This window comes from Crocuta crocuta, unplaced genomic scaffold (assembly GCF_008692635.1).
Source record: "Crocuta crocuta isolate KB4526 unplaced genomic scaffold, BGI_CrCroc_1.0 scaffold124, whole genome shotgun sequence".
In the NCBI taxonomy this organism is placed as follows: Eukaryota; Metazoa; Chordata; class Mammalia; order Carnivora; family Hyaenidae; genus Crocuta; species Crocuta crocuta.
This window is the reverse complement of record NW_027551573.1, coordinates 11,383,568-11,440,711: the sequence shown is the minus strand read 5'-3', so window position 1 is coordinate 11,440,711 and position 57,144 is coordinate 11,383,568. Positions and strand designations below refer to the sequence as shown.

General features: G+C 38.9%; 2 protein-coding genes across 2 annotated transcripts; one reads left to right on the top strand and one right to left on the bottom strand.

Moving 5' to 3' along the window:
* Window positions 1-20,814: 20,814 nt before the first annotated feature.
* Window positions 20,815-49,564, bottom strand: VPS35 (VPS35 retromer complex component). The gene is made up of 17 exons (XM_077751276.1): window positions 49,489-49,564; window positions 43,388-43,486; window positions 42,049-42,145; window positions 40,662-40,785; window positions 39,175-39,357; window positions 37,128-37,341; window positions 34,973-35,056; window positions 34,463-34,572; window positions 31,415-31,511; window positions 31,163-31,311; window positions 29,013-29,220; window positions 28,453-28,608; window positions 26,037-26,159; window positions 24,005-24,184; window positions 23,285-23,524; window positions 22,036-22,179; window positions 20,815-21,818 (listed from the first exon to the last, which is right to left on the bottom strand). The coding sequence occupies exons 1-17, from the start codon at window positions 49,489-49,491 to the stop codon at window positions 21,639-21,641; spliced, it is 2,391 nt and encodes a 796-aa protein (XP_077607402.1). The 5' UTR covers window positions 49,492-49,564; the 3' UTR covers window positions 20,815-21,638.
* Window positions 49,565-49,958: 394 nt separating this feature from the next.
* On the top strand, window positions 49,959-56,455 carry ORC6 (origin recognition complex subunit 6). The gene is made up of 7 exons (XM_077751275.1): window positions 49,959-50,119; window positions 51,300-51,429; window positions 52,843-53,006; window positions 53,221-53,310; window positions 54,365-54,477; window positions 55,225-55,293; window positions 55,890-56,455. The coding sequence occupies exons 1-7, from the start codon at window positions 50,055-50,057 to the stop codon at window positions 56,015-56,017; spliced, it is 759 nt and encodes a 252-aa protein (XP_077607401.1). The 5' UTR covers window positions 49,959-50,054; the 3' UTR covers window positions 56,018-56,455.
* Window positions 56,456-57,144: the final 689 nt, after the last annotated feature.

Here is a 57,144-nt window from a genome sequence, read left to right as displayed (position 1 = left end):
TATTTATTTATTTATTTATTTATTTATTTATTTATTATAAAGAATCAGCTCATGTGGTTATGGAGGCTAAAAAGTCCCAAAATATTTAGTCAAGCAAGCAGGAGGCCTGAGAACCAGGAGGGAAAACGGTGTGAGATCCAGCCNTTATTTATTTATTTATTTATTTATTTATTTATTTATTTATTATAAAGAATCAGCTCATGTGGTTATGGAGGCTAAAAAGTCCCAAAATATTTAGTCAAGCAAGCAGGAGGCCTGAGAACCAGGAGGGAAAACGGTGTGAGATCCAGCCCAAGTCCAAGTCTGAAGGTAGGAGAAGACCCATGTGCCACCTCAAAGAGTCAAGCAGAGAGAGAGAATTCTCCCTTCTCTGCATTTTTGTTCTATTCAGGCTTCTAAGAGATTGGATGAGGTCCACACACATAAAGGAGGGAAATCTGTTTTAAGCGGTCTACCAATTCATCTATTAATCTCCTACAGAAACACCTTCACAGACACACCCAGGATGATGTTTAACATCCTGATGTTGAAACATAAAGCTAACCATAGAAAGACACATCCTTATCCAGCCTTGGCTTGCACACACTTCAACTGAGGACGCTGCTGCCCCCAGGGAAGACCATTCCATCATTGGAAAACCCTATCAGAAATCTTAGTCTTATATTCAGTAGAAATTTCCTTCCCACTAACCTCTGCTCATTGCTACTATTTATTGAATTTTCTTCAAATTATACAAATGTTTATAATTTCCAGGATCTCCAGCACCAGAAACATGTGTTCCAGAAAATGATGCCTCACCCTAATCCTACAGAGAGCCAACACTCTTTACAAGTCATGGCCAAATTAGAGTTATTGCTAGTAGGTCCTGACACATTTCTAATGAAGATCCTACAGAGTGAACACTTATATTTGGCTGTGCAGCATCTACTTACCCCATTTTAACAATGCCCTGATTTCCTATATGGAAATGATCCCTCCTCCATTATGTAGAGTCTTGGTGAAAGAGTAAATCAAGGGTCTTACCCTCAACTGAGGGAGGCCAGGCATTTCCCCTTCTCCTGGCATAGCTAGGGGGTAGACATGTGGCCTATGGGTGGCTTGGTCAACAGCTCCAGAAGTCTTACCAACAAATTTCCTTTCATTTAATTCAGCTAGATTTGGCTTATGTTGTTTGCAGCCAAGGAAACTAAAGTAAGGACCTAGTTCTGGGGGAGAGGTAAGACAGCTTTGAAGTAAGATATACACCTGTGAAGTAAGAGGGTTTGAGGGCAGATTGCAACAGTCTCCAGGATATGTCAAGGCCCACACTGGGCCTGAAGAAACAGGTAGCAACCATTAACTTCTAGATTTAAAATATCTAGAATATTTTAAATATTCCCATCTCCCAAATATTTACAAATCATATATCTGACAAAAGTCTGAAATCAAGAATATGCAAACAATATTTGCTACTCAAAAAAAAAAAAATATATATATATATACATTTTTAAATGGGCAAAAGATTTGAAGATAAATTTCACCAGAGAAAATGTATAACTAATAAGCACCTGACAAACTACTCAATATCATTAATCATTAGAAAAACGCAAATTAGAACCATAGTGAAATAGCATTCACACCCACTAGAATGTCTACAATCAAACAGACAGATGGTAACAAGCGTTGGGGAGAATGTGGAGAAAATAGAATCTTCATGTAATGTTGGTGCAGCCACTTTGGAATATAGTTTGGCAATTTCTTAAAAAGTTAAATATAAAACTTACCGTACAGCTCAGAAACTCTACTTCTAAGTATTTACCCAAAAGAAATGAAAACCATATGGTTATGCAAAGACCTGTATTTAAATATACCTAAAAGTGTTATTCATAAATACCAAAAAATGAAAGCAATCCATCTAAATAACATGTGAAATACTACAAGATGGATGAAGCTCCAAAACATGTTAAGTGAAAGAAGCCACACACAAAAGACCACATACTGTATTATTCCATTTATATTAAATGCCCAGAAAAAGCAGATCTATAGACAAATAGTAGATTAATCACTGATTAGGGTTGAGGGTAGGAACAGGGATTGATTGCAAATGAACACAAGAAATCTTTTTGGTGTAATGGAAATGTTCTAAAAGTAGATCTTACAACTCTAAATATACTAAAAAATCCTTGAATTGTACACTTAAAATGGGTTGCTTTTATGGTATATAAGTTATACATCAATAGATGTTTTTTAAATCCCATCTTCTATTTTTGAGAAGGCATTAGAGGAAGAGCTGCTTTCTACCCCCTGTATCAGCAGACATTAAATGCAATGTTTCTGATGTAAAGGACCTGTAAATTCCTAAAACAATAGAATTAGAATTGCTCTTACTGGAAGTATTAGTTAGAACTCTAATTGTTTCAAATGACAAAAGTACAACTCAAAATGGTGTAATCAAAACAACAACAACAACAATACCAATCATCTCACATAACTGAAAAGTTCAGAGGCATGTTGTTTTCAGGCACAGCTGCATCCAGGGGCTCAAATAATGTCATCAGTACTTTCTCCATCTCATTATCTCTTTTTCTCTGAGTTCAGCTTTCCTCCTACGTCAGCTTTTGTATTCTGTTCAAGGTATAGCTCTAGAAAGTTCTCCCACTAGCAATGCACAAGAATTCTAACTTCTCCACATCCTCACCAACACCTATTTTCCACATTTTTGATTATAGCGGTATCTAATTGTGGTTTTGATCTACATTTCCCTAATGATTAGTGATGTTGAATATCTTTTCATGTGCTTATTGGCCATTTGTATTTCTTTTTTGAGAAATGTCTATTGAAGTCCTTTGCCCCTTTTTGGAATTGAGTTGTTCATTTTTTTGTTGTTGTAGGAGTTCTTTATATATTCAGGATATTTAACCCTTATCAAATAAATGATTACCAAAATTTTTCTCCCATCTTGTAGGTTGTCTTTTTACTTTGCTGATAATGCCCTTGATACACAAAAGTTTTTAATTTCGATGAAGTCCAATTTATCTATTTTTTCTTCTGTTGCTCATGTTCTTAATATCAAATCTAAGAATCCATTGCCATGTCCAAGGTCATAAAGATCCTAAAAGCTTGTTTTCTCTAATTTTCTTCTCTCTCCCCAAGAAATCTCATTCATGATTCTATATGTGCAAATGTCACCAAAATGTCCATCTCCACCCTAGATGTCTCCTCTGTTGATTGCTTAGACCTGGGTTCAGCTGTTTACTTATCTCTCTACTCAGCAGTCTCAATGACACCTCAAAATTCAGCATGTCCAAAATCAAACTCATGATCTCCCCACCCAAAAAGCTGACTGTCTTTCAGTGTATAGTATCTCATTAAACAGCACCTACATCCTTCCATTCAAGGAAATAAACCAAAGTCCAGGAGTCATTCTTTTCATCTCCCTCTTCCTAAACCACAATATCCAATTCACCTCCTACTCTCCACTGTCACTGTCACCTTCCTGGTCCAAGCCACTGTCATTTCTCACCACGACTATCCCAATAGCCTTCTAACTAGTCTCCCTACATCCATTCCACACCCACCCCAAATCTATATGCAAATCTATTCACAATACAACCATATCATCTTTGTAATGTGCAAGTGTGATATTATTACCTCTGCCCAAAATTCTTCAAAAAACTTTTTTGTGATGTTTTTCAGATACAAAGTTTCTCTCCTCCAGTCCTCCTCCACCAAGCTGTCCCTCACACATCAGGCCATTGCACAGACTATCCTCTGTGCCCAGAGTATGGTATCAGCCAGAGTTCTGGTAGAAACAAGTGTTACATTCAAAAGGGTAAACTGTCTTGTTCAGTTCAGGCTGTTATAACAGAGTACCAAGACTAAATGACCTAGAGATAAGATAAATGCATTTCTCACAGTTCTAGAGGCTGCAAAGTCCAAGATCAAGGCACTGGCAGATTGTGTGTCTGGTCAGGCCCTGTGTCCTTGCTCATATACTGCTGTCTTTCTTCTATGATCTCATTTGGCAAGAAGGATGAGGGCTCATTTCTCCAGGGTCTCTTTAACAAGGGCACAAATAACATTTTTGAGGGCTCTGGCATCATGACCTAATCACCCCCAAAGGCTCCTTTTCTGACTGAGTACCATCACATTGAGGATTAGGTTTTATGAATTTTGGTGGGAAACAAACATTCACTCTATAGCAGTAACTTAATAGAGTTTAATGGTGGAGTTTTTGAAAAGTTGCAGGCAAGGCTAAGGGAAACGCCACCCAGAGACTAGCAACAGTGAGAATCATAGCCAGGCCTAAAAAGGAAAGAGCAGTTCTTGGGAACCAGTGAGCTTGAGGTTGCAGGTAAAGAGCCTCTCAACAAAAGCAAGTTGTCCAAAAAGCAGATGCCAAGTTGAGATTAAACATGCAAAGATTTTACTAGGGAAAATGTTTATGAGAGAAAATGGGTAGGGAACCCAGAAAGGCTGGGAGAACCATTAGACACGATGTAAATCTGACCCCAAATGAAGAATAGAGGGAAGGACGGTGGATCGAGCATCCTAAACTGTGTAGACTAAGGGAGTTTTGTAAACATTATCAGGGAGCCCTCGAGCCAAAATCAGCCATCAGAGAAGTCCTGTATCTCCCAGGAATGCTTTAGTATTCCTACTCTACAGTCATGGACTGGGAGCAGCCCATGCAAAACATGGTCTCAGTGCAATGCAGGAGTGGGTTTCAGAGCATAGAAATTAGAGCCCCCAGTTAATTATGCATTCTGCAGCCAGAGATCTGTCTTGTGGTTGCCACAGAAGTCACAGGTAGAGGAATGCGATCCCAGGCAGGGAGGGAGCCAGAGGAATAAATACCATGACTTCACTCTGGTTCCTCCCATTCATCTCTTCCTCTGGCCCAAACCTGCTGGGAGCAAGAGCCTGGTGAGGCAATCCCTGGAGATCATCCACCTGAGCACAGAGCAGGATGGAGAAAGATAGAAAGTAGATCCTGAGGGGCAAATACCTTACCTAATCATCTCCTACAAATCTCTCCAACTCCAGGTTATATAACACTTCTTCAGGAAATCTTGCCTGGACCCTTGAGTAAGACAAGTTCCACTGTGGATCCAGTCTTTTCCTTACGTGCACTTACTATAACTAACTATAATCTCCTATGTGTGCCTGTATGTTTCATATAATCTGATATATGTCCTTCTTTGTTCTGTCACTGTAAACTGCAAGGGTTCAGGGGCCACTTTCGATATTTCTCACCATTGTTTCTGAACTTCTTCTACTGTGTCTGGCATGAAGTCAATGCCCAATAAATTGTGCTTGAGGGAAATAATAAACAAATAAAGATTCAGAGGCAAAAGTTCCCCAAAACCTCCAAACATGCTCACCATTTATCTATATCTGGAGAAACTGAGGCCTAGAAACGCAAAGTTAGTTGCCCAAGATCACCTAGACCAGTGCTTCTCCCACTACATAGCCAGAAGTACCATGATTCATTTTTATTTTCAGTCTGTTGCAGACTGATACTTTTGTAATACACAAAAAATGAATATCTAGAAAAATGAAATAAAACCACAAAAACCTACAAAGTACAAGCCCATTTTTAAATTATTAGACTCAACAGAAATAAAATCGCTCTGTCAAATTTGTTTCTGAAGGCTAACTTAATTTCTACACTTATTTCTTCTCAGACCAGTAACATTTGACAAACACTAACAGAAACCATCAACGTGGGACCCAGTGTAACCCTTACTCCATGCCGCACCCCTGGGCAGTAGTCGATCTCCTAGGCCTTCCACATAGGTGCAGGAGGGAACCATTGGCAAGCCAGTCCTTCTCAGCTCTAGTTCCCCTGGAACTGAGTTTGCAGTCTATACCACTTGTGAGTTGGCTGGAACCCAGCAATCCTCAGATGCAGTGCTCCAGGAGCTGTGAGGCACAGAAATGCAATTACAGAGCTGTCATCTGTATGCTGCTTCCTGCCTCTTTCATGCAAATTGCAACCCTCTCCCCCAGAAGCAAGTGAACAAAGGAGCCTCTCCCTTGTCCTGCAGAGACTCTTCTCTGGCCTCCCTTGCAATAGAAATACTGATCTGTTCATGAGAAAGCAGATACAGCGATCCCAAAGTGGGGTATCCAAGCCTGAGGTGGCCTGACCAAAGTGCTCCTTTCCAATGGGGAGGCCCAAGTCCAGAGAGGGGAAGCCTGCCCACATTTCATGGGAGAGATAGAAGCCAGTGGCCCCCTCTTGCTTCTCTCTTCTCAGTGGTCCCAGTAGCATCCCTGCTGCAACAACCATGTATTCAAAGGTACCTTCACCTCCAGCGGTTCCCACACCTTCTTTCTGGCTCTCTTTCCATCTATTCTCACAATGAAGCAAAAAGCATGTCCCCATCTGCTTAAACCTTTTTAGTCTTCTCATTGTTCTCAAAATCAGGTACAATAGCAAAGCTTGCAAGGTTGGATTGATCCACTAAACTCACTAACAAAACCCCACTTAGATGTCTCAAATGAAGTTCTAGCTCATTATATCAAGCTGAATTTGAGCATCCTTATAGACCTGTCCTCCAGAGTTCCTCATCTTGACAAGATCACCACCTTTCACATAGTGATGGAATCCAGAATCAAGGAGTTACTTCTAATACCTCCTTTTCCCTCACTCTCTGTACCCAAATCAGTGCCAAATGGTTTTTCCTCCTATGTATATTTCAAGTCCATCCACCTCTCTCCATCCCTGACCCACCAGTCTAGTCTCTGCACTGTCACCTATAGCTAATGACTGTGTTAACCTCCTACCAAGAACCACACATCCGCTTGGGTTCTGCTCTATCCACTTTCCTTGCTGCAGCCAAACTATAGGTCCAGTCATATTCTCTCTGCTTTGAGCCTTTCAGAGCTTAGGTCTCACAAGCAGGTTAAGCATCCTCACCATGGCCGGACAGACCCTGTGCATGCTACTTCCTTCCTCCTCCAGCCCATCTCCACATCTCCCTCATTCATTTCTTTCAGGTGCTCAAACATCACATTCACCTCCATCTCAGAGCCACTGTACATGCTATTCCCTCTGCCTGGTGTACTCCTTTCCCTGTCCTTTCCCCTCAGACCCAGTAAATGCCTCCTCCATCTGTAGGTCTGGGCTAGAATTGACAAGGTAAAATTCCTAGCATATGCATTCCTAACAAATACAGATAGCCTTGCTCTTGATTACACTGCAGAGAAAGAGCCACCTGCCCACACGCTTCCCTCCCCACCACTTCTCAGGCCCTCCATGCAGAAGCAAAGCTCCTCCAGAGGTCTCCTGGCTGGTGAAGGCAGAGCCTAAGCCCATGTATCAGCCTAGGGAGGTGACATAGGGATTGTGCCTCCAGCTGACACACACTGCAGACCCAAGCTCTGAGGGCAGAAGTTTGGAAACCCACATCTCACTGCTGAGACACTACCGCACAGATGATATCATCCACCTACCTCATCATGGTTCAGATAGTGTTTGGAGCTCAGAAGGAGGAATGGGTTCATCCAAGGCCATTTTGTCAATGGCAGAGTCCTAATAGGAAGCAAATCTCTCTGCTCCCACTTCAGTGCTCTTCTCAAATCAGTAAGGAAGGAAAACAATGAGAAGATATACCATCAAGAGGCTTCACAAGAAGCAGATACAACAAAGAAGGTGAAGCAGGAAAACATGGGACTGGCTCTTGAATTCACTTGAGACAGCGCTGTAGGCTATGAGAAATAGCTGGATGAAACTTTGTGGTGGATAAAAGAGGGAAGGTGAGTATAGGAGGTGCTGCTCCATGCTGGTGGGGACCAGAAATAGTGAAAAAGTAATAGGTATTACCATTTGTAGGACCTCTTCTAGTCCACAGCTGAGTAAGGCCTAGGAAAAACCCAGCTTTCATTTTAATAACAGCAACTTGTATGCAGGACTCTCATACAGAGAGTATGCAGACCTCTCTGAGACAAAATTGGAAATGTCTTTTAAGATACTTTTGGCTATTTCAGGTTTGGCAGGGAACACTCAACTACAAATGCCTGAAACAATAAAGGACATTTATTTTCCCATTTGCCAAGAAATCTGGAGGAAGTTTCAAGAGTTGGCTCAGTGGCTCAATTAGGTCTTTAAGATCCAGGCTCTGTTCATCATTTCATCCTGCTGTCCTCACCAAGATGATGATGTTCCCCCTCATGGTTGCAAAGACAGCCAAAATATCTTCAAGGAATCACCTCACCACAGAGAATTTCTCCTCCCTTACACCTCTATTATCTTGGATTGGATTAAGTTCTTTCCTAGGAGTTCCCATTCTCCCCAGGAAACTTCCCTTAAGATATCATTGCCCAAATCAGGTCACATACCCATGTTGCAAAGGACATCTAGAAAGCAGTCTCTGGATGTTTCCATCTATAAAAGTGGAAGTAAGCTCTGGTGAGTAAAAAACAATGGGGAGTGGACTATTTGGATAATCAATCAACAAGTTCTGCACCACTGGACTAAAGCAAGAATAATCCTACTACTACATCATGCCCAGATTCATAAATTTGCTAGAAAGAACTGATTATCCCCTGACAAGAACTTTCCCAAAGATCAGTGAATTGAAGACAGCCTTGACCTTCTGGGTTGACTCACTCTGTGAGCAACCAGACATCTGTCCAAGATTTTCATCCTCCTCCAGCCCTCCTGCTGCTCATGGGGTTGTTTATGTCAAGTTCATTAAAAGCCCTCTGTCCAAGATTGTGCAAAAATATGACTAAGCCTCCTTATGTAAAGGACCAACCAGTCAGTCATTAATTTCTCCTTAACACACACATAGAAAAAATTCTCATCTTCATCTTAAAGCATAGCATCAAGGTGGCACAATGACCACAGTGAACTGGATGAGACGACACCTGAGTTCCAGGCCCACATCCACTAGGAACTGGCTCTGTAATCTCAAGAAGATTCCTCTACCTCTCTAAGCTTCCTTTCCTTCACTTGGAAAATGCATTTCATAATCCATTCCCTTATTTTACTGATATTATACAAATTCATGTATATGAAAAGCTTTGTGAAGCAAAAAGTATTGATCAGTCATTCAACAAATATTAAGTACCTATTATGTGCCAGGTACAACACAGTGATGGATATCCTTGTTCTCATGGAACTCCATTTTAGGTGGGGTAAACCACAATTAAACAAATGAATCAATAAAGAAAGTACATCTGGGAAGATATTTGCAAATTATATATCTGATAAATGGTTAATATCCAAAATTATAAAGAAATGATACAACTCAACACCCAGAAAACAAGTAATTCATTTAAAATGGGCAGAAGACATGAAGAAATATTTCTCTAAAGAAGACACCACATGGCCAATAGACACAGGAAAAGATGCTCAACATAATTCATCATTTGCATTCAAGGAAATGCAAATCAAAACGACAATCAGATGTCATCTCACATCTGTCAGAATGGCTAAAATCAAAGACACAAGAAACAACAAGTGTTGGCAAAGGTGTGGAGAAAAAGGAACCCTCTTTCACTGTTGGTAGAAATGCAAACTGGTACACCCACTGTAGAAAACAGCATGGAGGTTCCTAAAAAATTTAAAATAGAACTATCCTATGGTCCATTAATTGCACTACTGGGTATTTACCCAAAGAATACAAAAACACCAATTCAAAGAGATATACACACCCTAATGTTTATAGCAGCATTATCTACAATAGCCAACTTATCAAATGAGCCCAAGCATCCATCAATAGATGAATAAAGAAGATGTGATATATATATATACATATATATACACAATGGAAAATTATTCAGCCATAAAAAAGAATGAAATCTTGCCATTTGCAACAATAGATGGGCTAGAGAGTATAATGTTAAGTAAAATAAGTCAGAGACAGCCAAATACCATATGATTTCACTCATGTGGAATTTAAGAAACAAAACAAACTAGCAAAGGGGAAAAAGAGAAATCAAGAAAGAGCCCCTTAACTATAGAGAACAAACTGCTGATTACCTGGGGGTTGGGGGTTATGGGTGAAAGAGATGATTGGGATTAAAAAGGGCTCTTGTCATGATGAGCACCAGGTGATGTATGAAATTGTTTAATCACTATATTGTATACCTTAAACTAATATAACACTGTATGTTAACTATATTGGAATTTAAAAAATTTAAATATCTTACTAAAAATTCAAAAAAAGAGAAAAGAATGCATATCCAGGTAGTTATAAAAACTATAAAAAGTAAGTTTTGTGATGTTAGAAAGTGACTAGTGACAGGGAAAGAGTTGGGGCTTTAACATTTGACTTAAAAGATTTGAAAGAGGCAACATGAACTGATAGGGCAGGTTAGGACAGCACTCCAGGGAACAGGACAGCAGTTATGCAAGTTGAGCAGGAAAGCAGTGAGCACAGGGCATAGAAAGAGGAGGTCAGAGGCAGGAAGGCCCAGGGTCATGCATGTTCTCTGGGCCTAACCTTCAAACTTTGGGCCACAATCAATCAGTGGAATCAGGGAGGGCTTTCCATTCAGCTTCTTTATAGTTTTCTGTGCTTTCTCTTATTTATAATGAGCATATTTAACTTTTATAGTCATAAAAGTAAGTTTAAAAACTGGAAACTAATGCCCAGAGAAACCTGGAGGAGCAGGGAAGGCATGAAGACAAGGGAATTGTTCAGGAAAAGTCCTCTGCCTTTCCTCCGGCCTGGCCTGCCTAAGGCTCTGCAGGCACCATCAGCCCCTCTCCACTCCCCTGCCCTTGCTTCTTGCTCCTCTCCCTCCCTTTCTCCCTTCCACATCTCCTTCTCTCCCTTCCCTTACTTTTCCTCCCTCCCTTCCTCCCTCCCTCCCTCCATTCCTTCCTTCCTTCCTCCCTTCCTCCCTTCCTTTCTTCCCTCCCTCCCTTCCTTTATCCAGCAATAGAATTGTCTTCTCCATCAAATGGAAAGCCAAAAGTCCTTCCTTTACAGATAAGAATTCATGAACTCTACCAACTTGAGCCAGTGGCTGGATGAAGGCATCCAATTCAGTTTTATATGTGTTTACTAAGTATGGCCCTAATGTGTGTCTTCTATCCACCTCCCAAAATAAGAAGTTGTCTTTCATATGCCCAGCACCCTCATTTCCTGGTGAGAGAAGGAAAGGAATTGTCTGGAAACCAATGTTCAGGGAAGTTTTCTTCATTCAGTTTCACACCACTGTGGAAAAAAACTTTTAAGTGGCCTTTTCAATGGCAAATTAGAACAACTTCTCTAGAGGCAACCTGGCAACATGTCATAAAATAGTATTTTATACCACTGCATTCCTTTTGTTCCAGCAATTCTGTTTCCATTAATTTCCCCTGAGGAAATTATGCAGATAAGTGGGCAAAGATACACAAGCAAAACCAAACAAAACAGAAACAACTGCTAGTTGTCTATCAACAAATTGGGGAAATATGTTCATCCATATAATGGGAAAATGATATCATTAAAGATAATAATAGTTACCTGTATTCCGTATGGATGTGGGGAAATGTCCAATTTATTATTTCGGGTGGAGAAAAAGCAGATTATAGATCAAAATAGCCAACTCTCATTCCCCTGTCCAATCTGTGCGTCTTGGGTTTTTGGCTGTTTGTTTTGTCTGTCTAGTTCTGTGGAGGAGGGAAGAGTTGGGGGGTTAAAAAACAAAGGGGGGGGGGCCCTGAAGCCTGGAAGGATTTAAACCCAAATGTTCAAAGTGGGTACCTCAGGGAGGAGATAACGGTAAAATTTTTACTTCCACTTTTTTTTTTTAATAAGTGCACAATTTACTTTTACAATAAAACATAATAAAAAAACTATTCCTGTTCAGGAAAATAGTAGTAACAACTTGCTTGAAGACTCAATCTCCCTGCCTTCTCAGAGAGGAGCGAGAGCAGGGCGCAGCGCGAGCCTCACCCCCTACCCCACTACCTGCGGGGTCCCCTCACCGCCTGCCCCCACCACCAGCGGTCCTCACCCCCCAATTTCTGGCAAAGCCCCACTCTCAGCCGCACCTCAGCCAGCCTGCTGTCCCCAACCAGGCACCCCTCCCCAGGTGTTCCGGACCCGGCCTACTGGTGGTCCCCACCCTACAGGCCAGAGACCCCGGTCCCAGCGCCCTAGCCCTGCCCCGGCTGCAGGCAGCCGCCTNTGCCCCGGCTGCAGCCAGCCCCCTCTCCGCCCCACTTCCTCCCGCTGCGCCCCCTAGCGTCCCGCCGACCAGGTGCCGGCTCCAGCCGCGCGCCCCCTGCCGCGGGCTCCTTTCGCCAGCCCCTGGCATCCTTGCCACCGACAGCATGGAGCCGAACGCATGGGGCAACGCGTGCGTTCCCGGGCTGGCGCCCCAGCCAGGGCTGCACCCCGGACGGCACGCCGCCCGCTTCTCGGCGCCGGTGGCCACAGTGTTGGGCAATGCTCTCGTCGTGGTGGCCTTCGCCGTGGACCGCAGCCTGCGCTCCAGTGGCAACTTCTTCCTCCTCAACTTGGGCGTCGCCGACCTCCTGATGGGTGAGTGCGGTCTAGGGGCGGGCGGCACACAAACAGCCTTGGAGAGGGGAACCCTGCGCTGGAAAGTCTCCCTCGAGAGTTGGGGCGACTTGGGGCACCGCAGGCCAGGCCGCAGCTGGCAGCCCGGCGGCCCGCCCACCTCCCTCTCTCCTGTGTCCGCAGGCGCTTCTGCATCCCGTTGGTTGTACATCCCCTACGTCCGGACGGGGGAATGGAAGTTCAGGAAGGAGCTTTGTAAATTGTAGCTGGTGATGGATTATCTACTGTGCACCTCTTCAGTCTTCAATATCGTCCTCATCAGCTATGACAGGTTCACCTCTGTCACCAGGGCAGTAAGAAGGGCAGAGGTTCGACACAAACCCGCTGGCATGGGGAACAGCCAGGGATACAGTTGGGTTTGGAGTTGCTGGGCTAGTGGTGAAGAGAAACCACCCTACAATATCCATATATTTTAAGAACCCCACATATTCAAAAGGAAAAGAAAAGGAGATACTAAAACTAGGTTACAAATACTGATATCTGTCTTACTTATATTTAACAAATTAAAGAGTTAAAATGCAATATAAAGTGTGCCTTTCACGTGATTGATTTTTATCATTATAAAGTGTGCCCTAGGTATTATGATCATGAGTATAGTCAGGAAGGATGCAAAGGTCAGGTCCTATTAAGGAATCTTTCTCTCTCCATCCATTGTTCTCACCCTAAGTCCAGCCTCTGCTCAGCTATCACCCCCTCAAAGAGACTTCCTTTGTCACTTGTGTCAAATAGCAGCCCTCACCGTCTCCAGTTCTCCTTCTCTGCTGTACTCATGCTTACCACGGACTGACATTGTTTTTGAGGTCTGTTTTCTTCTTCACCAGAACCCAAGCTCTAAGGGGACAGGGGTGTTGTCTTGTTCCCTGATGTTTTTCCAGTGCCTGGAACAGTGCTAGGCCTATGTGCTGATTTAATGTAAGCATAACCTCATCTGGAGGTGTGATCCAAAGTCCACATTCAAGGCCCGGCGTAAAGGTGATGTGGGTGCTAAGTGGCTTTTTGTCCTCCCTGGTAAGTGTTCAAGAACAGTGCTGGGTGGGAAAATGCTTCAGTATTTCCAGAGCAGGCAGCAAAGGGAAGGGTTTGCATGAGCAATCACAAGTACATTGCACTCAGTGGTGCTTTTTAGGCTGGCCCAGGAGTCAGGAGACCTAAGGTCCACTCTTGATTTAATACACAGCACATTGTGTGCCTCTGGCACATCACAGCACCTCTGTGCACTTGTTTTCCTGTAGGAAAGTGAGAGGTTAAAAGCCCTTTGGTTCTAACCTCTATGATGGCTAATTCTTTTGGTCCTCACCTCCCTGTAAGGTAAGGAGAAACTAAAGATTTTTATCCCCATTTTGCACACAGGGATGGTAAGATCCAAAGAAATTAATCAGCTAGGGCAAAAGTGAACCTTAAATGAGAGGGAAAAAACAGCAGTAAAAAGGAGAGCTTTCCTTTCGGGCTTTTAAGAAAATTTCTTTTATCTTTTGTTTAAGTAATCTATGTTCACTGTAGAAAAATTAGAACCTTTGGCAGAGAGGGCCATCCATCACTAAATCCACTCTGTGGCCTTTAGGCAATTTGCCTCTTCCAGCTGCAATTTTCAACCCATTTGGGAAACACTTTTATTTTTTAATTACCTATTTATATTTAATGGGCTTAGGGGTGGGGGGGCAAGCTTGGCATTTAAAAAAATGCCATCAGGTAATTATAAGGAATTAGAAGGTACAGCTGAGGATGAGACCCATTGCCTTTTGTCACTGCTCTAGCCCAGCTCTTTGTCTCCCATCTGTTACTGTTTATTAGATTTTCACTGTATTTGACAAAAATAATTTCCTAAGTACCAACATCCTTTAAAGTACCATTTTCTAAATTCCCATGAGCCCAAAGTAAATATTACTTGGGCTCACTCTCCTATGGTGCTTCATTGGTGATTAGGTTTCCTTTGCTATGAATGAAAGGCTTTGGGTACACTGCAGGCATACACAGTAAAATTGCCTAATTAGAAGTATTAAATGTTCTGCATTGAACCATGTGAAGGGCTGGTTCTTCTGCTTCAGTGATACACATTCCCAAAGGGTCTTGAATATGGCAGTCCAGTTGGGGGAAAATGCCCATCTGTCCAATCTTCAAAGACCCTTTCATTTCTAGTTATCTCTCACCATCAGAACTTTTTCTGCACACCAAAGATATGGGGGCGGTGGGGGAGGGGGGGAGCCAAGACCATTTATTTCATGCTTCTGCCTTTACAGATATTTTTATACCCAGTAAGAATGACAGCTAACATTTGATGGCTTATTTTAAGTAAGATACTGTTTGAAGAACTTTATATGGAATATATCCAAGAACTGATATATATAGGGTCGTGAAAACCCTGTGGTCCAAGTAAAGGTGTCCCATCTTACGCATGAAGAAACTGAGGCACACAGAGGTTAAGTAAGTTGCCTCGGACAACTAGCCAAGTGATAGTGGGCATTTGAATCCAAGCCACCTGACTCCAGAGTCTCTGCTCTTGGTCACTGGGACATAGTACCACATACAGGAACAGTGGGGGGGACTGGATTGATCAAAAAGAAAAGTACTGAGTAAGCACACAAAGTTAACAGCAGGATGTACTTAAAGTTGGAAGAAGCATGGTGCAACATAGTGCTATTCCATTTGTGATGTTGAACGAATTACGTATATAATGTATACATGTTCTGGGAGGTGTTGAAAATGTATGCTTTCATACATGGATGAATACCACTAGCATCCAAAGGGATGGACCTTGAGTTGTGTCTGCAAGAGGGAAGCTTTTCACCTATTTCACAAAGGCCCCTTGGAATGGCATAGTACAACTAGGGAAGAGTTGGCTGATAGGTAAATAGAACCTCTCCCAGCCCCCAGACACTGGCTATGTCAACAATATCTGACCTCACCGTTGGCACCATGCTGTACCAGGCTCAGTGAGTGAAGCTGCCTCAAGCTCTCTCTTACCGGCCCCTGCTGTTTCCCTCTAAGTGACTTACACAGCTCAGAAGGGTATGACCAGGAATATTGTTTTCAAGATGGTGCTGGTATGGGTGGTGGCGTTCCTCGTCTATGGATCTGCCATCATCGGTTGGGAGTATGTGGCCAAAAGGAGCATCCTGCCTCAGGAAGAGTGCTATGCTGAGTTCTTCTACAACTGGTACTTCCTGATGACGACCTCCATCATCGAATTCTTCACTCCCTTTATCAGCATCACTTACTTCAACTTGAACATCTACATCAACATTCAGAAGCGCACCTCTCTGAGGGGTAACAACATTGCCCACAACCAAGACAACTCAGAGATGAACTGCCAGGGGAGAAAAAAGAACACATTGTATTTTTTGTTAAACCAGCTGAGAGGAGCAGGAAGAGAGACCAGGTCCTTTCCCCCAGACACAAGGGTCTTTCCTTGGATGTCCCTGAAACTCAAGATTTACCACCTCTGCAGGTAGACATCCACACCAAAGCAGCACACTGGTAACAGAACAACTACAGGGCCAGTGATAGCATCTGCATTGCCCAGAGAGAGCCAGACCTCACCAGCTCAGCGGCCAGTCGCCTGTGGCTCTCCTGGGATAAACAAGTGGCCAAGTTGCTGGCCATCATCGTGTGTTTGGCCTTTGATTGCTCCTGATCATCCAAGCTGTCTGCCTGGGATATGCATCCAGCACACCCTCTATGAGATGTCTCTCTGGCTCCTCTGGCTGAATTCGGGTATCAACCCTGTTCTGTACCCTTTATGCCACATCAGTTTCAGAGGAGCATTCATCAAATTGCTATGCCCTAGAAAAGCCAAGATCTAGCCTCATATGTACACAGGACAGCAATGACTCCTGGAGCAGATAGCCTAAACCTCTTATACTGTCCAAAGGAAAGACATTCACACACAGTTCCGCAGGCCACTGCCACACATTTCTCCTTAGTCTTTGCTACAAGGAAATGTAAGAACCATCTTACATTGTAAGAAATAAGGGAAACAATTTACTGCAAGTACTGTTAAAAATGTGTCTACGCAATAGTTGTCTAGGGGTTCTTACTCAAAAGTATTGTCCCTAGGCCAGCAGCATGGGGATTATATGGGGGTATATTAGAAGTGTGGAATCTCTGGCCCTACCACAGACCTGCTGAATTCCAGAATCTGCATTTTAACAAGATCCCAGGTGATTTTTATGTTTAATAAAGCTTGAGAATCTGGTCTCAATCTGGATGTGTAAAAGGATAAAAATAGTTGACAGACATGGTTTTGTGATAGCTCATATCACAAGAGACATCCTATTTAAGGCTTAAAATCATTGTGGCTCAAGTTTATATTAATTTTACCCAATCTGCACTATCCTGTCTATCCATTTTATTCTTTGATAAGAATCACCAGTATAGGGGTGTCTGGGTGGCTCAGTCAGTTAAGCGTCCGATTTCAGCTCAGGTCACGATCTCAAGGTTTGTGGGTTTGAGCCCTGCATCAGGCTCTGTGCGGACAGCTAAATCAGAGCCTGGAGGCTGCTTCAGATTCTGTGTCTCCCTCTCTCTCTGACCCTCCTCTGCTCATGCTGTCTCTCTTTCTCTCTCAGAAATAAATAAAACATTAAAAAAAATTTTTTTAAAGAATCGCCAGTTTAGATTTGAATTTTTTTTTTAAGTAGGCTCCACGCCCAACATGGGGTCTGAACTCCTGATATCAAGAGTTGCATGCTTTACCAGCTGAGCCAGACAGGTGCCCCAATATTAACCCTTTTGTTTGGAGTTCTGAGTATTCCGTTGCCTTTGTGTATGAACAATAGGCTTGATAAAAATGGTAGAACCCAGGGGCACCTGGGTGGTTCAGTCAGAGAAATGTAGGGTTTGATCTCACAACCATGAGATCATGACCTGAGCCAAAATCAAGAGTAGGATGCTTAACCAACTGAGCCACCCAGGTGCCCCCAAATGTGCTCCTTTCTAATGCAAGAGATTATACCTAATGGTCATGAAGCCATTTGTATTTATTTGCACTTAGCTCTGCCTTGTAAAAATAGATTAAAGTCATAGCTTAAGATTTTACTTTGTCATAGAAAGACATTTCTGACCTAAGGCTAATCACTGCAATGAGTGGTTAAAATATACAGTATGCCTCTAGAGTTTGGAGGCTTGGATCTAGTTTTGTTGGCACACTGCAGGGTGATGTAGAGGAGTGAAGAGCAGTATGAAGTCTATCCCTACCCACTCCCAAATGACTTATTTTTAATTTCTGCAAACCAGAAAATCTACATCTTTAATTAAACCTAGGGCAGGCCACTCAAGTATACAACAAATGAGTCTATATTGGCTAGCTGACTCAGTGTCTGCTGTCCAACTCCAGGACACCCCCAATCCTAGTAAACAGGAAGGCTGCTTCAGAGATTTCCTCACCCATCACCTTTCGTTTATAGTATGTGGCCTGGAATTCCCATCATCAAAGACAATTCCATTGAGAAATCCTTTCAATTCCATTCTGCTTGAACTTTCTTCCTTGGATTCTTATGAAAGCAACATAATGAAGAGCCCTCTGAAATCTAGACTTTGTATTTAAATCCCCTCTCAGTGTCTATGGTGGTACATTTATTCCTTGCAGTCTGTCTTATTTCTCAATGGCTCTGAGAGATGTACGTGAACCGTACTACAACCATTCCTTTTCTTTCAAAGCACTCTGTGATGTCTGATCAAACCTCCAACACCTCCCTCTTTTTAGCTGCACTAACACAGATGTAACAGCCTGCAAACTAACCAGTGCCCCTAGTGGACAAGGTAGCAGTATCATAGCTCTTTATCTAATGGCTTCCAATGTCATGGCTAAAAGACCAGTCAGAAACAAGAGTTTCTAGGTAAAGAAGCAATCATCTGTACTCTAAATCACTTCAGACAAATGGAGACGAGAAAGGGAGGATAGGAATGTCCTAAAACAGCAAGCATCTCAGAATGAGAAAGTGTCATCCACTTCTATCACGTTCCTAGATGTGTCCTATTAACTGTTCCCTAGGTCTTGGAATTCTCCATAAAACATCAGGCCTGACCTAGGCTCAGTGCTTCTCTCCACCTATGAAGGTTTTTTTTCACCCCTGGTCTATTAAGAACCAGTACTTTTCTTGCAAGACACAATAAAAACTACTAGAAAAAAGTAGGCCAGGGAAGCAAGCATACAAAACACAAGCCCTAATTCATTAGATTCAAGAGACATAAAATCAAATTGGTATGTGTCAATTCTTAGTCTTTTTTTTTTTTTTCTCATTATAGACAGGTAAGAGTTTAACTTGCTTCAGTCCATGGATCACTCCTGGATGGGCAGGCTCTATAAAATCTGGGACTGCAGGTTAAGCATTAGTCTCACAAGGCTAAAAAGACAATCAGACTTGAAGTCACATGAGGATTCATAAAACCTCTTCCAGGCTTTATTCCAATACCTTCAGCCCCCAAAAGCACTTCTATGCTCTCCTGGGCATACCCTTATCACAGTACTGTTGGTGTCTTCGTACCAAATGAAAATTCTCAAAGCTAGGAACCCTATCTTATTCACCTTTATACCCAGTGCCTGAATCTGGCATATAGTAGGTGCCCAATTTTTGTTCAGTAATCTGTGAATTAAGATTAGCAGAGCTTTGTTTCTTAAATCTGTTCTCTTCACCTCACCAAAAAGTGTGAAATACTTTATACCCTATACTACATTATTTTACTTCTGCACCTTCCTGAGCTCAAACTCAAGTATTCTCCTTGAGTCACATCTTTATTTTTCCAGCTGTATTTCAAGAGGATTTAAATAAAATGAACATGTCAATTTATATTCCACAATCAGGTTTATACAAAGTGGCACCTGCGAAGTACAGAAAGGATTTGCTTGACAAAAAGGGGTCTATACAGAAGCTTAGCATACTTGATAGATTTTAATGGTACCAATTCTATAACTTTTTCTTGTAAAACCTGATGTCTTAGTCCATTCAGGCTGCTATAACAAAATACCATAGGCTGGGTAGCTTATAAACACAAGTCTGTTTCTCATAGATCTGGAAAGTCTAAGTCCAAGATCAAGGCACTAACATGCCTGAGTGAGGGCCCTCCTCCAGGTTGCATACTGCCAACCTGTGCTCTCACAAAGTAGAAAGGAGCAAGCAAGCTCTCTGGGGTCTCTTTTACAAAAGCACTAATCCCATTCACCCTCATGACCTAAGTACATTCCAAAGGCCCCACCACTCAACAACATCTTTTTTTTTTTTTAATTTTTTTTTTTTAATGTTTTATTTATTTCTAGGAGAGAGAGAGAGACAGCGTGAGCAGGGGAGGGTCAGAGAGAGAGGGAGTGACAGACTGAAGCAGGCTCCAGGCTCTGTGCTGGCTGTCAGCACAGAGCCCGACGCGGGGCCCGAACCCACGAACCGCGAGATCATGACCCAAGCGAAAGTCGGACGCTCAACCGACTAAGCCACCCAGGCGCCCCTCAACAACATTTTTTGAGGTTATGATTTCAACATATAAATTGCAGGGGTGGCTGGGGGAGGGGATACAAGCTTTCAGACCATAGCACCTAATAAGTGCTAGACATCTATCAATGTGGGAGGGAGAGGCAGATGGTGAGGTGTTAAGTGAGGTGGTCTTTGAAAATGTCCATAAAATTGCAAAATCTCCCTTCAAGAGCTGGAGCTTAATTTAATTCCTCTTACTCTTGAGTATGAGTTAGACTTAGTGACTCTCTTCAAACAAACAGAATAAGGCAAAAGCAACAGTATGTCACTTCCAGGATCAGGTCATATAAAGGCATATGGTTTCCTATTTCTCCACTCTCACATGGGTCACTTTGGGGAAGCTAGCTGCTATGTCATGAGGACACTCTACCTGCCCTTGTAAGGCCCACAAGGAAAGGAACAGAGCCCTCTACGTGAATAAGCTTGGAAGCCAGCCCCAACCAAACCTTCAGGTGGCTGCAGCTCCAGCCAAAATCTTGAGACATCCTAAGCTAGAACACTATGAGATTTATGTCTGTTGTTTCAACACACTAAGTTTTGGGATAATTTGTTACATGACAGATAAAGGTGGTGAGCCTTTTGGGAATTAATGAGGTACCATGCCTAAGGAGAACAGGATAAGGCCAAGGAAAGCAAATGGGTATAAACAGAAGAGTAGACGGTGCCTTGCTCAAGAAGTGCTTAAAATGAACCAGCTGTAATATAAGTTATCACATGCTGTAATATAAGTAATATGAGTGTAATATAAGTAATTACAGTGCTGTAATGTAAGATTGTCCATTAAACTCCACAGGCATTCTACTAACTCCTATAAATCTAGCATGAAAGGGTAAAAAGTCCAAAATTGTTAATAGCAACTTTATTGTTTCACTAGTGCAAAAAAAGAAAAAAAAAAATCATGGTAATTGTACGATGCATTTCCCCTTAAATTTACAATGAAGGTTATACATAAATTATATTGATCACAAATTTCCTATTTTATACTATTTAGAACAAAATTATTTTGATAAATATGCCCAGAGGAAAACAAAGGTTCTTAATGAATGACAGAGTCCAAATATGCAAAATATAGCTTTTGGTTTTGACCATGGTGCTTTAAAATTCTCAGACATGCATTAATATATTCTAGTTTTAGGGAAAATATTACACATGGCCTTATTTTGCACGTAGGGAAAAACCCAAGCTGAATTTCACATACAGTATCCCTTTCCTCTAAATTAATCTCAAATTGGACTAGAGAACAGAGACAGACACTTTCAGGTTAGTACTTCCAAGTAATGAAGGCAATTACACAACCAACAAAACAAAGTAAAGGAAGAAGGACTTCATTAGTAGCTGAGATAAGTGATGGTTTGCTGTTTTTTGTTGTTATTATTGTTGGGTTTTTCATTGTTTTTGTTTTTTTTAATAGATCACAGGAGTTTTAAATAGCAGATCAATCATGCTACCTGGGGTGAACAGACAGATTGAGCACTTATGAAGTGAATAACTTTATTAAGGTCTCGAAGGTGAGTGTCCGGAGGTGCTGGGTAAAACACATCACAGGTAAGAAACGGGAAACCTACCTCAGCATTTCTGAAAGGCACAATCTATGGAAGGGAAACCTAGTATAATAAAACCCTTACTGGATGTACATGGAAAGGAGTATGGTGAGCTGGTTTCCTTTTTAAAGGATGAGACCTTCATAAATTGGCCCCTCAGATTCTGGCGATTCTCGCCTCAAGCGCAAATGCTCCAGTGTGTTATGAAAATGTTTGTTAATCTGCTCTGTTTCTTCACTGGACTCAAGATTTGGGAGGTCTTCTCGAATCTTTTGGATAAGCTGGTTCAAAACCTGAATTGTGACCTACAAAAGAACATGCACAGTTTCATAATCAAGCATATACCATAAAAAATAAAGGATACTAGAGAATAAGAGAGAGTAGTAGGTGCATTCTCTAAACTCTGACATTCTTAAACAAACAAAAAGTATCAAGATGATAATCTTTAATATGTATCAAATCTCTGAAAAGCAGGAAGGGAAAAATTAGTTCACTAACAATATTTTATTATAGTTTACTTACCGCATCATTTTCCTTTTCATAAAAATAGATATATCTGTTCAGAATTTCTATAAAAAGTTGCACTTGTAAAGAGGGGTCCATGCACTGATTTGCTATTTTCAGAGCTTTCTTTAAGCATTCCATTACCCTCTTGCCTCCATGAAGCTAGAATAAAAGTGAGGGGATTGGGGGTGGAGGGAGAGTATTAAAGGAATTAATGAAACACAAATGTCCCATTTCACAAAAAGAAATAAACAGAACCCTACGGTGGCTCTTTTTTAAGGTACACAACAAATTTAAATCCTCTTCATTTTTTTTTAAGACACAGCTATATCTTAAAACAATTGTATTTGTTTTACATATTTATTTTTTTAAGGAGTATCCATTTTTTAAACGTTTATTTATTTAATTTGGGAGAGAGAGCTAAGGAGAAAGAGAATCCCAAGCGGGCTCCACACTGTCGGTGCAAAGCCCAAAGTGGAGCTCAAACTCACAAACAACGAGATCATGACTTGAGCTGATATCAACAGTACGAAACCAACTGAGTCACCCAGATGCCCCTATTTTACATATTTATATGTTAAATGTTTTATATTAATTTATGATGTATACCCTGTTTTTTCTTTTCTTTTTTTTTTTAAGATAGAATGTGAGCTGGGGAGAGCCAGAGAGTGAATCTTAGGCAGGCTCCACACCCAGCATGGAGGCTGACATAAGGCTTGATCTCACAACCATGAGATCATGACCTGAGATGAAATCAAGAATCAAAACACTTAACTGAGCTACTCAGGCACCCTTATTATGTATACTTTTTTTTTTTTTAATGTTTAATTTATTTCTAGGAGAGAGAGAGAGAGACAGCGTGAGCAGGGGAGGGTCAGAGAGAGAGGGAGTCACAGACTGAAACAGGCTCTAGGCTCTGAGCTGGCAGTCAGCACAGAGCCCGACACGGGGCTCAAACCCACGAACCGTGAGATCATGATCTAAGTGAAAGTCGGACGCTTAACCAACTAAGCCACCCAGGTGCCCCTATTATGTATACTTTTTAAAGGTATATACTTTCTGTGTTACAATATCTTTAAAGTGGGGCTTCACCACAGCATGTAACTCTCTATACATTATACATTACTGTCCATTTCATTTATTTTAATAAAGAAAGCAATTTCTTTGTCAGGTTTCCAAGCACTCCAAATGCACAAGGTCATGGTAGCTATTTCCAGCTAACAATCCCCTCTTCTATAACATGACTAGGAATGACCTCCCTCCTTACCTCCTCCCCATTTTTGTCTGTGTTTCTGCCAGACCAGAAGAGATGTGCACAGGTGCTCACAGCTCGGCCCTGATCAGGTTTCTTCAGAAGTTTGGATGCAGCAAGTGCACACTGAGTCCTCAAAGGTTCATGATTCTCTTCACTGAAGCACTTCATCCTCTCAAAAGTACCAATGATCAAGGTGATGGCAGCAAGCTGTGCTTTGGAATCACTGATTTCATCTTCATACAGAGAAAATGCCTGGTGAACAAGAAGCAGAAGAGACCTTTACTACTATCTGCTTGAGCATTTTCTAAAGTACTTCCCACCAAATCCCCGTCTTGTCAGATGCTTCAGTACACAAGATGCTGACCCCTCCCTTGCAGAGGCACAAGACAGCTGGTATGGAAAGATACTTGCAACTTCCAACAAAGAAGCTTGTTTCAACTTTTGCTTAACCCAGAGTTTTCAAGCTGAATAAAGGAACTTTTTACCCCATGAAACACTTTTACCTGGGCTCACATGGAAATCTTAAATCTCATTAGCACCCAGTAACTGATCAATTTTCCTGTTCCAAATCAATCATTTTGACTATAGTATTAAGGAGTTCCAAGATGGTGGGAAAGGTGTAGTTACAAATTCAGTGAAGAGAAAATCCATGTGCACTAACCAGTGTAACTACAGACAGGTGGCTGAACACAGCAAAACTGGTTAAACAACACAGAAAGACCAGACCATCACCTGGGACATAAATTCATATGCTACTGTTTCATGATTTTCAAAACCAATTTCTCCAGCAGCTAAAGCCCCTTGAAGAAAAAGTCTTAAGGGCAATTCTGCCAGCTCTGCTTTGATCAATGCACTGATAGTTTGGTGAGCAAATGAAAAAATCTTCTGGCATTTTTTTTCCCATTTGTCATCCTAAAAGGAAAAAAAAAATAGTATAAATTACTTTACTTTCAAGAGTAACTTGTTCAAGAATATTCACTTTATGTGAAATGTCTTTAGAACAAACTGGGAAAGCAAGAAAGGTGAGCTCAGGGATCTCCTGGTATCCTCCTTCTTGGTCTCATTTATGAAGCACACAAATGAATCAAGCACAATGTCTTCTCAAAACATCAATTTGTAGTTACTGGCTTTAAAATTTTTGTATATTTGGCATTTGTTTTTTCTCATCAGAAAATCAACACATACCCCAAATGGACAGAATTAGTAGAATAAACCAAAGAATTTAAAAAATTGAAATCATCCCTAAATCCACCACCCAGCTATAATCACTAATGACATCCTGATGTTAATGTCTATTTTGTCTATGCAAATATAACATAACTAGGATCTTTGTTCTGGTTTTGTTTTCTACTCCCAAGTAACTCACCAGAAGAGTTAAATTGGGTTCATGATGCATATAACTGCACCAAACTACTTTTCCTTCACTCATCTTGTCTTAACACTTTCCCTCATGATTCTAAGTTACTAGAAATTATTTTAATGACTAGAAAATATTTCACAAACTGGATATGGCATAATTTACTTAACTACTCCCTTTTGGAAATAATCTGCAATATCACAATGAATGCTCTGTATAATCCTTTATTGAATCCCTAATTATTTCCTTAGTATATATTCTTAGAATTATTAGCTCTTTTAAGGCTCTATTTACATACTTCCAAAGTTTTCTAGAAACACTGTACTATTTCACATACCCACCTTTACTATATAAAAATTGTCATCACAACATTGCCACTGCTGAACCTTATTTTTCTTTTCTACCAGTTTTATTTGTATAATAGAGGTTCATTGTTATAATTACTAGTGAGGTTAAATATTTTATCCATGTTTTACCACCTAAATTTCTTATTAAAGCAACCAATTCTTTTCATTTTTTAAATCAGATAATAGTATAGACTTGCTACAAGGATTAAATGCATAGTCCTCGGCATAGTATATGGCACATGGTAAATGCTGGCTGCTATTTCCATTGTTACATTTACCAAAATCTATACATAGAATGCTGGAAAGGGGACTAAATGAGTGGCTGGCATAATAAAAACTGGCCAAAAGCTGCTATGTCATGCTTGCACGTCTACTAAATGAACCTTATTTCTCCACTATTAGAAAAGTAAGTTTACTGAGGCTTACTCCTTAACAGTAACTGACTGTCCAACTATCAGGCATACCATATTTTAGTATTTTCTATAAAACTGTATCATTAATGACTTAAGCCATGATTCTGCTTAAGAATAAGTGCATAAAAAATGTACACGATTCATAAAATAATTTAATTTTAGGCTTTTGGAGACAGGTTATTATGCAATGTCAGGCCCTTTCATTAGGCCAAGCTACGATGAATCAGACCTTACCTGTTATGTACTTACAACCTCTACATGAGATAACTGTATCACTTTAGAACTGGTAGACACCCTATGAAAGTAAAATTATTCCTTAACTAAAGTGCTCTGAGCCAATTCTATAATAAACTTATCAATGTCTCACAAATAATCTTTAAATACAGGAAAAATTCCTAGCATAAATTTATACTGTTTTAATCTTCCATTTCTAGGTTTTTTATGTGATCTCTCAGCTACTATGCAATCTACCAACACCACTCTTAGGAATACCTAATACAGGATGCATAATGAACTGACTTACTGAAACTGGAATTAATTATACAATTGTCTATTTTTGTTTATGTCTGAAAGTTTATATAATAAATAACAAAGAACAGATGAAGAAAAAAAGAAAAAAATAGTGACATACTTAAAAGTAAACCCACCACTTTAGAGTTCTCTTTGTAGCGAAATGCCAGCTGGTAAGCTGCAAATACCAAAGGTGGCAGTGTGAAGCGAATCCGTTGATTTCCACCAGCTCCAAAATGTTTTCGTGCCGTGTTTAAAATCTGACCCCAAAAAAACACAGAAAAACCCCACCCCAAAACATTAATCTTTCCTGCACTATGATTAATCATTTATAAAATTAAATGAGGTCTCTACTCATCGTCATTACTACCATTTTTGACTGCATCTGATATAGCAGGCTTCACAGTAGATGCTTTACATTTATCTCGCTGAGTCAATACAATTGACATGACAACCAAGACAGATAGTAACCCCATTTCACAAATGAAGAAGCTTGAGGTTCAAAGAGGTTGCATAATCTGCCCAAGGTTACACAAGTAGACACAGAGACAGATGTAAATATATTTTCATAAACACATGTACAAAGTACACTGTGTTGATAAAGACTACAGGCTCTGGGGGCACCTGGGTGGCTCAGTAGGTGGCTCAAGTCCAACTCTTGACTTCAGCTCAGGTCATGACCTCACAGTTCATGGGTTCAAGCCTCACATCAGGCTCTGTGCTGCCAGTACACAGCCTGCTTAGAATTCTCTACCTCCCGACTCTCTCCCCTCCACTCCTCCCCCATTGGCACACCCACTCCGTCTCTTTCAAAATAAATAAACTTAAAAAAATAAAAAATAAATAAGAATAAAATTAGGGGCACTGGGTGGCTCAGTTGGTTAAGTGTCCAACTTCCACTCAGGTCATGAACTCATGGCACCTCAGGGCCTGGAGCCTGTTCTGGATTCTGTGTCTCCCTACCTCTCTCTGCCCCTCCCCTGCTCATGTTTTGTCTGTCTGTCTCTCTCAAAAATAAACATTAAAAAAATTTTTTTTAAATAAAAAATAAAGAAAATACTTTCTAACACTTAACTACCTGAGTGACCCTGAGTAAATTATTTACCTTCTCTTAGCTATAAAAGTTTCATTTGAAAAATGGGGTAGAATATTTCAAGTGTTCAAATAACATTTGAAGTGTTACCAGCTCCTGACAAAGGCTCAGAAAATGTTGGCTATTAGTAGGATGCAAAAATAGCTGTATGCACATTGCTGATATGTTATACCTCCTAATTCAGGGGGAAAAATACCATTAAAGTCAAAAGAAATGGCAATGTACTTTAAAAAGAGCCACTGTGAAACATCAGGTTTTTCAGAAAAAACACAAATATTCATGAAATATCTTTTACTATGTGTGACACACTGTGACATATTCAGATTCTGTATTCACAAAATATCCTCTGATACAATGTAGACAGATAGAGAATGCATTCCCCCTTGAGAAGGTCAGAGCTAATAATCTTTGCCTTAATTCTCAGTACATAGGCATAATCAATTGACTAGATGTGGAAGGCATTACTTCCTACTACTGCATTTGGTATGCAACAAAAAGTGAAAACCAATACAGGCATGTATGTATGTGAGACACAAACATAAGGGAATCAGTTAAAATATTTAAACAATCAGCCAGTCACCGTGTACAGATCACACACAGTGCACAGAATGTGACACTGGAATGCCCAGAATATTTATCGTTAAGCCAAGTCAAAGACTATCTTATCGCCAATAGAAATGAGCTTCTTTTTCACACTGCTTATGAACGACTACAAGAGTGTGAACTACAACAAAAGAAATCAATAGGAGAAAGTCAGGACTCAACCTCAAATAAAAATGTTCCCCATTATAGCAGTCTAACCATAAAGCCTCATGCATCTAACAACAGTTAAACTACACCTTTTCCAAACAATAATAAAACAGCCATCTGTGCTACCTTTCATTAAAACAAATCATCTGGTATCAGTCACCAATATTCCTACTCAGGCAACATGTTATTCATTTCACAAAGATTTGTTGAGGACTATGATAAAGGGAGAACTTCAATTGATTGTTCTTTACCAGGAAAGAGAGGTTAAGAAAAAGACAATCTGAATTTTAAAGTGTTTTCATACATTTTCAATGCGGCAAACACATACAACTTATATTTGGAAACATAAATATAATTGAATATAAGGACTGTTGCTCATATTTTAAATATTATAATAAACACTGGACAATTCTAAAAGCAGCACAGCTGAAAAAGAAAACAAACATGCAATGAATACTGAACACCCAACTAAAGGAAGATGGGCTTTCTGTAATTCTTAGAAGTCTTCAATGAAACTAGAGAAACCAACTTGTTCCCACGATTATGCATTTATATATAAAGTAAAAGTCCATGGATGTCACTTAATCTTTTATTCAGCCGCAATTTTTTAAAAATCTTCTAAGGCCACAGCTGCATTAGACCATTTAAGGCACATCTCCATGTGATCTCATGGAGCTGTTGAAGGCGTATGATAATTGAGTTACTCATACCAAGTACTGCTGGTCAGGGTCCTCAGACCGTAGAAGATGAATGAATCTGCCCACAAGGCTTTGCTCATCAGCAAAGTCTTCTGGATCTGGGTCTTCTATGGGCTGATCTGGCTGATCTTGAATCAATGTGGATACCAAATTCATTATGGAATCCACCTATAACATGAGACACAGAAACCCACTGAAGTGAAACTATCAGCATATAAAATCACTATCAAATGTGTTTCTAGTTGTATAAAGTTACCAAACAGTATTAACAATATAATTCCTTTTATTATAAGAAAGTTTACATATGTTGACACAGATATAGACAAGAGTTTGGAAAGAGATGCACCAAATATTAATTTACAGTAATATTCTCTTACTGATAGGATTATAATTAAAGTTATAATTATAAGTTAATTTCTTCTTTATATTTCTGATTTATATAATGAATAGCTGATTATAACCTTTTTTAGTATTAAATTACTCTCTCCTCCCATTTCATGTGTCTTTCTCAAGATCTAAAATCCTAACTACATTGTCTGTTTTCCTAATATAACATGTCGGTATTCTCTTACCTGGTCTTGAGAGACAATTTCTGTGTTATAATCCAGAACATTACTAAGCACATAACAACTCATGCTCTTTCTGGACTCATAGTCAAAGTACTCAAAAAGTGGGTGAAAATGTTTTAATTTCAAGACTGTTAAAATATTGTTGTAAGTGTCAACAGGTATCTTCAAAAGTCTGGTGAGCTCCTTTGAAACTGCACTACTGGTAGCAATACTAAAAAAGACAAACAATAGCCATTTAATGAGTAAAATCAACTTTCTATATATACAAATAACTTATTGCATAAAAATTTGAAAATTTTCATTTATACATTAAAGGAAATAGGTCAAGTGAGTCACACCATGTTGAAATACTCCAATGACCTTCTTCTGAGAAGACAGAGATGTCCATGAATATGTATTCATCTCTTAATTTTCCATTATACAAATAAGATGTTAACAGTCCCCAACTCAATGTGTACTCAACTTGTACAGCTCAAGGTAAAATGACTATCTAGAATTTCACATTTCTAAGGAAAGTATTTTAAGTAGTAGTTAAGTTCCTGGGTAGCCAAAAATACTATATATTCCTGATGAAAATAAGTAGTAAGAAAAATTCATGCAAAAGTAGCAACTCCACAAAGCAAACTGTTTCTTGTGCATCAGATGTTGGTCATTAAGGCAAAGCAGGCTAAACTTAAGGTAGTAGCTAATAGGAGTATTCTGTGGAGATGAGGCATTTATAAGACCTTTAGAGGTTGGGATTTCTAATTCCTTACATTGTCTAATTTTACTTTAAAACTTACATGGGGTAATACATGGGGGGTGGGGGAATACATAATTTAATTTTCTCTCATATTTAACATTCGAGACCTGGAATGTTTTTCATTTCACAAAAAATGGAAGTAACCAAAAAAGGGTGGGAGGGAGTGGCAAATAAAAGGAGGTAAAAGGAAAATGAGAAATCTTCCTGATGTTACCACACCACCAGAAAGGAGATGGAAAGGAAAAGGATGGTATGAAGTAAAATTATTATTAAAAATATAGTTTTTAATTATTAAAAATAATTGACCCCATGTTCAGATGCAGTGCAGGACGGGACAGTAGGGGAACTGCTGGTGAAAAGGTAGAGATAAGAACTGCCCACAGTGGCCACTAGAGGATGCCACAGACTAGGACAGCATAGTTGAGGAAGCTCCCAAGTAGGCCAACAAAATCGATTTTCCTTGATGACACCACAATCAAAGCTCAAAATAGAAAAAGTTTTTAAACCAATTTAACTTCCACACCTTAAATACATAGCTGTTTATACTTTTTCACAACTTATTCATCTGCAGGAAATCACTTCTTATGGAAACACTGCTTAACATAAACACAGTTGACCCATGAACAGAGATCTGAATTGTGCAGGCCCACTTATACATGTTTTTCTATACATACAGTACAGTACTATGAAGTGTATTTTCTCTTCCTGTAATATTCTTATAGCATTTTATTTTCTCTGGCTTACTTGATTGTAAGACTATAGTACACAATACATAGAACATAGAAAATACATGTTAATTGACTGTTTTTTATTAGTAAGGCTTCTGGTCAACAGTAGGCTATCAGTAAAGTTTTGGGGGAGTCAAAAGTTATAAGCAGTTTTTCAATTGTACAGGTCAATGCTCCTAACCCCAACACTGTTCAAAGGTCAACTACTAATTTCCTTACCAGTTTGAAAACTCATTCATATTCTGAAATGGAAATACTGGTTATACTCCATGAGTGCCACTACTTGATCACTGTACACAATCAAGGCATTGGTTGGCACTTTCTGCCCTGGTTAACACCATGCAATGAATCTAACAAATGCTTCAGACAAATGCTAACATTTCCAAAAGCAATTAAGAAAACAAATCTGGGATTAAAAAAGTGTTTTATGAGGTTTTAAAAAAATGTAACTTTGGGGCATCTGGGTGGCTCAGTCGGTTAAGCGCCCGACTTCAGCTCAGGTCATGATCCCACGGTTTGTGGGTTCGAGCCCCGCGTCGGGCTCTGTTGACAGAGCCTGGAGCCTGCTTCAGATTCTGTATCTCCCTCTCTATCTGACCCTCCCCTACTCACACTGTCTCTCTCTCTCTCTCTCAGAAATAAATTTAAAAAAAAAATTTTTTTTTAATGTAACTTTGACTTACTGTTCAAGGTTGAGCTTATTAAATATCTCCACTGTAGTTTCCAGAACTTTATCAACATAGTCCACACGATCAGGGTAACACTTCATAGCAAGATTAATGAGAGAGACTTGTAAAGACACAACATCCTCGGAAGGCATGTCTTGTCTAGACTGAAATATTTAGAAAACCACAGAATTTATTTTAAATAATCACAACGGGATCAACCAGCTGACAAGTTTCCAAATTTTGAGAATTTAGAAAAGCCATTCAAACCTGTATTACTGTAGCCACTTGCTGTGAAAATATGTCAAAAAGTTTAATATCTGCTGGGATTCCAGGTCCATCTTCACGGTGAGCAAATAAAGCTAATCTGAAAAAGAAAACAATCTTAACAAATACAGAGATTTGAGAAGTGGGATCAAGGGTGACACTTAATTCTTTATACTTTACTGTATTTTCTTTCTTTTTTTTAATAGTTTATTGTCAAGTTGGTTTCCATATAACACCCAGCACTCATCCCCACAAGTGCCCTCCTCCATGCCCATTAACCCCCTTCCCCTCCACCCCACTCCCATCAGCCCTCAGTTTGCTTTTGGCATTACTGTATTTTCTATAAGGTATTTCCCCTAGAACACTAAAAAAGATTTTGAAAAAGGATGTGGAATGGAGCCATTCCCTCCATTCATTTTTTAATTAAGTTTTTAATTCCAGTACAACTGTGTTATATCAGTTTCAGTGTACAATATAGTAATTAAATTATTCCATATATCATCCCGTCCTCATGAAGAGTGCCCTCCTTGATCCCCATCACCTATTTTACCCATCTCCTGTACCCACCACCTCTCTGGTAACCACCAGTTTATTCTTTACAGTTAAGAATCTGTTTCTTGGGATGCATCTTTTTTCCTTTGCTTACTTGTTTTTTTTCCCTTAAATTTCATGAGTGCAATCATACGGTATTTGTCTTTTTCTGACTTCTTTCACTTAGCTTAATACTCTCTAGCTCCATCCATGTCATTGCAAATAGCAAGATTTCATTCTTTTTTATGGCTAAATGTATGTATATAGAACACATCTTCTTTACCCATTCATCTATCCATGGGCACATGGGCTGCTTACATAATTTGGCTATTGTAAATAATGATGCAATAAACAAAGGGTTGTATGTATCCCTTTAAATTAGTGTTTTTGTATTTTTGGGGTAGATACGCAGTAGTGTGATTAGTGGATGGTAGGGTAGATTTGTTTTTAAGTCTTTGAAGAACCTCCATACTGTCTTTCACAGTGGCTATTCCAGTCTGCATTTCTCATCAACAGTGCAAGAGGGTTCCTTTCTCTCCACATCCTCACCAACATTTGTTGTTTCCTGCATTTTTGCCATTCTGAGAGGTGTGAGGTATCATCTCATTGTAGTTTTGATTTGTATTTCCCTGATGATGAAAGATATTGAGCATCTTTTCAAATGTCTGTTGGCTATCTGTATGTCTTCTTTGGAGAAATGTCTGTTCATGACTTTGGCCATTTTTTTAAATTGGATTGTTTTTGAGTATTGAGTTTTATCATTTCTTTATAGATTTTGGATACTATCCCTTTATTGGATATGTCATCTGCAAATATCTTCTCTTCAGTAGGTTGCCTTTTAGTTTAATTGTTTGCTTCACTATGCAGAAACTTTTTTTTAAGTTTATTTATTTATTTATTTACTTTGAGAAAAAGAGCAAGCAAGGAAGGAAGGGGCAGAGAAAGAGGGAGAATCACAAGCAGGCTCTGCACTAGCACCAAGCCTGACATGGGGCTCAGTCCTATGAACTTTTGAGATCATGACCTGAGCCCAAATCAAGAGTCAGATGCTTAACCAACTAAACCACCCAGGTGTCTCAGAAACTTTTTATTTTGATATAGTCCCAATAGTTTATTTTTGCTTTTATTTCCCTTGCCTCAGGAGACATATCTAAGAAAATGTTGCTATGGGCAATGTCAGAGAAATAACTGCCTGTACTCTCTTCTAGGATTTTTATGACTTCAGGTCTCACATTTAGGTCTTTAATCCATTTTGAGTTTATTTTTGTTTAGTAAGAAAGTGATCAATTCATTTTTAACTAAATAGTTTTGTGTTTGATGTCTTATTTCACTGAATTCTTACTACATATACCATATTTTATACTATACCACAGATCTCTTCAATAGGCCAATTTTGTCATATGCTTTGAAGCCTAATCAAGTAGATATGGATAAAAATGCATTAAAGTAACAAATGCATTCAACAGCCATGATTTTAAAGAGCAATTTTTAAAAGATATATTCCATTATTAGCTTCCCTTAAGAGTATGTCCAACTTGCAAATAATTCTTGCTGCCCAGGTTTGAACAGATAATTTGGAGAATTTGCTATATAAATTCTCAGACTTTAATAACTTAGGTAAGTAAAATATAACAAAAAGTATTTGCAAAAATAAATCTTCACTTGGGTTTCTGGTTTCATTATGTCAATGATATGTAAGCTCACAAGCAGCATACCTATTATATCCTGGCACTCAGCATGGTTGCCAAGCAAGCACTCATTAAAACCATTATCAAAGGCAAAGTTATATACTTTCAACCAAGACCAGTGGCTAAAGAAGTAAAATTTAAGCCTAAAAGGAATTTACCAAACATATTTAATATTTCAAAATTCTTCTTTAAAAAAATGTGATGATAGAGTGATTACCTGAACATTCTTAATCATCTATATCTAATGGATACTTGATTAAAAAAAAAAAAACAACAACTCCAAATCAAATCAGTTCCCACTAAAAGGTCTCTTTCATTACTATAAAAAAAATTTTTTGTTCTTTGGATTTATAAGATTTAAATAATGGATCTGTATGACTTTGCCAATTAAATGTCTAGATTAAGAGTATTCATGGGGCACCTGGGTGGTTCAGTCAGTTGAACATCCAACTTTGGCTCAGGTCAAGATCTCACGGCACATGAGTTCGAGCCCCACTTTAGGCTCTGTGCTGACAGATGAGAGCATGAAGCCTGTTTCAGATTCTGTGTCTCCCTCTCTCTCTCTCTGATTGCCCCTCCCCTGCTTGTGCTTGCTCTCTCTCTCTCAAAAATAAACAAACATTTAAAAAAATTAAAAAACAAGAGTATTCATCATCTCCACGTCTGCTGCTAAGCCTCTTTCATGCCTAAGCTCGGCAAGCACCTGGTAGATAATCGTACTTACAGAACTAAACTGTTAATAAAGATGTAACAGAAATAAGTAAATTACAAAAATGTTTTAAATTCATTGTCCCAAGTCAGAACACTGCCCTCCAGTATTGGAAATGCTTACCTATCAATTAAAGCAATGATTATGTTTTTCACATTTACATTTTGGTGTAACTCAGCACAGGCCCGGAGAAAAGGATTCAAAGTTTGAAGGTGGAATTCATCAGGGAAAACCTGAAAATCAAATAATAATTGATTGATACAAGTAAAAGTATTTCACATTATATTCTGGACTTATGGCAAAGGTCATATTTGTGAAAACAATCGTTTTAATCTTATACAACTAAATTCAAATGCATTACTTTTGAGCCTCTTTAAACATAAAGCCAGACAGAAATATTCCAATAACCAAAGTACATCTACAATTAAACTAAAACTAATGAGAACTAGAGGGCATGAAAACTATCCTTTCCTACATTTTTGGGGAAAAAAACATCAATACAAAGGCCAAGTTATCAGTAAGAGAAAATCCTTACTCAGGCCAGCTTATATTCTATCAAGATTTTTTTCAAAACAGTGAAAATTAATGAAAAACAAAATGAGTCCTTTTAAAAAGTGAAATGTTCTCACTTACCTGAATAATACACTCCATGAGATATTCTTGAGCCAAAGCATCTCTACAATTCACAACTTGCTCCAATATCCCAGTCAAAACAATCTAAAAGAGAAAGAGTTAAAAAAAACATTATTTTTAAATCCTAAACCACTCCTCTATAACATAAACTATTAATTTGAAAATCTTACTTTGGATTTCTATTACCCATATTTCAGTTAAACTTTTAACATTTTACAGAAGAAGTTTTTAAGTTTACATCCTAGTTAGTTAGCATATAGTGCAACAATGATTTCAAGAGTAGATTCCTTAATGCTCCTTACCCATTTAGTCCATCCCTCCTCCCACAACCACTCCAGCAACCCTGTTTGTTCTCCATATTTAAGAGTCTCTCACGTTTTTGCCCCCCTCCCTGTTTTTATATTATTTTGCTTCCCTTCCCTTATGTTTTGCATCTTAAAGTCGTCATATGAGTGAAGTCCTATGATACTGTCTTTCTCTGACTAATTTCACTTAGCATGATACCCTCTAGTTCCATCCACGTAGTTGCAAATGGCAAGATTTCATTCTTTTTGAATGCTGGGTAATAGTCCATTGTATATATGTATGTATATACATACATACATATGTAGATACCACGTCTACAGAATAATTTTTAAATAAAAATTTAAGCAAAAAATTTTGGGCTTCTATTAAGTAAGTCATTTCAGATGAAGTTCATTTTATCAATTTTTTTCTCTTATATAATTTGTGCCCTTTGCGTCCTAAGAAATCTCTGTGTAATTCAACATTGTAAAGATTTCTTTTGCATTTTCTTTTTTTTTTTTAGATTTTCTTCAATATTTTATTTATACAGAAATACTTAAAAAATGAAGTAGCACCATTACTTAAGTTTTACCTTTATTATGAAAACTTTAAATGTCAGAAAAATAAAACTCTTGATACAATTTCAAATCTTGTCTCAGCAAATATAATATTAGTATTTGACCATGAGGTTAAAGGCCCTTTATCATAAAATAAAATATACTTTGTTTTTTAAACTTTGCTCAGTAAAGTACATTTAAGCTCAAGTAACGTCACCTACATATACATAAACAAGTGGTAAACAAATGTATTAAAATAGGAATACTAAAACTATAGTGGCCCAACAGAATTTTCGTAGCTTGCACTGAATTCTATTTATACAAATGTTAGAAAGCATCAACATTTCCTTTTGATGTGTTTATACATTTCTGTTTTTTTTTTTGTAATAATATAGAATAAAATATGCTTTATATCACTGAATAGAAAATATGCTGGGTGAAGCAGATCTGGAAGATTTTTTTGCATTTTCTTTTAAAAATTTTATAGTTTTGCAGCACCTCGGAGGCTCAGTCAGTTAAGTGTTCGACTTCGGCTCAGGTTTGTGAGTTCGAGCCCTGTGTCAGGCTCTGTGCTGACAGCTCAGAGCCTGGAGCCTGCTTCAGATTCTGTGTCTCCCTCTCTCTCTGCCCCTCCTCCACTTGCACTCTGTCGTCTCTATCTCTCAAAAATAAATATTAAAAAAAAAAAACACCTTAAAAGTTTTATGGTTTTATATTTACACCTCTGATCCATTTTTGAGTTTTTCTACAGAGACATCCAACTGTTTCAGGACCATTTGTTGAAATGGTTACCATTACACTTTTATCAAAAGTAATTTATCATATATAAGTGAGCCCATTCTGGATTATCTTTTCCAGGACTCAGCAAATCCAGCCCAATAATATGTTTTTGTAAATCACTACCACATTGTCTGTTGTTGCTTTTCACTACACCTGCAGAGTTTAGTACTTACAAAATCAAAAAATATATTACTATTCTTCCTTTACAGAGATAGCTTATCAATCTCTGTTTTATTTCCCCCACTGATGTGTTTATGTGTTTATCCCTTCCACCAATATTGTATTATCTTTCTGTAGTTTTAGAGTAAATTTACTCTAATATTAGAGTAAATGTAGTTAATCTCAATTTCAGAAAAATTGGTACCTTAATATTGGGTCTTCCAATCCACAAACTGAAAATCAATTTACTTAAATCCTCTTTAGTTTCAAAATTGTTTTCAAAGTAGTATTTTTTAATAAAAATATTTTTAAAAATTAGACATCAATTTCTATCTCACGACATAAGAAAAAGTGACAAACAAAAGGATATAAACCTGTTTGTAACGTTCCACATTTACACCTTCCAACTGACTGAGGCGCACCAAATTTGTTCCCACTAAAATTCTCAGTTCTTGTCTTTCTCGTTCTCTTTTTTCCCTATCTCGGCTATGTCCCTGATGTTGCATTCGCACCCAGAGCTTGTTCATCTCTGCAAAGTTGAGTAGTACAAAATCCATGGAATCACTGATATCGCCAGTTGTTTCTTCACTGCAAAGAAACAGTTGAAAATATCTTTATATACACTATGCTATAGGACCAACTTAACTGTTATCCCTCTCCTTTGTGCACTTCCTTATTGCATCAATACATCAATGTTTTCTATAAGATACTTTAACTTCGTTGGCTTAGTGTTCAATTTCAAGGGAAATAGACTCAAGAGGAAAAAAACTACCAGGGAGAGAACACAGTATAAGTATAAAGGGACAAAAAACTTTCCTCTACTCTACCCAGGGCCAACTTGTTCTTACAACAACTCCATTAATTCAAAAAGCCTAAAAGCTTTGATACTAATAACATACCATACTGCTAATTATATCATCTTATTGTTGAACATTTTACAGTTCCAATTGGAATATAAGCTTTGAGAGGGAAAAGACTATGTTATTTCCTGCTTATTTTTCATCTCCTAGGATAGAGAACATAGTTTTCAAAATTATTTTAATAATTGCCTAATTAAATGCTCAAACCTGGCATGCCTTGGTGGCTTAGTCAAGAATCTGACTCTTGATTTTGGTTGGGGTCATGATCTCACGGTTCATGAGTTCAAGGCCTACCTCAATTCTCTTGGGATTTCTTTTATCCTTCACTCTCTCCAAAAAAAAAAAAAACACCTTTAAAAAAATAAATGCTCAAAAGTGACAGTCATATTATAATAAAACAAAGAACCATCTCCTCAACACTTAAGTTTTTACCTCTTCTATACTGTTTAACTTTGTCATATACATGGTAAATTTTTATTATATTCTTTTTTCTTAAAAAGGAACTGATAGGGGCTCCTGGGTGGCTCGGTTGAGTGTCTGATTTCAGCTCCGGTCACGATCTCATGGTCCACGAGTTCGGGCCCCGTATTGGGCTCTGTGCTGACAGCTCAGAGCCTGGAGCTTGCTTCAGATGCTGTGTCTCCCTGTCTCTGTGCTCCTCCCCGACTCATGTTCTGTCTCTCTCTCAAAAATAAATAAAAACATTACAAAAAAAAAAAAGGAACTGATATAGATATACTAAAAACTACTGAACTGTACACCTTAGAAATAAATGAATAAATAAACAAGGGGTGCCTGGCTGACTCAGTTGGTAGAGCATGTGACTCTTTATCTTGGGATCATGGGTTCGAGCCCCATGTTGGGTGTAGAGATTACCTAAATAATAATAAAAAAATAATAAAAATAAATGAGATTAAACAAAAAGAAATTAAGTTCCTCAATCTACGGAATCTTCACATAAATAGTTCATCTAGTCAGTTGAAGACCATAGTTGGCTGACCATCCACACTTGTTGCAGAATAAATGTGCAGTGGACATGGGTACTGGAATACTGGTCACACAAAGACAAGGCTCTCACTGAAAGGCTTTTGTTTTTTCAGTTTTGGAGTTAGTATGTAATTTGTGTACACAGATAATTTAAGTCTCTTATATCCAGGTTATCTAGCTTATGAAACTGATAAGATACTCAAGAAACAATAAGAAAATTAGCCTAGCTCATGGAAAAAGTTAAGCATACTTCATGATTTCATCACAAATATAATTTAAAAGGTCACATTTTCAAAGAACACTTAATGTAATAGAAAAATGCCCTCAAATGTGTTAAATGAAAAAAGCAGTCTCTAATATTTCAGACGTAAGTTTCATAATAGTACATTTTACATCACACCACACATGCTCAAGAGTTCTGTATCACAGGGGAAATCTATACATGAAATGCTACAGGTGGCTAGTTGGCTGTGGGTAGAATTACTGAGATTTATTTTCTTCCAAACACTTTCCTACACTTCTTACATATTTTACAAAAAATATTACAACTAAATCAAGAAAGAAAATCACTTACTCTGTTGGCTCTCCTTCATCAGGTAAGATGTTTCTGGTACACTGAAGAAGATAGTTCCGAAGAAATAAACCTCTCAAGGGATGCTGCACACCACGACACATTTCTACCAAATCTTTCAAAATATCTTTCCTGGACTGAGGAAATGATTTGACGTATACAACTCCAACTGTGATCAATAGATAACTAGGAGGATTATGAGAAAACATTTAATGTAAAAAAAAAAAAAATCCAAAAATAAATAAATTAAATAATTAAATATCCAAATCAGGAATTTGATTATGTCCAAACATACTGACTACGAACCTGTTAAGCAAGACTGGGACCATGTTTTTCTTCTGCACAATGAAAAAACATCCAATTTAAAATATAACCACAGTGCCTGGGTGGCTTAGTCAGTTAAGTGTCTGACTTTGGCTCAGGTCATAATCTCATGGTTTGTGGGTTCAAGCCCTTCATCAGGCTCTCTGCTGTCAGCGCAGAGCCTGCTTTAGATTCTGTCTCCCTCTCTCTGCCCCTCCCCCACTTGCCTACACATAAACATCTCTCTGAAACATAAACATTTAAAAAATATATATAAATGGGGCGCTGGGATAGCTCAGTCGGTTAAGCGTCCGACTTTGGCCATGATTTCACGGTTCGTGGGTTCGAGCCCNTATATGTGTATATATATAAGTTTACAAATATATATGTACATGCAAACATATATATACACGAGTATCATAATCACCTTTAAACATATTAGGAAGAGAATAAACATCGTTAATTTTTCTTGTAGTCAAGACATTAAAACAGTATGTCCACTTTTCTATTTCCAAAGTTCTTCAACTATCTATATAAAAAGTAGAATTAATTATACCCTAAAACCTTAAAAAAAAAAAACACAAAAACAGAGTATAGGGGTGCATGAGTATCCCAGTTGCTTAAGTGTCCAACTTTGGCTCCGGTCATTATCTCACAGTTTGTGAGTTCTAGCCCCACATCAGGCTCTGTGCTGACAGCTCATAGCCTGCTTCAGATTCTGTCTCCCTCCCTCCCTACACTTGTGTGTGTGTGTGTGTGTGTGTGTGTGTGTATCTGTGTGCTCTCTCTCTCAAAAATAAATATTAAAAAAAATAAAGCGAGGGGGGGCAGATGGGTGATTCAGTCGGGTAAGCACCCGACTTCAGCTCAGGTCATGATCTCATGGTTCGTGAGTTTAAGCCCTACATCAGGATCTGTGCTGACAGCTCAGAGCCTGGAGCCTGCTTCAGATTCTGTGTCTTCCTCTCTCTCTGCTCCTCCTCGACTCGTTTTCTGTCTCTTTCTCTCTCTCAAAATAAATAAAACATTAAAAAAAAAAGGAAACCCAGGTATCTACCAAAATGTTAATCTCAATGTGTTAAGAAATTAAAAAACCTTAAAAATAATTTTTAAAAATTAAAGTTTAAAGGCTATAACATACAGTGGAAAATGCAGTTATAAAAGCCGTCAGATTCTCAATTACTTACAGCCTTGGGATAATGTTTCCAGCATACTGTACAAGTTCATAGAGATCTGCCACTTTTCTTCCTTTAGCAAATTCATCTGTCAGGTAGACCTCCAAATAGTGTAGTTCATCAGAAATAGCCATATCTTTTTATTATGATTAAGGATTCAAATAAAGCTAAGCCAGCCTAAGCAATATTCTTTAACTTGTTGGAGTCATTAAACTACTGGGCAGATTATTTTAAACATCAGTCCTTTAAGAAAGTATGTGTTCAAGTGAAGACAATTTCAATGGGCTTTCTTTATTCTAAAGGTTTTGTGAGGCGCCTGGGTGCCTTAGTCAGTTAAACACTGACTTAGACTTTGGCTCAGGTCATGATCTCACAGTTCATGAGTTCAAGCCCCGTGTGGGGCTCTGTGCTTACAGATCAGAGCCTGGAGACTGCTTCAGATTCTGTGTCTCCCTTTCTCTCTGCCCCTACCCTGCTCGTGCTCTATCTCTCCCTCTTTCAAAAATATATAAACATTAAAAAAAAATTTAGATAAAAGATTTTGTTCACTCATATGTGGAATTTAAGAAACAAAATAAATGAGCAAAGAGAAAAAAGACAGACAAACCAAGAAAGAGACTCTTAACTATAGAGAACAAACTGATGGTTACTAGAGGGGAGAGGAATTGGAAGATGAGTGAAATAGGTGATAAGGATTAAGGAGGGCACTTGTCATGATGAGCACCAGGTGTTAAAAACTTAAAAAGAAAATGAAATGAAATGCTAAAGAAAAAAAATAAAATAAAGGTAGGGGCACCTGGGTGGCTCAGTTGGTTCAGCATCTGACTTTGGCTGAGGTAATGATTTCATGGTTCATGGGTTTGAGCCCCGCATCAGGCTCTGTGCTGACAGCTCAGAGTTTGGAGCCTGCTTAAGATTCTGTGTCTCCCTCTCTCTCTGCCCATCCCCTGCTCATGCTCTGACTCTGTCTCTCAAAAATAAATAGATGTTAAAAAAAGAAAAAATTTAAAGATGTGTGGTAAAGCAAAGGGGTCTAAACAAGGGCTGCCTAACAGACTACTGGAGGGTTTTGAAATGGCGCAGCATAGAATTCATTTCCATTTCAGAATACTGCATAACAAAATCTAAGCAATAAAGAACTAACCGCGTAATAGCCTCAATATCCTTCATGAAGGGACTGGAAATTGCAACAACGTATTTAAAGAAGTTTAAGAATAGAAAAAGGGTTTCTGATATTCAGTTTTTCTTTTTCTTACTTACAAAATTTCCATGGAGAAGTACTATTTGGTTAAGACAATGAAAAATAATGTGAAGCCAGAAAAGCATAATAAGGAACAAACAAAATATGGCCTTATCAAGAAAAAAAGTATGTTGAAAATCTTCAACATTCAAAAGATACAAAGTTCATAGTAGCTCTTCGGTGATAACATAGACGTCCGGAGTTCACCAAGCATATTAGAAGCATGTTTCAGAGCATCCATAAGCTTGTTTTTGTCCTACAGAAATACCAAGAGAATTGATGAGTAAGCTTAATTTAAATAAACATTTAACTTGGATTTGTTACATAGTATGTAGTACTTAATATATTTTAATCTCATGCAAAACAGGTTTAGTTTCACTTTGCCTTCTCTCTCCTGAAAAAAAAAAAAGATTCATGGTTCACCAGGACAGCAAGGCTTATTAGCAAGTCATATGTAACTAGGACTGCAAATTTCCTGGCATAACTCTCATCTTTTCAATCCCTAGTGACTATGAAACTAGATCCATTAATTCACATTTCCTACAATCAAGAGGGCTGGCACACTAATTCTTTTAATATAAGATATTATCCTGACAATGGCTTTGTCACAAGTAAAGACTCTTCAGAGATGTCTGAAATGACTATCCTTTTAAGTATGCTTTCCTCCTCACAATGCCCATGTGTCCACTAAACACATAACTGCAACCAATGCCTTTAGATACAGAAAGCAATATTCAGACTCTGAAAAAACAGAAGCAAGCAGTATCAAGTTCCATACCCACCCATCTTCTCTATTCCAAGACACATTTTTTGCAAGGAAAAAACACAATAGATACAATTGGTTACAACAGCATATCTCTAAGCTTTAGAAACTATAAGATACTTTACAAAGGTATGATTATGATCATCATCATCAGAGCAACTTATAACTTGAAGTACCAGCTTATTTGGTTCCATTTCATAAATTTTAATGCAGAGAATCTAGTTTCTATATAGATTACTTCCTACCCTGTCTTTTAGAATATAAAAACACAGAAATTGGTTTAAGTATAATTTTCAAGTTGGTTGCTGCAAAAAATATGTATCTATTCAGGATAGAAACAAAAAGTCTTCAAGATAGGCAAAAAGCTGAATAATCCAAATTGAAAGCTTTTAAATATATTTGCTCAACAAATGTTTATTTAGCACCCATTATGTGTCAAGTACTCCTCAGGTTTGACATATAGACTCAATGAGGCTAGTAACTAAGGTCAAATATTGGTATGTGGATCAACACTGTGTGTAAAGAGATGATAGGGTCTCTTGTCCTCCTGGAGCTTCCATTCTGGTAGAGAAGACAGACAATCCCAAATGATAAATGCAAATACAAGTAAACAGGACTCTGTTAGAGTTGCTCCACACAGTGCTTGAGGGAGGTAGGACAATAACAGAAGCAATGGTGCTATATAACTTTAGAAAACACAGACTGCAATTTTGCCTCCCATATTGACATTCTTACCAGGCATCTCTTCATCTGGAATGACTGGACTTTCACAGCCTGAATGGCTTCATCCAAGAGCTTTTCCTGCTCATCCTGAGGTGACTGCTGTGTTGTAGGCTGAAAAATAAAAATATTTCCATTAATGTTCCATTAGCACTCTCTTCTAATCTGTTTTTTCTGGGGGTCCTGGGTGGCTCAGTGGGTGAAGCATCTGACCCTTGATTTCCGCTCAGGTCACAATCTTGCAGTTCAAGGGATCCAGCCTCATGTGGGTGGAGCCTGCACAGGATTGATTCTCTCTCCCTCCCTCCCGCCCTCTGTCCTGCCCACACCACTGCAGCACCCATGCGTTTCATGCACTCTCCTTCTTTCAAAATAAACTTTTAAAAATAAAATTAAAAAAATTAAAAATCTTTTATCTCCTTAGTTCTAGCCATAGCCCTTTCCCAAGGCTTTCATATAGACTAATTCCAGTTCTAGATCTCAAACCCATTTATCTATTTTTGACAACTATTAAACCAAGAGCTATATTAAGTCACCTAAGTTAATAGCATAATAATGCCAAAGGGGAACAGTAATGTGTACAGAATTTCTTCTCTCTCCGAAACTGATTCAAAATTCTTATAGCAGGCTGGCCTCAAAAAACATGTGGTGTTAGTTTGAATCCAACCAGAACACAGCCATCCAATCAATCTAGTCTTTGTGATAGGTATAGTCTAACCCAAATCTCTAAAAGCCTCTTTTTTTCTCCATACTACTTTTCATCTGCATTTTAGTCTATTCTTAGATCAAGAAACCAGTTTATGAAACACTGACCTTCTCGGGCAATATAGAGCAAGGAATTAAAGACCTCAGAAATAAAACAGCTGAAATTACTATTAGTGAGTGATGTAGAAGACCATAAGGAGTACTCTCAAGTTCATTTCAAATAGAGAAATCTACAGTTATAATGGACAACATATTATGTAGATAGTCTTCTCTTTGTTATCAGCAAAACCCTGTTTGCAAAATTAACCTGTCAAGCAGAATTAACTACGCCATCCTTTATGCTATATAAACACTGTGTTTACACCTCTATTGCAGTATGCATTGTATTGCAATTATAAATGATGGCCATTTTTATATTATGTTATGTGACATTCACAAATGTTCACTGTAGGAAGGAATGAGCTGGTTTTAGAATGTTTAGGTTATGTATTTAATTAAAAATGACTAAAGAATCAACAGATGAATGGTTAAGTTCTGGTATACACATATACATAAACTGGAATATTATTCAGTCATGAAAAGGAACAAAGTAGTGATTGATAATGAATGAAATGACAGTGGAGAATAGTGATTGACATGAATGAAACTAAAAAAACATTTTGCTAAGTGAAAGAAGCCAGACACAAAAGATCACATACTATAGGAGTCCATTCATATGAAATATATAGAACAGGCAAATCATTCATAGAAACAGAAAGTAGAGAGGTGCCTGGGAGGCTCAGCTGGTTAAGCTTCTGATTTTGGCTCAGGTCATTATCCCATGGTTTGGGAGTTCAAGCCCTGCACAGGGCACTCTGAGCCACTTCTGATCCTCTGTCTGCCTCTCTCTGCCTGTCTCCCGCTCAGGCACACACATGTGCACAGCTGTGCTCTATCAGTCAAAAATAAACAAACATTAAAAAAAAAGAAAGAAAGCGGGGCGCCTGGGTGGCTTAGTCGGTTAAGCGTCCGACTTTCGCTTAGGTCATGATCTCGCGGTTCGTGGGTTCGAGCCCCGCGTCGGGCTCTGTGCTGACTGCCAGCTCAGAGCCTGGAGCCTGTTTCAGTCTGTGACTCCCTCTCTCTCTGACCCCCCCTGCTCACGCTGTCTCTCTCTCTCTCTCCTAGAAATAAATAAAACATTAAAAAAAAAAACAAAAGAAAGAAAGAAAGAAAATACACTGGTGCTTACCAGAAGAGAGTGGGGGAATAACTGCTTAATGAGTACAGGGTTTCCCTTGAGTGATAAAAATGTTTTGGAACTGGACAGAAATAGCTGCAAAACATCTGCAAATATACTAATGTCACTAAACTATTCACTTTAAAATGGCTAATCTTATGTTATATAAATTTCACTTTATTAAAAAAAATAACCAAAGATAAAATGCCTCTTACACAATGAGATGGAGAGGAAGGCAGCGAAGACTGACATATAAATATGAAAGTTAAATCTGGTCTGTTCCAATATATAACAATCAAAGTAACACTGAATTCGAGAGTAACAAAAACCACATAAAACCCATTTTTGAATTATAATCACTTATAAAAATGTAAATGTTTTCTCTTGGTCTAATTTTGTAAAAAGGAGAAAAATTAATAATAAATGCCAAGCTCTCTATTTTTTTCCTATGGCAAACTCTAGTAACCTGTGCTTCCCTATGACCACACTTCTTCACAAGCATACACAAATTTCAAAGAAAAAGTTACGTCTCTTAAACTAAACTTAAAGGGAACATTAATTTACACAGAAGAACTATTAGTGTTAAAATGTTCATCTCAGAGGCAAAAACAACACAGCATCTGAGGATTCTGACTTAATGAAATTCACTATTCATCGTGGGCTAGTCCTCTGAGAACTTCAGTGACATCAAACTATGGTTTGGATTTTTTTTTGCTCTTTATCTCTAGATGGAATAGATTTAACAATTATTAAAATCAACAGGTTTCATTCAGATGACCAACTAAAGAGATAAATATTGATACATCAAGAAATTTTTATTATTTTTTTATTGTGGTAAAATATTTATAACATAAAATTTCCCATGTTAACCATTTTTAAGTGTAGAGTTCAGTGGCATTAAGTACATTCACACTGTTGCAGTCATCACCACCATCCATCTCCAGTATCCTTTCATGTTTCCCAAGGAAAACTCTGTACCCATAAAATAATCTCCTATTCTCCACTCAATGCCAGGCGACCACCATTTACTTTCTCTTGAGTCTGACTTCTCTAGGTACCTCATATAAGTAGAATCATACACTTATGTTTCTGGCCATTTCAACTTAGCATGTCTTCAAGGTTCAATCATGTTGTACCATGTATCAGAGTTTCCTTTCCTTTTAAAGCCAAATAATATTCCATCATATGTATATACCATATTTTATCTATTCATTTATTGATGGGATATTTGGGTTGCTTCCACCTTTTGGCTATTCTGCATAAAATTACCTTAATATAGCAAATAAAACTGGTTACAAAGAGACTACAAACAATTGTAAAAATATTTGTATAGAACTAAATAGATTCAGTGATCTATAAATAAATAAAACTTTAGCAAAATTCTTCTATTTTGTATCAACTGGGTTTAAAATAGAAATAGAAACATAAACACAAAACGTAGAAAATTACAGGCTTATTATGAAGTAGACTACAAATGAAGAACTAAAGCTATAATAAAGAAATGCATTTTTAGATATTACTCCCAGGACAATGTAGTTATTATACAAATGAAGCCACTATACGGCTTTTCCAAGGGAGTGTCTTGATGCCCTCCCTGGGAAGTGTCACATAGGATAAGAACAGTAAGAACTGTTATGAACACGCTCTCATTAAACATGAGCCAGGTAATCAATGTCTTCTCACTTATCGAAGTGGTTACCCATTTACAAATGACTTTATACTTAGCAGTTAGATGGGTCAGAGAAAAATGGAAACACTAAAGAATCAAGATCAAATTACATTTGTGATTAACCTCACTTTAGCTTGAGACCCAGGCCAAACAGTCCTCCTAAGTCTATACAATTACAAGGTTCAGAGAAAGACAGAGAAAATGATCCATTATGAACGAATCACTTATAAAACTACTCTCCATTCAAACAACATGCATTCATTTCCTCTTCTATCAAACAGAAACAGTAAGCGTACTTACACTATTAAGAGGAATAAATGAAATGACACAGATAGAGCTCAGAACATGCCTACCACTTAGTAATAAGCACTTTTTAAGTGTTATTATTATTGTACCCTCCCCCTTAGATAAAAGCAATTATCTCCACCCATCCTAGCCACTTATTTATTGGTCCATCTCTTCACTGATATACTGTAGATGTAATCCTAACACAATGCATATCAACTATAAAATGAAAATAACCACTCACAAAGATATAGAATTTCATCATATTTAATGAAAGCGCTATTTTATTTTTGTCAGAATCAAAAGTTTTGTATTTTGTATTTTCTTTTGCTTTCTTCCCTTCCCTTCCACAAAAATTACAACTGAAATAGGGAGCATTAAGGATGATGAGGGCTTGGGAACCTCAAAATATAATCTGAACACTAAACTGGCTCCAACTTCATTTACCCATAAATTTCTCCAGGAATTCTCTGTTGGTAAACACCATGAGCATTCACTTCTCTCAGCTTCACCTGTTGGCAATGCTCTTTCTTCTCCACCCGGAGAATTTCTGTCTCAGTTCACATGTCATTTTCTGTAGTCTTTTTCAGTCTCTGAAGCAGAATTCTCTCCCTCCATGACCCCACAACACTGAGTTGACAGTGCTACTAAAGCAAGACTTAATATTACACTAAGTTCCATAAGCATATCTTCCCTGTTAGACACTCCTTAAGCTCTTGGACAGCAAGGACCATGTTTGTTTCCAGTGCCTAGCACAGTTCATGACATTAGAAGGCATTCAAATGCTTGAACTGAACTGGATCCCAGAATTTTAGGTCTGACAAGAGCCAAAGAAGACAACAGTTGTTTTCACTGAGACTCAAAGAAGAATGAATGACTCGCCCATTTCATAGAAACACTGACTGTGAAAAGATTGATACCCAAGTTTCCTTTCCCAAAAATGTCCATGAGGACAGGACTGTGTGTCCAGTTCACTGCTCCAAACTGGTTCACCTAGTACAGAACTGGAGTGTACATCAGATCCTTAATTAAGTGCTTTCCATTACAAAACACTGTAAACATCAATACATAAATGTTGAGAAACTGACACATCCTCATTAAATTTTTACATCTCCTTATATCAGCTCTCTGTTGTAAAAAATCTGAGAAATAAAATCATCTTGTAGTGCAATATATTATATGAAAGTAGTATATGTCAAACATTTAATCCTGCTTTCTGGCATTAATACATTTAAAATGAAGTCTGTTTCCAGGCTTACAGGTTTATAGAAGCCTGTCTACATGGAGTGAATAATGAGATCATTAAAATTAACATAGAATACATCAACACCCAAAAATATTGTTTATACACTGCAGACTATGTCAAAAGCTAATAAAATGCAAGTGTCAACTTGCCTTTGTGGAAACCAGGCACATGGATTTACATTTTGAGGAAGTTCAAGTTTACAGGCCAATAGCCACACCACGATTTGCTGCCATCACGAAGAAGCGCTAACGAGAATGAACGCCTACTTCCAGCAAATAAAATACTTGGATTTTATCAATGAGGAAGCATGTAAGAGGGCCAAGGTGCCCAATGAACAAACATTAAAGGAAACAAGAAGTCTCCTTTCTCTCCGAATTAATGGATACAAGACAGCAGGAGTCCTTCCAAGAAATTCACGTAAGTGAGTCCCTAGAATTCGCTGACAAACACTGCAGTGGAAGGGGGCTATGAGGTCGAAAAAAGCCAGGGCACCATTTGGCCCCTCCAGTAGGTATTTCTAGTACAAAAGGGCGTGGGGACTACCAGGCACAAAGGTGGAAACGCACGCCAGCGACAGAACAACCTCTGGGCGGATCCCTAAGCCACCTCTGAGTCTCCCGCCCTCCGCATGCCCCCGACCCAGCCTGACGCTCACACCAGGTACTCCCCTCAAAGAGCGATGGAGGACTACTCCACTCAGAGGTGTGGGCAGGCCTCCATGGACCTCAGAGCCCACAGGCCGAGTCACCTCCCCGGAAAGGCCACCCCATCCAGAGGAAGAGTCGCGATCAGTAGCCGCCGCCCACCCCGTCTCGGATCTGGCCGCCTGCGGCCTTCCCCGGCCTGTCCTCATCCCGCAGGCCAAGCCGGGCTGGTCTTAGCCCCGATCGGGCTGCAGGACACCAACTCCGCCCGCAGGGCTCCAGGGCGGTAGGAGAGCGCAGGGATTCAAAGAAGGGTCGGCCCGGGGCCCGTCGCCCCTCAACACTTACCATGGCGACTCCCCAAAGCCTGCAGCAAGCAGCACCAACCCCGCGCGAAGCCTCCTGCGGTCAGGTGACGCTGCGGCCTCTCCAAACCCCGCCCTCCTTAGCCCCGCCCTCAGGCCCTGAAGGCGGCTCGTCGATTGGCCCTCTTCTAGGAACTCAAGTCTCGCGTGTTTATTGGCTCTTGCCACTTATCCGTGGACTGACGGACTTGGGTTCCAGCCAGTCCCTCCACAGTGTATGAGAAGGGGCGGGGAGGTGCACGATAGCGGGGAATCTCTCGGCTGCAGGAAGGAGACAGCAGGAAGTAAAGGCATCATTTGAGTAGTTTGTCAAGACACGAGGAATGTAAGGAGGGGGAGCTGCCGGTCCAAGATCACCTGTCCGGGGGCGTGCAATCTCGTTGCGCTTGCGCAAAAGGAAGACTAGGCTTGATTTGTGGAACGGGCTCAACATCTTGTCCCAACCAATCCAGATTCAGTAGAGGGGTGGGGCCTGGACCTCACTGGCGGGCGCGGCGTTTGCGCGCGGATTTCGTTGTGTCGCAGCTGTTCGCGAGAGTAGTTGGCGCCATGGAGTCCGGGCTGATCAGGCGTTTAGCACCGCGTTTGGGTATTGCTGAGCCAGATGTGCTAAGGTGGGTTTGGCCGTGCACGCCTCAGCGGGCCTTGGACTCCCCTCAGGCGAGTCCCGAGTCATTCCCGCAAGTCGGGCGGCGCTGGAGTGAAGGGGAGTGGGGACGCCGGAGCTGGGTAGGATTAGGCCCTATCGCAGGAAAAACTTCCCAGCGGTGAGCTTTTATGAGCCGGCAAGAAGGGAAGATTGTAGATGTCTTTAGAAACAGCTGGCTTTGTGGGAAGGGGAAAGCCGGAGAACTTACGTCGTTCCGTAGGTATTTATTGAGGTGAGCCACACAGACTTCCATGGAGGTCTGTCTATGACAGAACTGGGAGAAAACTAAACTGGAGGATATGCGGGCACACGGGGGTGGGGAGGAGCACAGAGCATGCCCTAGCTGCTGCTTTTGATTTAAAAAAAAAAAAAATCCCAAAAAGGCCTTGGAGGGGCTGCCATTTTTGCTGAGACCAGACTGATAGAAAGTGCCAGCCATGGGAGGATGTGGGAAGAGCAGCACAAAAAAATCACTTTGTACAATCCAGGATTAGAAATAAAGCTGTTGGTGGCGGAAGCATGGAGAGCAAGACAAGGCCCGACACCTTTGGCGGTCAGTTGAGGGAGGGAAAGGAAAGCAGTTCTTAAAAGAGTTGAAGTAAGACCTTCTGAAATCAGTAATCGTTTAGACATTCTCAGAGTGTGGTTCCTGGACCAGCAACATCAGTATCATCTTGGCACTCCTACGAAATGCAAATTCTTGGGTCCCTGTTCAGGCCTATTATCAGAAACTCTGAGGATGGGGCCCAGCAATCTGTTTTCACAAGCCCCAAGGTGATTGTCTTGTACGTGAAAGTTGGAGAATCACTGATATAGAGGAAGGGGTGAAAAGAAGGAACCTTGGTATAACTGCCGGTCTCTGTAATAGTTCATATTTGTCCCAGTAATGGAAGGACGAAAGAAATTGGAGGGTTTTGTTTGTTTTTAAGAAATTGAAGAACTTACTTTTGCTGGAAATACTCAGTACAGTGGTGTCTGAAGTCAGGGCTGGTTTGGTCTTACAGAACCTTGTCTCCCACCCCCGCATAAACTTGCATGGGAGTTAGGCCCAGAATGAAGTCCACCAGACTGTATTTATTGTTTACCAAAGTGTTGGGCAAACTTCTGGAAAAGAGTTTTAGTGAACATGTTGCCCTTACAACCAGGAAAGCAGAGGAGTACTTGCGACTGTCCCAGGTGAACTGCAATGGCCTGTCCGCACATACCACAGAAACCAGCAATGCGGTCATGTGCCTGGATCTTGCAGCTTCCTGTATGAAGTGCCCCTTGGACAGGGTAAGTAGGTTCCATTAAATGTCTAAGTAATCCTCTGCAACACTGAAACGTAACCATATGTTTTAATTTCTGACTGGAGAGAGTACACTCTAAACTCTTCTGTTTCAGAATTTTCCTGGCTATTATACAAGATTATTCTAGATAAACTTTAAGACCATTTTTGTCAAGTTGGAGAAAATATCCTTTACTCTTTTTTTTTTTTTTTTTTTTGATGNTCTTTTTTTGATGTTTTATTTATTTCTTAGAAAAAGAGACAGCGTGAGCAGGGGAGGGTCAGAGAGAGAGGGAGACACAGAATCTGAAACAGGCTCCAGGCTCTGAGCTGTGAGCACAGAGCCCGACCCGGGGCTTAAACCCACAAACTGTGAGATCATGCCCTGAGTCGGATGCTTAACCTACTGAGCCACCCAGGCGCCCCCTTACTCTTTACCATCTGGTTTCCTTAGCTTCCTTTTTCTTTACTTAAGACCATCTTTCATGCAGCTGCTAGCATCCTCCTAAAACGCATGCTTTAAAACCTAATGTGTGTTTTTCCAGTATCACAGTGGTTGAGAGCACAAGCTAGGAGTCAGGAAGAGTTAGATGTTGAGACTAAATCTCAATACCACCAGTTACTGGTGAGCCTCCAGTTTCCTCATTCATGTAATGGGGATAAGAATATCCATTTCACTGAATTTTTGTGAGGATTAAACCATATATGCATGTAACACACTTAACACAGTACATATCATATAATGATATAGTCATGAAATGGTGGCATTGGCTCCCTATGGGTTGGCTCCCCTTACTGTCAAACTCTCCAGCCTCTCTTGAACACTAACCTCAAGCTACACTATTTACTTAAGATTATGCACTTTAATGACTTACAGCTTTATAAAGCAACCACTTTTTTTTTTTAACCTGCATTTTTTTCTGGCAAGGTCTTACATGACGCTGCCTTGCTATTACATCCTTCATGAAGCGTTCCTTGACTCTCCCAGGTGTAGTTGGTTGTTGATCCTCCTGTTTCCCAGTTACCCTCTCCTCTCCCTTTCCCTCCTCCACACAATCATCCTTCCCACTACGTCCCTCAGTCCTTTTACCAGAAAATTGCACATTGGCACTTTTGTTGAAAAACAGGTGACCATATATGTGTTTCCTGTGTTTTTTTTTATAGTAGTAACACTATGTTTTTTAAAATCATCTGTGCCTATGCATGACTGTCTTTCTAAAGTGTTGAGCTCCTTGAGAGCAGTACTTACCTCTGCCTGACATGATTACTGAGTTGACTAAATGAAGCTAAATATTTAGATAGTCTGTTGTCACAGAATTAATTAATTTTGAAAAGGTGATCTACCAAACAAATGTTTAAGGTCACCAGTATATCGAATGATTATGATAATTTTTGTGATTCATGCGTTTTTTCTTTTAAAGGTTTATTTAATTAAACTTTCTGGCTTGAATAAGAAGATGTATCAGAGCTGTCTTAAATCTTTTGAGTGTTTACTGGGCCTGAATTCAAATATTGGAATAAGAGATCTAGCTGTACAATTTAGCTGTACAGAGGCAGTGAACATGGCTTCAAAGATACTGCAAAGGTATGAAGCATAAAGAACCTTAATTGAAAATTTATACTGTTACATAAGGCAGAATTACCCAATGTGTTATTTTCAGTCTTAAAAAAATAATATGGCAAGGTGACATAATGCATAGCTCATGTGTTTAAATAGCCTAATAAGTTCTGATATGCATTTTCAGTCCCTTTGAAATAATTTTTTAACAAATAATTCTTCAAACACTACTTTCCCTTAGCTATGAGTCCAGTCTTCCACAAACACAGCGGTTGGATCTCGACTTATCCAGGCCACTTTTCACCACTGCTGCACTACTTTCAGCATGCAAGTAAGTGTGCCTTTTAAGCCCCAATATGCAGCTCGAACTCAAAATCTCAAGATCCAAGAGTCCCATGCTCTTCTGACTTAGCCAGCCAGGCACACCCAGGGTCTATCTACCTTTTATAAATGATGAAATCTGTCATTAAAACTAGTTTGTGATTATTCCAGTCATATCTTTTTTAGGTACCAATTGCAGCTGTTTTTCAAATAATTTAGAAAATACCAATGATAAATTTTTACATCTGAATCTTAAAATTTGGGGTTAACTGAAATGGTACCTTGGAAATATTCCTAATTGTTATCTTTGTCTAAAGTTGTCTTATTTCATCTTGCTGGGAAACTCCTAATAAAACAAAATATAGTTGTCCCGTAAAGACTGGGTTTCTTACAACCCAGCCTCTAATTTTGGTTGTTTAGTTCTATTAGCTACACACCTAGGACGATTAATTGGCATTCACAGAAAATGTCCCTTTGATTCAACAAAGATATATGTATGTGGAGAAGGAGCATGGCTGCTGTTGCAAAAAACAGTAGTGACAAGTAACCCCACTTTTGAAACCAAATTACACAGAGCAAACAAAAGTTTGACTAGATTTGTTATCCTAAATAAGTCTGTTTTGTGTATTTCATTAGTAGTTGTTGTGGACTGGTAATTAGGAGGGACTTTGAGAGATGAAAGTGGTTTACATTCCTGTAGTATAAACATAAATATCATGGGTTAAAGTGAGTTGAACACTTAAAAATGCCATGATTGTCATTTAGCAAATTAGTAACATCTGAGATTACTGAGCGTTCTTCAAGGCATGAAGCACTAGATGAATGTCTTCTGTGTACCCCTATTGTTACATAACAATCCCATTAGATTTTAACTGTTAGTCTAATAAACAAATAAGTAGTCTTAAAAGGCAAATTTACATGATTATAGCTAATAATACATGTTTGGAAGAATGAGAAAACTAAACATAAAGCATGAGTGGAAAGGAAATAAGTTGATAATATGGTTGGCCAGAGAGATAGCTATATGGATCTTAAAAATAATAATTTATTAAATTCTTTTATAGGATTCTAAAGTTAAAGGTGGATAAAACTAAAATGGTAGCCACATCTGGTGTAAAAAAACCTATATTTGATCGACTATGTAAACAATTAGAGAAGATTGGGCAGCAGGCTGACAGTGAGTATTCATTCCATATTTCAAGAATGTGTTACTTGAAAATGTAAACCTGCTGGTAAAAGCCTAATATTTTCAAACTTGCAAAATGGCTGCTTTCCGAATTCTATATTTAATGTGGACCAGGTAAGTTTTTAGTGAGGATTTTTTTTTCAAATAAAGTAGCTTAATAACCTTTAAAACTGACTATGGCAGAGAATGACAGATACCATGCACGTATAGATGGATGAGGAGGAACTTAACGGAGGATCATGGGGGAGAAGAAGGGGAAAAATAGTTGGGGAGAGGGAGGGAGGCAAAGCATGAGAGACTCTTGAATGCTGAGAACAAATTGAGAGCTGATGGGGGTGGGGAAAAGGGGAAGGAGGTGATGGGCATGGAAGAAGGCACTTGTGGGCATGAGCACTGGGTGTTATATGGAAACCAACTTGACAATAAACTGTTTAAGAAAAATAAATAAGTAAATAAAACAACTGATTATATGACTCCATGCCTTAAAAAGAGATTCTCTATTAACATGCTCCACTGTTAAATGTCAGCCTCCATATACATAAGCTAGAATAGAAAAAATTCTCAAGTCTGACAAGAGAAACCAAAGAAAAGAAGAGGGCAAGATCATTTGCCTTCTTCTTATCATAGTATTTGGTCAAAGTGTCTAATTTTTATTTGTGATCCAAAATGTGCCCAACTACTAAAATTGAGAATAGGAGGAAATTTAACCCTACTAACACATGTTTTTTTCCCTTAAAGGAGAGGCTGGAGATTCAACTACTCCACCACAGAAAAAAAAGAAGACAATGGTTGAACCTCCAGCAAAGGGTAAGTTGTATTAACATTGGACAAACTTTGAAATTAGTACAGTGGGATTAGTGTATAGTAAGTTTAATGCAGTGAATAGTCCTGTGCTGCTTTAGCTGCTTGCCTGATGAGTCAGATTTTAAATAAATCCTAACAATTATTTATTTGATAAGACCACTTTTCCAAGCAGTCATTTAAAGAAGTTAATCGAAATGTTGTGTAAGAACCTATCTGAAGCCAAACTGCTTAGGTTCAAATTCTACTTTAACACCCACTGGCTCTAGAACTTTAGAAAAGTCACTTAATTTCTGTAAGCCTCAATTTTCTTCTGTTGTGGTTAATATTAGCACCCACTTCATAGAATTGTGGTGGGGGTTGAATGAGATAATGTCATTGAAGTGCTTGGTTTAGTGCCTTGAAGCACAAGCTAAATGTTTGATAAATGTTAACTATTTTAAAGATGTGGAGTGCTTGGAGTATAAGCAAAAACCTAATGTGTTAGCTGCTCATTCCACTTTTCAGCATTATATTCCATATTTTTACTTAATAAGATCTTTGAAACAAGTTTACTTTTTTCTTGTAAGAATTTTCAAACACTTAAAAATTTTCTTTCATAGAAACAGAGAAGGCAATAGACAGATCACATAAACTACAAAAAGATGAAGATCTGACACAGGATTATGAAGAGTGGAAAAGGAAGATTTTGGAAAATGCTGCCAAAGCACAAAAGGTTACAGCAGAGTGATTTCAGCTTCCAGACTGCCATAGGCTGCAAACTAATAGTTCATCTGCAACTTCAACGAAGATGTGAGGGCTTTGGAATTTTGTTTGAACTTTTATAACAAGGATCCAAAGACTATTGCCTTAATATCAAAGAAGCCAGTGCTGGGGCTGAGTTCTTGGCAGCAAGCTGGCCAGTGACATGGGCAACAAATTCATTAGGTCGGTCACAGTGCCTGATTGGCATGACTTTGGCTCCCCACAGGTCTGCATTCCTTCAAAGTGGAGCCATTTTAGTCTTTTGTTTTAAGCAAAAGACCATCTTCTGACCTATCGAGAATATAAAATTCAGATCTAAATGGAGGTCTTAGGGATTTTACTTAGGGTTTTTGTGTAAGTTTCTTGGTTTGACTAAATCAGTAAATGGTACAACCTAAGTTAATAAATGCTATTTTTATATGCATTCAGGTTGCCCTTGTCATTAGTTTGTGGGAGTCATTGCTATTTCAAAAGCTATCTACTCTAGCAGAAAAAAGCCATATGCTGAACCATAATGCTCGGTAGACCACAAACTCTTGAATCAGACTCTCAGTTTAAGATCCTGCTCAGCCACTTACTACCTATGGAACCTTGAGAAAATTAATTAACTTCTTCATGCCTCATCTATAAGTAGGACAAAGAATGGTGTCTACTTCATAGAATAATTTGCAGGTATATCTGAGCTGATACATATAAAACATTTAGCACAGTATCTGGTATAAAAGTATTTAGCAAATGTTAGAACATAGAGAGAAATTCACATATAAGGGTCTCCTGTAATGAATTACACATTAACAGCATATTAACAAGTCAGACGTACTGAAGGTTATAAGAGCTTCAGTTTCCTCATTTATAAAATAGAGATATTCTCTGCCTTATAAGAATTAAAGGTAATATTTCTTTTTATAAAAAAGCATAGTACTTAGAAGGCATTCACTAAATAGTAGCTCGTTATTTCATCTAAAATGAGTGAGTCTTCGTTTATTTTAAGAAAGTATATAATTTGTTTTATTTGGTGCCAAGATTTAGATTTCTGGCTTTGGGTGAAAAGCAGTCTATCCATCACCAAGTAAACTTAGGCACATTCACTTTTTTTGTTTTTTAATTGTAAAA

What these genes read in the sequence shown, in the direction of transcription:
- VPS35 (XM_077751276.1), bottom strand. An exon ending in GAAGAGCTACTATGAACTTT is followed by an intron (nt 40,786 to 42,048) that starts GTATCTTTTGAA and finishes CATAATAAAAAG; the next exon opens with ATATGGCTATTTCTGATGAA. An exon ending in CAGACAAAAATGGGGAGGAG is followed by an intron (nt 22,180 to 23,284) that starts GTAAGGAGGGAG and finishes CTTTTATTCTAG; the next exon opens with CTTCATGGAGGCAAGAGGGT.
- ORC6 (XM_077751275.1), top strand. Translation starts at nt 50,055, where the DNA reads ATGGAGTCCGGGCTGATCAGGCGTTTAGCACCGCGTTTGGGTATTGCT. An exon ending in GCTGAGCCAGATGTGCTAAG is followed by an intron (nt 50,120 to 51,299) that starts GTGGGTTTGGCC and finishes CCTTACAACCAG; the next exon opens with GAAAGCAGAGGAGTACTTGC. An exon ending in GATTGGGCAGCAGGCTGACA is followed by an intron (nt 54,478 to 55,224) that starts GTGAGTATTCAT and finishes TTTCCCTTAAAG; the next exon opens with GAGAGGCTGGAGATTCAACT.